The sequence below is a fragment of the Lynx canadensis genome, chromosome A1, assembly GCF_007474595.2.
Source record: "Lynx canadensis isolate LIC74 chromosome A1, mLynCan4.pri.v2, whole genome shotgun sequence".
NCBI lineage: Eukaryota > Metazoa > Chordata > Mammalia > Carnivora > Felidae > Lynx > Lynx canadensis.
The window spans coordinates 75127762-75199850 of NC_044303.2; the positions used below are offsets into that span (position 1 = coordinate 75127762).

The following is a 72089-nucleotide window of genomic DNA, read 5'->3' on the forward strand; positions in this document are numbered from 1 at the left end:
TTTTGTTGGTTGTTTCCTTTGCTGTGCAGAAGCTTTTTATCTTCATAAGGTCCCAGTAATTCACTTTTGCTTTTAATTCCCTTGCCTTTGGGGATGTGTCGAGTAAGAGATTGCTACGGCTGAGGTCAGAGAGATCTTTTCCTGCTTTCTCCTCTAAGGTTTTGATGGTTTCCTGTCTCACATTCAGGTCCTTTATCCATTTTGAGTTTATTTTTGTAAATGGTGTGAGAAAGTGGTCTAGTTTCAACCTTCTGCATGTTGCTGTCCAGTTCTCCCAGCACCATTTGTTAAAGAGGCTGTCTTTTTTCCATTGGATGTTCTTTCCTGCTTTGTCAAAGATGAGTTGGCCATACGTTTGTGGGTCTAGTTCTGGGGTTTCTATTCTATTCCATTGGTCTGTGTGTCTGTTTTTGTGCCAATAGCATGCTGTCTTGATGATGACAGCTTTGTAGTAGAGGCTAAAGTCTGGGATTGTGAGGCCTCCTGCTTTGGTCTTCTTCTTCAAAATTCCTTTGGCTATTCGGGGCCTTTTGTGGTTCCATATGAATTTTAGGATTGCTTGTTCTAATTTCGAGAAGAATGCTGGTGCAATTTTGATTGGGATTGCATTGAATGTGTAGATAGCTTTGGGTAGTATTGACATTTTGACAATATTTATTTTTCCAATCCATGAGCAGGGAATGTCTTTCCATTTCTTTAAGTCTTCTTCAATTACCTTCATAAGCTTTCTATAGTTTTCAGCATACAGATCCTTTACATCTTTGGTTAGATTTATTCCTAGGTATTTTATGCTTCTTGGTGCAATTGTGAATGGGATCATTTTCTTTATTTGTCTTTCTGTTGCTTCATTGTTAGTGTATAAGAATGCAACTGATTTCTGCACATTGATTTTGTATCCTGCAACTTTGCTGAATTCATGTATCAGTTCTAGCAGACTTTTGGTGGAGTCTATCGGATTTTCCATGTATAATATCATGTCATCTGCAAAAAGCGAAAGCTTGACTTCATCTTTGCCAATTTTGATGCCTTTGATTTCCTTTTGTTGTCTGATTGCTGATGCTAGAACTTCCAGCACTATGTTAAACAACAGCGGTGAGAGTGGGCATCCCTGTCGTGTTCCTGATCTCAGGGAAAAAGCTCTCAGTTTTTCCCCGTTGAGGATGATGTTAGCTGTGGGCTTTTCATAAATGGCTTTTATGATCTTTAAGTATGTTCCTTCTATCCCGACTTTCTCAAGGGTTTTTATTAAGAAAGGGTGCTGGATTTTGTCAAAGGCCTTTTCTGCATCGATTGACAGGATCATATGGTTCTTCTCTTTTTTTTTGTTAATGTGATGTATCACGTTGATTGATTTGCGAATGTTGAACCAGCCCTGCATCCCAGGGATGAATCCCACTTGATCTTGGTGAATAATTCTTTTTATATGCTGTTGAATTCGATTTGCTAGTATCTTATTGAGAATTTTTGCATCCATATTCATCAGGGATATTGGCCTGTAGTTCTCTTTTTTTACTGGGTCTCTGTCTGGTTTAGGAATCAAAGTAATACTGGCTTCATAGAATGAGTCTGGAAGTTTTCCTTCCCTTTCTATTTCTTGGAATAGCTTGAGAAGGATAGGTATTATCTCTGCTTTAAATGTCTGGTAGAACTCCCCTGGGAAGCCATCTGGTCCTGGACTCTTATTTGTTGGGAGATTTTTGATAACCGATTCAATTTCTTCGCTGGTTATGGGTCTGATCAAGCTTTCTATTTCCTCCTGATTGAGTTTTGGAAGAGTGTGGGTGTTCAGGAATGTGTCCATTTCTTCCAGGTTGTCCAATTTGTTGGCATATAATTTTTCATAGTATTCCCTGATAATTGTTTGTATCTCTGAGGGATTGGTTGTAATAATTCCATTTTCATTCATGATTTTATCTATTTGGGTCATCTCCCTTTTCTTTTTGAGAAGCCTGGCTAGAGGTTTGTCAATTTTGTTTATTTTTTCAAAAAACCAACTCTTGGTTTCGTTGATCTGCTCTACAATTTTTTTAGATTCTATATTGTTTATTTCTGCTCTGATCTTTATTATTTCTCTTCTTCTGCTGGGTTTAGGCTGCCTTTGCTGTTCTGCTTCTATTTCCTTTAGGTGTGCTGTTAGATTTTGTATTTGGGATTTTTCTTGTTTCTTGAGATAGGCCTGGATTGCAATGTATTTTCCTCTCAGGACTGCCTTCGCTGCGTCCCAAAGCGTTTGGATTGTTGTATTTTCATTTTCGTTTGTTTCCATATATTTTTTGATTTCTTCTCTAATTGCCTGGTTGACCCACTCATTCGTTAGTAGGGTGTTCTTTAACCTCCACGCTTTTGGAGGTTTTCCAGACTTTTTCCTGTGGTTGATTTCAAGCTTCATAGCATTGTGGTCTGAAAGTATGCATGGTATAATTTCAATTCTTGTAAACTTATGAAGGGCTGTTTTGTGACCCAGTATATGATCTATCTTGGAGAATGTTCCATGTGCACTCGAGAAGAAAGTATATTCTGTTGCTTTGGGATGCAGAGTTCTAAATATATCTGTCAAGTCCATCTGATCCAATGTCTCATTCAGGGCCCTTGTTTCTTTATTGACCGTGTGTCTAGATGATCTATCCATTTCTGTAAGTGGGGTGTTAAAGTCCCCTGCAATTACCACATTCTTATCAATAAGGTTGCTTCTGTTTATGAGTAATTGTTTTATATACTTGGGGGCTCCGGTATTCGGCGCATAGACATTTATAATTGTTAGCTCTTCCTGATGGATAGACCCTGTAACTATTATATAATGTCCTTCTTCATCTCTTGTTACAGCCTTTAATTTAAAGTCTAGTTTGTCTGATATAAGTATGGCTACTCCAGCTTTCTTTTGGCTTCCAGTAGCATGATAAATAGTTCTCCATCCCCTCACTCTGAATCTAAAGGTGTCCTCAGGTCTAAAATGAGTCTCTTGTAGACAGCAAATAGATGGGTCTTGTTTTTTTATCCATTCTGATACCCTATGTCTTTTGGTTGGCGCATTTAATCCGTTTACATTCAGTGTTATTATAGAAAGATACGGGTTTAGAGTCATTGTGATGTCTGTATGTTTTATGCTTGTAGTGATGTCTCTGGGACTTTGTCTCACAGGGTCCCCCTTAGGATCTCTTGTAGGGCTGGTTTAGTGGTGACAAATTCCTTCAGTTTTTGTTTGTTTGGGAAGACCTTTATCTCTCCTTCTATTCTAAATGACAGACTTGCTGGATAAAGGATTCTCGGCTGCATATTTTTGCTGTCTAGCACCCTGAAAATCTCGTGCCAATTCTTTCTGGCCTGCCAAGTTTCAAAAGAGAGATCAGTCACGAGTCTTATAGGTCTCCCTTTATATGTGAGGGCACGTTTACCCCTTGCTGCTTTCAGAATTTTCTCTTTATCCTTGTATTTTGCCAGTTTCACTATGATATGTCGTGCAGAAGATCGATTCAAGTTACGTCTGAAGGGAGTTCTCTGTGCCTCTTGGATTTCAATGCCTTTTTCCTTCCCCAGTTCAGGGAAGTTCTCAGCTATTATTTCTTCAAGTACCCCTTCAGCACCTTTCCCTCTCTCTTCCTCCTCTGGAATACCAATTATGCGTATATTATTTCTTTTTAGTGTATCACTTAGTTCTCTAATTTTCCCCTCATACTCCTGGATTTTTTTATCTCTCTTTTTCTCAGCTTCCTCTTTTTCCATAACTTTATCTTCTAGTTCATCTATTCTCTCCTCTGCCTCTTCCATCCGAGCTGTGGTGGTTTGCATTTTGTTTTGCATTTCCTTTAAAGCGTTTTTCAGCTCCTCGTGACTGTTCCTTAGTCCCTTGATCTCTGTAGCAAGAGATTCTCTGCTGTCCTGTATACTGTTTTCCAGCCCAGCGATTAATTTTATGACTATTATTCTAAATTCACTTTCTGTTATATTATTTAAATCCTTTTTGATCAGCTCATTAGCTGTTGTTATTTCCTGGAGATTCTTCTGAGGGGAATTCTTCCGCTTGGTCATTTTGGATAGTCCCTGGTGTGGTGAGGGCCTGCAGGGCACTTCCCCTGTGCTGTGGTGTATAACTGGAGTTGGTGGGCGGGGCCGCAGTCAGTCCTGATGTCTGCCCCCAGCCCACCGCTGGGGCCACAGTCAGACTGGTGTGTGCCTTCTCTTCCCCTCTCCTAGGGGCGGGATTCACTGTGGGGTGGCGTGGCCCGTCTGGGCTACTTGCACACTGCCAGGCTTGTGATGCTGGGGATCTGGCGTATTAGCTGGGGTGGGAAGGCAAGGTGCACGGCGGGAGGGGGGGCAGGCTTAGCTCGCTTCTCCTTAGGTGATCCACTTCAGGAGGGGCCCTGTGGCAGCCGGAGGGAGTCAGATCCGCTGCCGGAGGTTTGGCTCCGCAGAAGCACAGAGTTGGGTGTTTGCGCGGAGCGAGCAATTTCCCTGGCCGGAACCGGTTCCCTTTGGGATTTTGGCTGGGGGATGGGCGGGGGAGATGGCGCTGGCGAGCGCCTTTGTTCCCCGCCAAACTGAGCTCTGTCGTCTGGGGGCTCCGCAGCTCACCCTCCCTTTGTCCTCCAGCCTTCCCGCTTTCCGAGCAGAGCTGTTAACTTATGACCTCCCAGACGCTAAGTCGCGCTTGCTGTCGGAACACAGTCCGTCAGGCCCCTCCGCTTTTGCAAGCCGGACTCGAGGGCTCTGCTTGGCTGGCGAGCCGCCCCTCCGCCCCGGCTCCCTCCCGCCAGTCCGTGGAGCGCGCACCGCCTCGCCGCCCTTCCTACCCTCTTCCGTGGGCCTCTCGTCTGCACTTGGGTCCGGTGACTCTGTTCTGCTAATCCTCTGGCGGTTTTCTGGGTTATTTAGGCAGGTGTAGGTGGAATCTAAGTGATCAGCAGGACGCGCGGTGAGCCCAGCGTCCTCCTACGCCGCCATCTTCCTGCGCCTCCGAGTTTTCCCAATATCTTGGCTCTATATAGCATGGTGTGACAGCGAGAGGGAAATTGGATAGAAGTGTGATTATGTTGTGACCCCATGTTAAATTTCAGAATTAAGTATCCTCGCTCTGAAGAGTCCCTTAATTATTTCTTTTTACTATAAATTTCCTGCAGATCTTCTCTCTCTCTCTCTCTCTCTCTCTCTTTCTCTCTCTCCCTCTTTTTTTTCTCTTCCCCAACTCTCCTGAACCCCAGGAGAAGATCATAAACTCTTTTACTGTAATTCCTCAAACATATATCTTTCTCTTTTTCTTACCTCTAATGAAAGTATATGCTTCCCTTGGTGCACCAAACTTGCATTAACACATACGGCTAAAGAAAACTCAACTGTTTGGTACCACAAAAGATGTGGTCACTAATTCAAACTTAGGTCCTATGTTTGTTTTAAAACCATCATATTATCAGTCATGACCTCAATACTAGCCAGGCTTCTTAGTTGGGAGCAATGAAACAGTTTAGGTTGATTGAAGAAAATGATCTTTGGACAACGCCGTATCACAAGAAATAGCTGGAGAAGCAGGTTCAAAACCAAGTAGGAGCCCAGGGAAGCTTTGCAGGCAGAGGCACCGCCAAAGTCAAGCCCCAAAATTAGTTCAGTGAGATAATGGTTGCTTTTTCTGCCCAACTCTGGATATCATAGCTTAGCTACCATTGCCATCGCCACAGGGCACTGGACCTCATCTCCACACAGATTTTGTGACAACGTTTCGGCTGACTACATCCCCATTTCTGTCATCATGGCTGCTGCAGCGTATCACTAGATTCTTCTTTGACATCCAGGGCAGAAGTGCCTGCATGGATGAGCTTAAGTCGTCGTCTGGCGCCTTTTCTCGTGGGAGCTGGCGCTGCACCCCCAAATACTCAAAGTAGGGAAGTTCTCCAGTGAAGGAACAGGACTCCAAGTCCAGGGACAGAATACTACTAATAATACAACTACTACTAATAATAATGGTAATAATACTAAACATCTATCTCCTCATTCACACATTCGCTGTAAGCAGACAAGCCAGATGGAGATTTCTTCTCCAACATGTCTGAACCCTGTCAAGCCCCTTAAAGGGAAGGAGGGGCTGCTGCAATGAAAATTTTGTGTCTTCATTGGCTTTAAACAGAAAATGTCCTTCATTTCCCTACCACTGTCATTATCAGACATTTGGGGGTAAAACAGAACTACTGTTTTTAGGCAATGACTTTTTTGAGTGATCCTCATGCATCATTTTATAGCTTCCATTTTGTTGTCTCTGTTCTCTGACGTTTTGTATTAAATAGGCTAAAAATGTGGCAACCAATTGATAATGATTTTATCAAAAATGTCTCGATTCTTTTAGATCTTCAGGGAGTGGGAATGATGGGGAGTGGGCGAGAGAGAATACGTATTTATCTCCATGAGTGTTACTGCTTTTAAAAGAAACAAAAATTTGTAAAAAATGATCCAATTTTGTAATTATATGATTTAATTTAAATTATATTCATCCATGTTTTATTATGTATTTATATTTATGCTAGGTAGGTGGATTTGGAGACGTTTTCTCACGCAAGAAATATGCAATAAATACATTATTTTGGCTGTCATCAGAAAGTTTGGTAAATTACTATTTGGTTGACATTTTCAAAGGGGTTATGAAATATTTTTTTCTTTTTTTAATGCTTATTTATTTATTTTGAGGAAGAAAAGAGCATGCATCAGTGGGGAGGGGCAGAAAGAGGGAAAGAGAATCCCAAGCAGGCTTCCTGCTGTGAGTCCGGAGCCTGATGCAGGGCTCGATCCCACAAACTTCAGGACCATGACCTGAGATGAAATCAAGAGTGGGAGGCTTCACCAACTGAGTCACCCAGGTGCCCCAGAATTTTTTTCGAATAATACTAGACTAAATCATTTATGATTTTATATTGTCAGGCCTGAAAGAACCAACAATATATAAATATTAAGCTCTAGAGTTAAGAAATAATTTATACTTTTATTCTTCAAAATAAAGAAAATATTTTACTGTATAATATTTATATTTAAATTTGAACTCAACCACCTTAATCCTGAAAATGGTGACAGTATAGGTTTGGTAAAATTCAAACACCTAAATTTGCAGTGATGACAGTCAACCAGATGAAATTATGCCATTCTCTAAAATCCAAATGAAATTACCTGAAAGATGAAAAAAAAAAAAAAAGCTTTAATAATAACTTTACTGAGACTTCCAATTTCAGCTCTGATGTGTGAAGAGATTGACCTGACCTTATAACAAAGAAAAGCAGCTGCAAAACTCTGAGGTGACCTTTCTTGGTCTATCAAAGGGGTGAGTTCCGAGGGCAAGCCACCACTCTAGACTCTGAATAAACGGTGAATCCAGCATCCCAGCTGGAGTTGAAGTTGCCCCTGGAGTGATAAACTGGTAGGAACATTTCAGTGGCACTTGTGACTCATTTCTGGAGGCTAAATGTCGTCTGACATGAAGAGGGTCTCTTTGAGGGACACCTATATTTGCACGAGTTTTACATTCTGCGATCCCACCAGGCACTTGTGGTTAAGAGCCAAGAGAGATCCCTTCAGTGTTCTGCCATTAAATGTGGGAAGGAACCAGTAGGAAATATGCCCCAAATAGTTTCCAAGACAAAGGACAGTCCTCTAGGAGAAACACTAGTTGTGCCTTATGTCTTCAGGGAAGGGTGTTCCCTCTCCTAGCCACCTCCCCATCACCAGCACCCTTTAGCCTTTTTAGCTCACCTAAGGAAGGAAGGAACTACAAGCAATGACCCTTGAACAGAAAACATGCGTCCATCTCATCAAAAATGGCTCCAGTCGACAGCATGAACAATAATGATACTTAGACCTAGGTTTATAGTAAGTAATATTTTCCTGATTAAAGTAACCACTACATTTGATCTTAACATCTCCAAAAGATATATTTGTAGTGAGAACATAAAATACTTTCAACTGTTCATTTAAAAAGAGAGAGAGAGAGAGAGAGATTTGAAACAAATCCAAATTTTCTTTTTCGCAAACTCCACTTGTAGAGCCATCTGAGACAGAGTCATGTTTCTTTTCTAGGTCCCAAAATTCATGGAGGTGTTTGCAGTGAAGGTTTTTCTGTGAAGCAGAAGAGTATATATGTAGGAAAGTCAAGACATTCTAATTCTAGGCTTAGTGGGGACTTTATTATCCATAAAATACACATTCTGCACGTGTTGATGTTGATAGTGATTTACCCTGCTAAAAGAGTCCATAGTGAAATGCACCTTCTCTCTGAGACTCTGGAGAAGAATGTAAATGCTAATTTTCTTACAAAAATAGCAGCTTCACTGTATCGGAGCTTGCCCTGTGCTGGTCCCTGTGCTGAGTCCTGAGCACATTCCATGCACAATTTTATAAAAACTTCACAAAATACACAGGAGGCATATACAAGTTTTATCTCCAATTCACAGGTGAGAAAGCCATCTCATTTACACTGATTGTAAAGGAATATTCTGCTTTAGGAGGAGGAGCCCAGGCTCAGCCCTGGTCTTTGGACATACTCAAAACTTATGTAAGTAAAATAATGCAACCCAGGAAAGAGTTTAGAAAAGTCTCTGCATTGATTTGAGCTTGGTAGAAACAAGGTATGTGTAACTTTGAATTTGTCTGCTAATTAGAATTTGGGCAATTTTACAAGTAGAGAGACATTTTTAGGTCTAGGATTCTCATTATGAATTGCTTACAATTCATATCCTAATGATTTTACATGCAAAGAGAAGCTGTCTATTGATCAAATGAAAAGAACCCAGAGATGCATTTTAATTACAAAAGCTGATTGCTAATATTGGAATTTTAATGGACTTCTGGACTGCTGAAAAAAATAGTCAGAAAGATTTACACTCTTTTAATGTAACTGGATATGATGGAAGTATAGCCCTCCTTAGGATGCAGGAGTCTAAAAACCAGTGTTTTACAATTGATAAGAAGGTTATAGAAACTACAAAACGGGATAACATTCTTTCCAAGAGGAAAATGTCAGTGTGTGTGTGTGTGTGCGCGTGTGTGTGTATTTAGATATTCCTAATTCTGATTTATAGTATTAATGGTAGTAGAAAGAAATGTAGTTATTCTCTTAGCAGCAAAATTAATCTACCCATAAATATCTAATATCAGTTTTCAATATCTTAAGAATCACACTAAAATATAATTTAAACCTGTCTCCCGTTTTGAGCGAGTGGAATTAATTGCCCTGTGGCAGTTTTAAGAAGAGCTGGCTAGATTTCTAGATGGGTGAATTTGAAAAGACAGGGACTCTGTACTTAATATTGTATTAGCAAAATCTGTATTGCATTAAAATAAAATCTGTCCAATGGCCAAGCACATTTTTAAAAATGCTTTAAATATTTATTGTTACCTCCCGAAAGATCACAGACACATAAATAAATTTTAATTAAAAATCTTACAAGTCCTCTCCTGGCCTCCATTTTGTTACTTGCTGCCTTCAGCAAGGCTGTGTTGTCTCTCAACCCCCCACCCCACCCCCACCCCCACCCCCACCCCCACCCCTGCATTGCCTCTCTAAAGCACAACATTGCTGGCTTTTACGCTCATCACCGGTTCCACTTTCCATACGTTTTATTTTCCAGGGGTAATTCTCTGCCTTTTCCAACAAAATCAATCAATGTGTGTTTGGCTTCCTTAATTTCCACCCTTCCAACCTCCCTTTGCCCCAGTTTGGCCAATGCACACATAACACCCTGAATAAAACTGGCAAAAATAGAATTATCTTTAATGGGGAATGAAAGAGAGAGGCTATGAAACTCATATGTGAATGTTTTTCCTGTCACACTAGATTTCATTTTCAAACCTTTGTAGAGCTGCCCTCTTAAATGGCTGACTTGGTGTCTGTCTGCCTTCTGGGCCAAAACACGGAGCCCTGAAAAGTCAGGGCCTTGCATCATGTGCACACACAGCAGGGCTCTCCCCAACCACAGGACTGAGAATGGAAGTTTCCTTCCATTTGAAGTTTCTGTTAAACTGAGCTCAGGTACTCTCTTAAGTCCTTACTTAGTCTTGATTCCCACTACGCCATAGAGAAGGGAATTAATTCGACAATCTGTGTTTCATAACAAAACCAGTGGGCTAGAGTTTGCTCAGTTGAAAGTTATCATCTCTTTTTGCTTGTTTCCACTAACCTCAACTTTTCTCTAAATACAGAAAAAAACATGGCGTGGATTTCTCTTACAGTCCAGCAGATCGGGCCTAATGCCGTCGGTTCTCCTCTTACTTGCTGTTTTATGCTATATGTGCAATCTCCAAGAGATGGGGATTCTCGGAGAGGGTTGAGCACAGGCATATGGACCCACTTACGAAGTTTCACACTAAATTCGTTCAGTGCTTGATCTTTCATTTCTGTAATGACATTTTTAAAAAAAAATTTTTTTGTCACCAACAGAATCACGGACTACAGTTGACTGCTTTTATTGCTTTTAATTAAAGCCTAAAATAGAAAGTGTCTATTAATCAGCGTGTGAAGCCATTCGGGGGGGAGAGCTTTATAGACACCTTACAAGATGGATAGTAGTTACCTAAAGTGTCCCACCTTTGTCATCGTGGCAGGAAGACAGCCGTTTAAGTTAATTATATCACGGAGAAACACCTGTAATCTGGACATTTGGAACGCCACACCTATTTTGACAGGCCAGCTACCTTCTTTTTTTTTTTTTAAAGTAGCAAAAGATATATTTAAAAATTCATCATTTTACAATCACTGTATTCATTTCACAGCACAGTCGGAGAGAGAATGGGGAATGATTTTTGCGTGTGTGCTTCTTAAATCGGGATATAATCAGCTAATCACTGACAATGAATTGAACAGGTCGACTGTTCTCTCCTCCTCCTTCTCCTAATGTATTTTAAATTGGCTTGATTTTTTTTTCACATTTCCCAATTCAGATTTACAGAATAGGAGCTTCTGATGAGAAAACTCTCAGCAACCTGCTCCCTTAGGTTTCAGAGATGGAGAGAAATGAGCCATTTTCCCTGGTCTTTCTTTTTATGGGCTGGAAAGTCTTTTCAAATTCAATTTCCATGTAATTCAGGGAAGATACATCACAGTTCGTTGGGATGATGAGAGCGCCCAATCTCGCCAATATACATAGTTGTGTGGATTGAGGTGAAAATATTGAATTACAATTCAGTGAAATTTATCTGAATCCCTTGAGAGGCTCCACAGGGCTCAACTCATTTTCAGTTGTTCCAGTGAAACAGGGCGACTGGGGCAGGTGGTAGATTAGCTTTCCAAGTTGTATACTTCTAATAATAGCATAAACAAACGCATCCCAGAGAGAGATGTGTGTGTCATTCTTCAGTGAAAATCACTACTCTTTAGAAATGTGGACAGCAAGAGTCTCTGGTCACACTCTATGTGGGTGGGCGGGCGGGGTGGCCTGCTTGTTGGCCTAAAGAACTCAGGAATCCAAAGACCCAGCCTCAAAATGTGAAACTGCCAGTGTCTGTAGAACCTACGGATTTCTGTGCCTCTCATCCCTTTTTGCTTTGTCATGTATGTCCTCGTTGAAATACATTCTCCAAAATTCCATTCTGCCTGTCAAATCCATCGAATCATTTTGATGACTGTCTTTACTATTTCTTCTTCTTCTTCTTCTTCTTCTTCTTCTTCTTCTTCTTCTTCTCCTTCGGCCCTTCTTTCTCTTCCCCTTCTCCATCTTCTTCACCTTCTTCTACATCTCCTCCTTGTCCCCCTTCTTTTTCTCTTTCTTCTCCTCCTTCTTCTTCTTTCTTCTCTCTCTTACTGGACCCCATCTCCAGCACCCATAGGCCATCAAGAGTTGTGGGAAGTGGGCTCCCCATGATAAAGAAGTAGGAAGACTGTGTATGAGACATGATATTTAGGAATGGCCTCCAGCCTCACAGTGAGAGCCAGACTAGTCGTCACCACTTTGAAATCTCTCTGCAGCCTTGCACCACCTTGCCTGAGCTTAGCCACCCCCAGGATGCCCCCTGCAGTTAGGATGTACTCCTTGTCCTCTGCCAACCACTGTCTCGCAACTTACTCTTCCCAGTGGAACGTGACACTATCACATCTATGCCAGGATTTTAATGTAGTTTGCTCTTGTCCTCTGCCATACAAGTTAATGCCCAGGATGGATGCTCCTCTTTTAATCTGGGTCAATGAAAGAGAAGAATTAGGGAACTGAATCACCGCATGAAGGGCAGACCCGGGCAACCCACAACTACACATAGGGTACGAGAGACACGAAGTCTGCTTCTTGTAAAACTCTGAGATTTGGGGGTTGTTCATGAGCGCCTAAGCTGACTATTACAAGTCTGTGTTTTCCACAGGGTTTTCCTTATTAAATTTGTCATATCTCTATCCATGGCCCTGGTAGTGGCCAAAAGATATCAATGATCCGGGAACTCATCAGGATATATGATCTTTTTAGCCCATTGCCCAAGCAATCTAAATCCACCCACAGTCACTGGAAATGCGCAGTCAAAATATGAAGTCATCAGTTTCACAGCAACTTGTGACAGCAGTGGCGGTCACATCACAGGGTGCCCCGGAGCCAGGACCTGTGTGTTTAGTTCTCATTTCAAGGCAATGGGTCATTAGGCAATGGGTTCCTCTTTGAAGTTGGGCTCAACTCCTATTTGCTCTCAGTTTCGTTACTTCTTGCTCATAAATTTTTGAAACATTTGAGAAGAAATGGGTCATAGAGGTCACCTTATCTGGCACCCAAACTACCCACACATCCATGCATCTCGCCTCCCCATCGGTCACCTCCTAAATAAACAAGGAAGTGGAAACCTGGCAAGTTATAGTGGACCAAGTTAGGCATGAAAGTGATAGCAGAGGCAAGATTAAGATTATGTCTTACCATCCGTTATGTGGGCCAATCTCCCCCCCCGCTATAATTCTTGCTTCTTTAAAACAGTTCACACATCAACATCACCTGCAACGTTCTTTTAAAAATATGCCTACCTGAGCATCATCTGATTCATTTTGTCCAATTGTATACACTGCCTCTTCATGAAAGCCGCTGTGATATGAAATGAGGCATTACCGAATGAACCAGATTCTCTTTGTTATTCGTTATTGACGTAACCACTGCCCAGGCTCTCAATATTACCAACATGGAGTCTGCTGCTTCCTACATGATGTAATTTCAGGAAAAGTCGTGCACAGACCTGGCATCAAACCATCACGCCCCCACTACATGCCATCATATGCAACATTTCTGGTATTTTATTCATGTTTCTTGCTTCAGATATGTTACACATCTTGCTTAAATATCTTCTGTGCCCTCTATTAGTCAACGAATTGATTAGATTCAACAAGATTTGATAGACTGACCGAATGCCAGTTTCTTTCCTAGGGATGGCCCCTGCATAGATATGGGTGAATAACTCCACTGCCTTCCCTCAAGGAGCAGAAAAACACAAAAACTTGTTTGTAGGTTGTGTGTACTCCATCTCCTTCTCCCCGGAGGGTTTTCCATGCGGAAGTCCTGGCAGTCAGGACAGGTGCAGTAAGGAAAGGCCCCCGGAATATTTACCTCCTTCACAGTCACTAACTAGGGTTAGCAGGTTCAGGCCAGCACGGCTGACCTCCTGAGAAGTTTCTAGGCATGTATCCTCAATGTTCCTGTGAGCCATGTCCAACCACGCAAGCCCTTTCTCCTTCCCTCGGTCTTAGTTTTTACTTCTGCGCAGTCCTCTGCCTAACCAATTCTTGGTACTCTGTGAGAGGACCTATCTAGACAACCAAGTACTTCTTTGATACTGTTTACCTCACCTGGGTGGCTCCCCTGCCTTCAAGACCATCCTTGTGAAGACAAAGACTATCTATCAGGAGCGGGACATGTACATCTCGTATGAACTGTGGCCACTGCGGTATTTGAGCAAAGTAGCCACATGCTCAGTTCACTGGGGTGCTGGTTATTGGCAGGAATTTAGATATCCTGCAGTCCCTGCGATCCTTTGATTTTTCTCATACCTGACATCTTGATGACTGGTATACGTTTTTATGAGTTTTCTCATTTCACATATTCTAGTTTTCCTCAGGGAATGGGAGAGAAAGGTAACTCTGATGTACTTTAATTTCCTAAGGTAATAGATTATCTTGGGGTACGTGGATGGCTCAGTCAGTTAAACATCTGGCTTCAGCTCAGGTTATGATCTCACAGTTCGTGGGTTTGAGCCCCGCATCGGGCTCTGTGCTGACAGCTCAGAGTCTGGAGGTTGCTTTGGATTCTGTGTCTCCCTCTCTCTCTGCCCCTGCCCCTACTTATGCTCTGTTTCTCTCTCTCTCTCTTTTTTTTTTTTTTAAATTTTTTTTTCAACGTTTATTTATTTGTGGGACAGAGAGAGACAGAGCATGAACGGGAGAGGGGCAGAGAGAGAGGGAGACACAGAATCGGAAACAGGCTCCAGGCTCTGAGCCATCAGCCCAGAGCCTGACGCGGGGCTCGAACTCACAGACCGCGAGATCGTGACCTGGCTGAAGTCGGACGCTTAACCGACTGCGCCACCCAGGCGCCCCTCTCTCTCTCTCTTAAAAATAAACATTAAAAAATATTTTTAAAAACTGTAATAGATTATCTTTTTAACCATTATTACCAGGTGTTCCCAACATGTCTTTCAAAATCTTTCAATGAGAAAAACCCATTGCTGGTGTGTGAGATATTCTTCTGGCCCTGATCACGAAGAAGGAAAAGTAATCAGGGGAACTACATCTGATTTTATCAGATAGAGCAGATCAGTCATTGCCTAGCAGGACTCCAAGACAAGGGGGCAGAGTAGAGGGGGCGCCTGGGTGGCTCAGTTGGTTAAACGTCTGACTCTTGATTTGGACTCAAGTCATGATCTCAGGGTCATAGAATTGAGACCCACATCGGACTCCATGATAAGCATGGAGTCTGCATAAAATTCTTTCTCTCCCATTCTCTCTGCACCTTCCGTACTCTCTCTCAAAGAAAAACAAATTTTCAAAAAAAGTTTAAAAAAAGACAAGGGGCACAGTGGAGGCTAAGGATTAGAGAGATATAGAATAATAGTGTTAAGAGAATGACGAGTTTATGGTGGGAGGGGGTGGGGTGAACTGATCATCCTCGTGTATTGGTCAGAATGAACAGATGAACAGTCATAGATGTTAGATTTTCACAGAACAGTTTCTTTTCCTGTCCAGTTGAAACACCATGTAGAATTACCTACTCTTTCTTGTGTCCTGATATAGGGACACAGAGATCTAGATATAGACATAATGGTATTTTTTTTTCCCTCCTTTTGCTAAAGAATAATGACAATCAGTTGTGGATAATCTGTGGATGAGCACTGGGGTAACTGTTTGGATGGAATACTCAGGATGGGGCAATAAGGTATTAAAGGCCAACATCTAAACATGAATATCTAGACAAAGATCCAAATGACATATCCGGTTTGTTAATGAAAATACTTAGCACATGCAGTAGAAAACTATTTGTAAACTAGGTCTTGCCTACATAAATCTCTCCTGAATGAAGCCCTGCAGTCAATCATTTCTAAATTCTTTAAGTCAGCCTGCTGATTGGGAAATTAAGCTCAATTTAGTCACACCAGTCTATGCATCTCAAGGCTTTATTTTTACTAGCAAAATGCAGGTAATGCCCCTCAAATCAAAGCTATTCCCTTCTCAAACAATGGCAGAGAGGAGTTGTTCTTTTTTTATTATACCAAACTCAAAAAGGGTGTTTGAAAACCCAGAGTGGTCATTCATTTGCCAATAAGACCAGAGTCCTTGCAGGGATTGTTTTCAATGAGAAAACTGGGAAGTATATGTCTGTATTTGCTGTGTCCCCCTCTTTTATTTTACAACATATTTCTCTTATAAATATCGTTCATTTCCTTTGATATATTTTGGACCATTTCAAAGGGAACATTATTACCTTGGTAAGTCCATAAAACAAGAAATAGAATGACCAGTAGAATTGACCTGGTGAATGAGTCTGATACACCAATATCTACAAGTGTCTTAGTCATAGATATGCTATTCATTCATTCATTTATTCATTCATTCATTCATTCATTCATTCACCTGTCCACAGAATTGGCTTACTAAGTGCTAATTACTGTTCTAGACACTGGGGATGTTAATTTGAACACAACTCCTGCCCCCATGTTACTTGTGTAAGCTATGATACCCTAAAAAGATAAAGACTAAAGACATTGTCATGTTGTTTTAGAGCCCTGGGAGAGTATGCCTATGTATTGTAAATAAATAATATGACATTTACTAAGGAAACTAAATGTACCCCAATCACGGTACTAAATGCCGGAGAGAAAACGATGGCACATTAAGGTGCTATTCTCAATAGGGCTTACAATCCATTCAGTTTAACAAACTGTAATCATAGTCCAATGCGGTGGGCACAGTAATTCACCCATGTGTGTGCTCAGTCCAGAGGCAGCATAAAGCGAGGAAGAAACACAGAGGGTGTTAAGGGTAGAGTCTGTTTCAGGGAAGGCTTTTCAGAAATAGACTTTTTAACATTTGAAGGATTGCTTTCCTTTAAAAAAAATAATTATGCAATATATCTTCCTAGCTGCAACATCACAAGCAACGAACGAGTCAATTTAGAAGAATATAACTTTCACCCTGCTGCCCACTCTCATGCATAGAATTGAACTTATAAACCAAATCTGAAGAAAGTATAATACTGCTTCCTCAGACACAGTCTGAGGTGTCGTTAATATTCAGACATCTGGGTCCAGCACAGACTTGCTGAACACCTGGTTGTGAGAGCTTGGAATCTGCATTTCAAACAAGTGTCCTATTTGTAAGCACAGTGGAGTCTACAACCCCTTGTCTTCCGGTTTTAGTAAGATGATCTGGGCAAAGGAGTTACGTAGCTGCATTGGGGTAGAGAGTGGTTAAGAAGACAGGCGTTCTGTGAGCTCACTTGAGTTCGGTATTTGGACAGCAGACATGCTTTGGGGAGGCAAGAAACAGTAGGGAGAAAAGAGAATGAAGCCAGCTTGCATTCTGACATCTTAGGAAGATAAATCTGGATGTTTTACGGAGCACAAATGAAGTGATTCTCTAAGTGTGAACGAAAGGGGATAAGATAAAGAGCACCCTCAAGCGGTCCAGGGGAGAGAGAGGATGGTCTGACCCAGGGCAAAATAGGTTCCAGGCACATCACCTCCTTGACTTGTCACCAGGCCACAAAAAGTTGCCTCGACTGGAAATTGGCTGCTGGCACATCCCAGCTTAAATGAAAGTGTCAGAAAGCATTTAAAATTTTGGTATATGGACTGTTCTTGCAAGTCTTCTCTTCATCTACTTTTCAAAGATTAATTCATTGTTTCAAATGGCATTTTCAAAAGGTAGAAAGTGAATTATCAATCAGTAACTGTAAAATAAGCTTTTTCTTGGAAATAAGCAACTAGCATGTAGTTTCCTTTCACTCGATAGTTCTCTCAGTAGAGAGATATGTTATAGTTGTAATTAGGTGTCTGGAGTGTGCATTTAATAATGATAACAGGTGAATATGTATTCCATAATTATATTTTTGAAAATATTATAGTATCTGCTAATATATATTAAGCTCTTTGGGCATAGAGACGTGTCTAATTTGGTATAAACTAGGTCAGTGTCCCTTTCACTTTAGACAGATTTCTTTTTTTTTTTTAACGTTTATTTTTGAGACAGAGAGAGACAGAGTATGAATGGGGGAGGGTCAGAGAGAGAGGGTGACACAGAATCTGAAGCAGGCTCCAGGCTCCGAGCCGTCGGCACAGAGCCTGACGCGGGGCTCAAACTCACGGACCGCGAGAACATGACCTGAGCCGAAGTCAGACGCTTAACTGACTGAGCCACCCAGGCGTCCCTAGACAGATTTCTTTCTAACTATAGTCTCCTGACTTCCCTTTTCTTCAAGCATTTACTTTTGAAGACTTGAAATTGCACACACTTCTCTGTCCCTCTGAGATGTGGATCTTCTACACCCCAAGGATGTCTTTCTTAAGAACTTGGAGCCACCTCTTTGAAATGTCCTCATCATGAATGATAGTGCCACCAGCTCCCAGACTCTGGGTTCCAAACGTCCATAAGCTCCAGTCCGCAAACATAGCCCACCTCTCACATCAACCAACCTTCCCTGATATCTTCCAGGACTGGTTCAAGAGATCAGCCCAGAACTTAAAACTCTCTCTCCTTTTATGTCAGTGATGCTGAGTTCGTTCCTTTTCTTCTATTCGATTACTCTTGAGTAAACCTTCTTTGCCTATGTAATTGCTCTGGGGCAATTTTTCTTGTCACAATTATGTGTGAGCACGTAGTAACAGGTACTGTAGCTAACCCACACAAGCCCCTTATGAAAAGAAACACAGGTCACTAGTTCATCTGTTTTAGAAAGGAGAAGAAATTGCACCTAAGAATCGTATTTTTCATGCTTTTTTGAATTGCAACCCATTCATTCATTCATCATCCATTGAACATTTATAGGAAATGCTATCAGGGGAAACTCAGTATACCACACACAAATGGAAATCAGTAATAAGAATATTTGTTCTGGGCATCTGGGTGGCTCAGTCGATTAAACATCTGACTTTGGCTCAGGTCATGACCTCGCGGTCCCTGAGTTTGAGCCCCGCATTTGAACTCTGCATTGGGCTCTGTGCTGACAGCTCAGAGCCTGGAGGCTGCTTCGGATTCTGTGTCTCCCTCTCTCTCTGTACCTTTCCTGCTCATGCTCTGTTCCTCTCTCTCTCTCTCCCCCCCCGTCTTTCTCTCTCAAAAATAAATAAATATTAAAAAAATAAAAAGAATGTTCTATCTTTAACATCCTTAGCCTTCATCCCCCCCTCCCCCCCATCCTGCCACAGTTGGGAAAAGTGGAGATGCTGTGTTATTGCCCTTTTTCCAGGCCTGTTCTGGATGGAGAAGTAAAAGAGGAACCATTGTCTTTAAATATTTCCTTCTCTTCAGGTACAGGTATCTAGGACATGTTTTTCTTATTACATGTGATGTTATTTCTATGATTTGAGGTCTTCAAATATCATCTTTAACAGTAAAACAGCAACGAAAAGTCTCCAAGACATTTTAGTGAGGTATTTTTTTTGTAGTTGCATTTGTGGATTTTTGCCCCCCCAGAGGAGGCGGGGATGCATTTTTTTTTTTTTTTTGGAAGCAATTTAGGGCCTGTTCAAAACTGAGTACAAAATTGTGCACAGGCACTGACACCCTCACCTTGAAGATGTTGACCCTCTGGTAATCTAACCCCTGATAAAAGTGAGAAATTTTATTTTGGTTTCTAATTCCTCGTGATTTAAAAACAAGTCCAAGGCAAGTAGTTAAGCTATAATGGCTTTTAATGACGGTGACTTTTAAGAACAATGACCCTCTGAGATGAAACTATTTGGTCATTCATAGGTTAGTTAACCTTTTGGAAGCTCAAAGCCTCAATTCTAGCAGGGAAGGAACTTCAGAGTGCAAACAGGTCTGTGCCTTTGGTGATAATTGGCACAAGATAATTTAACTGGTGACTTTCTGAAGGAAGGATATTTACTCAGGTGTGGAGTGAATATTATATCAATAAACAATGGAAATGAGTATTGCTAATTAATTGAGAATATCGGGGTCTCGCTAATTTTTTATCAATTGAGTGTTAACAATGACAATATCAAGGGGATTTCTTTAAATGGCTAAAAAGATCAGTCTATCCAAAGTCCATCAATTATTTACTTAAGGAAATAATTTTTTTCTCTCTATGTTCTTTAGTAAAAAGAAATATCTGTTTTCAGTTTAGTGTCCAGTAAGTTTGACCTGAATGTATAGTGATATAACAAGAAAATACTTGGCTAACATTGAGGTCATTTAATTTGTGTTTTATAGCTAGAAACCTAAATTTTTGTGTTCTATGTAGGAGAATTTATCTTAGCATTTCGTGTGTGTGTGGTGGGAAGTGGCTTATGCTAGAAATGTATGACCCTGGAACATAATCATTTAACTATTTTAAGCTACTGAATGTCTTTACTTTTCATTACTTTTATTTTTTCATGGACTACCCATTATTAAAAAAATCTTTGGATCATAGTAGTCTTAATATTCAAGGTAGATAGGCCAAGAAAGGCATATGAGTTATAACATCAGGAAAGGGGCTTGCCTTTTTCCACACTGATCATTAGTATAGTCTATGTCTTAAATTGACATCAAAGATTAGTTTATTTAAAAATTTGATGTTATCACTATATAATAATTCCCTATATTCTGTGGAGCACAGAACTTGACACAATAGAGAAAAAAAAGCCTTAAGAGCTTTTTCTGTTCTTTTTTTTTTTTTTTTTAAATTTCATGTTGGGGCGCCTGGGTGGCTCAGTCGGTTAAGCGGCCGACTTCGGCTCAGGTCATGATCTCGCGGTCCGTGGGTTCAAGCCCCGCGTCGGGCTCTGTGCTGACAGCTCAGAGCCTGGAGCCTGTTTCGGATTCTGTGTCTCCCTCTCTCTCTGACCCTCCCCCGTTCATGCTCTGTCTCTCTCTGTCTCAAAAATAAATAAATGTTAAAAAAAAAATTAAAAATTTTCATGTTTATGTATTTTTAAGAGAGAGAGACAGAGCCTGAGCTAGGGAGTGACAGAGAGAGAGGGGGACACAGAATCTGATATGGGCTCCAGGCTCCGAGCCGTCAGCACAGAGCCGGACGCGGGGCTTGAACTCACAAACCGTGAGATCATGACCTGAGCCGAAGTCAGACGCTTATCCGACTGAGCCACCAGGTGCCTTGAGAGCTTTTCCTTTTCTACCAGATGCTGACTTCTAAGTGATTATGGCTATCATTGATTTTTATGCAAAAAGTTGGTCACGCTAACTAAATTCTGCCACTCCCACCTTTGCTTCAAAATACGTTTGATATTTACAATTTTGACACCTTCATTTCCTTTTCAATTGTCGTTGGAAGCTGTTACATCGGTAGGTCAAGTGTTGCTTCTTTATGCCACCGTGGTGTTGTTTCTTTGCTGCTCTGTTGAAATCATTCATCAGACAGCGATTGTTCTATATAAGCGATGAGGTATGTGTAGGATGAACAGCGGTGCCGCCGGGAGTAGTCTCTGTATAATTGCTCAGAATACGCTACTCGAATTCCATTTGTCTTCCCCACATGGGTGATAAGAGAGACGGTTGTTTATGCATCACTCACCTAGATCGTATTGCGAGAACTAGAAATTGTATTTGCAAGTACAATTTCAGAGTTCCTGGCGAGACTCACCATAGCCCTGGAATGACAAGGATGTTTTCAGGATGCGTGGATAATGCGTGTTGTACATCCTGTTATAAAACACTGGCAAGTGTGCTCTATTATCTCCGATGTAGAAAATCACTCCTCCTCTCCTTTGCCTCCTCTCTGTCTGACTTCATCAGGGCTTTGCTGGATTTGTGGAGCCTGTATAAGGGGCACCTGGCGGAAATTGGGAGAGACGGCAAACTTCCTTGGGGACCTCGGAGAGAGAAGAGCTGCGCATGAAGTATATAAAAGAGTTGGTGGGAAATGGAATGCCCTCTAGATGGAAATCACATGTGCATCTCAATGCTACAATATTTTCACCATGTGATTGAAATCATATTAACCTTTTGCAAATTGTAATGTCATTCGGAGGATTGTCTAACACGATTCAGGGTTCATCTTATGAACACCGCGGCCGTCAAGGCGATGTGGTATAGAAGACAAAGGGCCTAAATAATTCTAGTGTTATTTTTGGACATCCAGGTGGACATACAGGCAATGATGATGTGAGATGTCTGGAGTTCATTTTAAGGTACAAAACATGCGATAGGAAAACCTAGCAATGCGGGACGACTTAAGAGGAAGCTCAGTTTTAGATATAGGCTCGAAAAACTGAAATCTAGGTGAGTTTGTCCGAAAGGACAAGGAACTAAGTGAAGAGGAAAAAGTGAGAATAAAGTATGCTGTTTAAAAAGACAAGATTTTAGATTTGATTAATCATGTTGCCGTAAGCCATTTCGTTAATCTCACGTAATGTAAACGGACGTGTTGGTAAAATCCTATAAATGGACAAAAAGGGACGAGGTAGTTGATATTGCCAGAAACATGTAAGATAGCTCATTTATGGTGCCAGGTAGAGAATATCCAGAGTGAACCTGAGCCGACAGAAACAAGCAGAGAGACAAATCAGTGGACGGAAACATATTACGACTGAAAAAAGAGTTTGCTGTTGTGTATACGGACTTGCCATGGACTGTTAACCCAAGACATGTCATTTGGAAAACCATTCATACTAGGCATACTTTAGCATGACTGCAGTATTTTTTCCATTTTAAATGTCTTGAAATATACTATATATTTTATCTAAACTATGTGATATATTTTAATACAAACAAACGGAAACAGTTACTGACTTGACCTAGTCTCGTTTACACACCATTCATTCACTGAGATCATCTTGTATTTGTAAATACACAATCCCTGTATGGTGAAACATAAAGAAAAAAAAACCCAAAAAGTTAAATATTCACGTAAAGGCCTTGGAAAAGGGAATGAAGGTTTTCCTGGCTGTTTAGTTAGAAATGATGGTTTCCACTACAGTTTTGAAATGAAAAAAAAAATAGATTTTTAAATTGGGTGTCTGGAGTAGACTCCTAAGTGCCGTGGACCCTTACTCAAGCTCCGCCATAAACAGAACCAAGTAAAGAACTTCAAATTTGGCTGGAAGTGATGTATTTGAATTTCCCAAAGCAGATATTGTCGGAGCATCTGAGAATCAGGAGGAGGTCAAGGTCACGTCTGCGGATTCACTCACTGTCACTCTTTCTCTCTCTTTGCCCCCTGGCTTCTTCATCCCTCCCACTCTCCCTTTCCTTCCTGGCATGTGGACACAGCTCTTACTTGCTAGGTAGGACTGGCAAGTTACATAACCCCTTTGTGCATCAGTTTCCATGAAAAATAGACATAAAAAGCCTACCTACCTGGCAGGGTTGCCTCCAGGGTTACACGTGTTAACACGCATGTAGCAGACGCTACTGGCTCAGGTTCGGATGCCTGGATCCTTGGCTGGACCCTTTGGTCCGCTCTTCCTCTCCGTGCAGCGGGACTTCTGCATTTCCCTCTCATCCATTCTTTCTCTGTGCCTTGCCCTTGTGGTGGTGGAAGCCTCTCTAGAAGGGGGGACCTAGAAGTTTCCTCCAAGCCCTACAAAACCCAAATACTTTGCATGAAGGCAAGACAGCTCGGAGGAGCCTCGGCTGGAGTCTGGCTACATACCGGACTCTACCTGACCCCACATCATTAAGTAGCTGGTTTCCTTTCCCTAGCTTGCTTCTTGCAATCATTATGGGTCTTTCCTGAGACTTTCCATCATAAATGGACTCTTGAAGAGTCCAGAGAAGTTGATTCTTGAACAACACGGAGGTTGGGCTGCTGGCCCCCGCGCACTCGAAAAATCTGTATGTAACTTTCCCCCCCAAACCTAACAACGGATAGCCTACTATTGACCGGAAGCCTCCCTGACAACAGAGTCAATGAACACATCGCTTGTATATCTATTATACATTGTATTCTTATAAGAAAGTAAGCTAGAGAATAGAAGTTAGTAAGAAAGTCAAAAGAAATGAAAATATATGTACATTACTTTTCCATATTTACCAGCAAAAATTCGCCTGTAAGCGGACCCAGGCGGTTCAAACCCATACGGTTCAAGGGTCACCTATATGTGGAAAACACTGAACATTCAGGGGCATTGCAAGTGCTTAGTAAAAAAGTGCTTAATGTTGTTACTCTTATTATTACTTTCTTCATCGAGTATGTATGGGGCACTACTATTTAACAGGCATTCTGCTGGCCTGAGCCTCTTCCCCAGACAGTAGTAACAAAGCCCAATGCATTGATAGAAGCCTGCAGGGGCTACACGATAGGTGGGATTGGAGATTAAGTGGAAAATGTAGCAAATCTGTAGCCCGAGGAAACACATCAATCAGGAAAATTGCTGCTAACTGCATTTTTCTTTCATTTTGTAAAATACCTGGTGAGATAGGCAGTGATCTTTTGCAAGTCATTTTAATATTACATTTAATAATAAATGTGTGTGGTATTTCCCGGTTTGTGTGTTTCATTTCCCTATCAAAAACGAGTATTTATATTTACTCCAGTTATGCCTTATTTCCATGGCATTTTCAAGCCAGCTTCTTATCACAAAACTGTAGCCTTCCTAAATGTCTTCCCCAATTAACCAGTTGGCAGGATTCGTTTTTTGCTCTAATGGTTATGGCTTTTGGTTATGGCTTTGTCAACATGTTATCTTTTCCAGAAAGAACCACAATAAACTGAATGAAAAGTGAAGCATCCCAATTTGAGGCTCCCTCCCCGCTTTCTTCTCAAAGACATACTCAGAACAACTACTTGCGATTCATGAATTTTCTGGAACCTAGATATTTGCCTTATCAAGATTTCAAAGATATGAATGAAGTCTATTTAAACTCGGTGCACTGCGATTCATTTTAGTAGAGATGTTTGCATAATATATATAGCATTCCCTCAAGCAGAGGGCAGGATAAAAACGCTTATTGAGCTGAGCTGCAGGAAAGTACGCAAGGATTTATCTAAAGGTCAGTGAATGTCCTAAGAAATGTTGTTCATAACTAAAAGTAGTTACTATAATGAAGTTAAAGGTTTATACCTAAACTCAGATTTGAAAAATACTTTGTTTCTCTATAAAATCTTCTTCATTCTTGACTTCCTCCTCTAGGAGAAAACACAGAGTGGTGTGGGGGTGAGCGAGGGTGGGAAGGTTCTGAAGCTTAAATTCACCTGTTTATAGAGCTCTTTGCTTCCTCTATGTCCAAAGGGTCCACATTCTCATTTGTCTTAGGCACCTAGAGACTCAAGTTTACCCGGAAGTGACCTGGCTAAATCAGGGTATGATTACGGTTTTACAAAATGGCGGAACTGGTTTTCCAAGCATTTGTACCATTTGCAGCCCTCATTTGTTGTGCTTGAGAGTTCCAGATCCCTCCCATCCTCCTCAATATTTCCTACCGTCTGACTTTTTAATTCTAATAGCTGTTTAGTGGTACCCCATTTTAGTTCTAATATACATGTCCTTAATGATTGATAATATTGAGCATCTTTGTATATCTACCTTGGTGAAATACTTCAATCATTTTTAAACTAAGCTGTTTGTTGTCTGATCAGTGAGGTTTGAGAGTTCTTTATGTATTCCGGATCCAAGTGCTTTATCAGATATATGATCTGCGAATATTTTTATTCCTAGTTTGTGGGTTTTTTTCTCTTCGTTTAAACAACTATTTTTCAAAAGTAGACTTTTTTTTTTTTTTTGCTGTGATAAAGAACAATTTACTGATTTGTTATTTTACAGGTAGGACTTTTGGTGTCATATCTGGAAATAACTTTTCCTAACTGAAAAACACTAAAATAAGCCTCTATGTTTTCTTCCAGAGGATGTAGAGTTTTAGAGTTTATATTTGTGTCTCTCATCCATTTTGAGTACATTTTTAAATGGCCCAATGTGTGGATTCAAACTCAGGTTTTCTGCATATAGATACTCAAGTGTTCTATTGCTGCTCCTGAACAGTTCCCTTTCTCCACTCCATTGTCTTTGCATCTTTGTGGAAAGTCAGTATATGTTGCCCTTGTAGATATGTGTCTATTTCTGAACTCTATTCCCATCCAGTGGTCTATTTGTATGCCCATGCACTGATCCCACACTAACTTGATCACGTGTCCTTCAGCTCAGGTCATGACAGTGTCACCGGGAAACCAAGTTGGTGCAGACCTGAGCCCAGGCTGCGTGGTTGCTTTCTGATCTCTTTCCTCCCCCCTCCCCCCCACAGGCCCGGATGCTGCTGGGTGCCCCCTTAGTATCAGGCAGCATCCCAGAGCCGCCCGGGCCCAAGGTGATTCCTGCAGAGGGAGGTCTCTCCAGCTCCTGGTCGCCACGACACCTGCAGTAGCACGCTGACACCCTCTGAGTCCTTGTCCATCAATAGCAGCTGGCCTGTGTCCCAGAGCTCTGCCACTTGCCCAGGAACTCAGGAGAAGCCTCCGCCTGGGCAACCCAGGGAACTTCCATTCAATTAGCAGCACCTCCACCTTCTACACCAAGAGGTGAGTCTTCCTTCTAAGTGTGCTCTTCTGTACGCGGTATCCCCCAGACTTGTAAGACCTTCTAGAGTTCTCTCTTCGTGCCTTTTTTTAAAGTTTATTTATTTATTTTGAGAAAAACAGGCTGTCAGAGAGGGAGAGAGAGAGAGAGAGAGAGAGAGAGAGAAGAGAGAGAGAGAGAGAGAGAGAGAATGCAAAGCAGCCTTACACCATCAGTACATAGCCCGATGCGGGGCTTGAATGCACAAACTGTGAGATCATGACCTGAGCTGAAATCAAGAGCTGGACACTTAACCAATTGAACCCACCCAGGCGCCCCTCTGTCTCCAAGTTTTGGCTTCCCCTCCTATGGTTGCTTTATATTAATATTCTTTATATTATATAAATAATATATATTACTATATATAAAATTACTTGTGTTAAAATCCTCTTTACCTTGTGGTTTCTGTCTCCAGATTGGATACAGACTGATCCAAGCTTTTCCTATCCTTCTATTTTTATCCAATATTTGCCTTTATATTTGCAGCACATCACTTGCATTCATTGTATAGTCAGGTCTTGCATTTTTGTAATTGACAAATTTGGGGGTGTTTAGACCACTTACATTTAATATGACTAGTGATATTATCAGGTTTAAATCTGCCTTCTTGTTACTTATTTAATATCAGTTTTCCTTGTTCTTCCTTACCTTTTTTTCTTTTTTTGACTATTTTTAATGAGCTGAGTATTTTTAAATTATCCCACATTATCTCATTTGTTGGTTTATTAACTAGCTATAACTTTTTTGGTTTTTTGTTTTATTTTGTTTTAGTGTTGCTTTGGGTTTTAGAATATCCACATTTAACTCATCACAGTCTATCATTACATGACAATGTATGATTTCAGGCACAGACAATAAGCTTAAACAGTAGATTTCCATCCCTCCCCTATCCAGCTTTGTGCTATTATGTGACACATCTCACTACTTTTACGTTTTTACAAACCTTAGTCTACATGGTTAGTATGTTTGCTTAAATAATAAATCACCTTTCAGAAATTTAAACAATAAGGAATATTTAATAGCTTTGTATCCATAGTTACCATTGCAGGGAGTCTGCATTCCTTTGTGTAGATTCAGATTTCCATGTGGTGTGATTTTTCTTCTTCCTGAAGACCCAGCTTTTACTTTCCTTATAGTGCAGATTTATTAGATATGGAGTCTTCTGGATTTTGTCTGTCTGAAAGTATTTTGCCTTTGCTCTTTGAGAGATTTTTCACTGAATATGGCATTCTATAATATAGAATTCATTGAGCATAGAATTTAAAGAGATGATCTCACTCTCTTCCCACTTTCTCTCTGATAAAATATTCACTGTCAACCTTATTTTGTTTTGTTTTTTGTTTTTCCAATTTCCCTTTAAGATCATCTCTTAATCTTTGGTTTTAACTAATTCAGTTATGCAGATGCATTTAGTATTCCTCATGTTTATGAAGTTTGACTCCTTTGAACTACTTGGATTTGTGAGTTTATAATTTTAATCAAATTTGGAAAAAATAAGCCTTTTTTTTCCAAATATATTTTTTTCTGTCTTGCGTTCCTCCTTTGAGAACTCCAATTACACGTGTATTAGACTTCTTATTTTTTTTAAGTTTATTTATTTATCTTATCTCTCTCCGTCTCTCTGTCTTTCTCTCTCCCTCTCTCTGGGAGAGAGAATTCCAAGAATACTCCACACTTTCAATATGGAGCCCAATGTGGTGCTCAAACTCACAAACCATGAGCTCATGATCTGAGCTGAAACCAAGAGTTGTATGCTTAACTGACTGAGCCACCCAGGCATCAGTATTAAGCTTCTTGAGGTTGATCTCACAAGTAATGGATATTGTCTGTTCATATATTCTTTCCTCTCTCTGTTATTCATTTTAGATACGATGCATTGTTATATCTTTAAATTCCTTAACCTTCTTCTGCAGTATCTAGTCTGTCATTAATCTCATCCAGTGTATCATTCATCTTAGACACTACAGTTTTCATCGCTGGAAATTCAATTTGAGTCTCTTTTATATTTTCTTTGTCTATATTTTATGAGCATGTAGGATACAGCTATAATATTGTCAGTGTTCTTACATTGTGATTCTAACAGATGGGAGTTCTGGGTTGGGTTTCATCGATTACTCTCCTGTTCAAGTCACGTTGTCTTGCTTCTTTACATACATATCTGACCCATATCGATGCAAGACTTTGTGAACTTTACCCTCGTAGAGACTAGATCTCCTTGAATTCCTCAAAATATTATTGAGTGTAGTTCTGGGCTTCCATTTACTTGGAAAGAGTTTGATACTTTCATGTTTCCTTTAAAATTCATTATGGGAACCAGAGCAGTTTTTGGTTTAGAGCTAATCGTTTCCCACTAATGAGTCAGTACACTTCTCTGTACTCTATGGATGCCTTGTAAATAAGAGTTTTCTGGTCTCTCTGGTAGGAGGAAGCACTGTTGTCAGCCTTGCAAGAGCTCCTAATCCTGTTCTTTCTAATCACATTGAGTGATCCTTTCCACGGCTGCAGGGAGTTTCTTCACATACAGATGCTGATCAGACCTGTGCTGTTGCTTTACGGGAAGCCTCGGAGTTCTCTCTGCACATCTCTCCCCTGTGTCCTGTGAATTTTCTCTGCTTTGGTCTCTCCTGACTCTCAGTTCTGTCTGCTCAAACAAGGGAGTGTGCCCAGCTCTGTCTGGGTTTTTCCTCCCAGAGCCATGGTCTTCTCACTCCTTCAAGGCAGTAAAACAGGACAATTATAGGGCTCAACTTACCTGTTTCCTGTCCTTCCGTGTGTTCAGTTTCAATTGCTGCCATAATAAATTAGTATAAACTAAGAGACTTAAAGCAAAACTACTTCTTTTCCACAGTTCTGTAGATCAGATGTCCAGACTTAGTGTGGCTCAGCTGATTCTCTGCCTACAGTCTCACAAGGCTGCATTAAAGATTCTGGAAACACTGAATTCCCTTCTCGAGGCTCCAGAGTACAACCTGTTATTTGGCCTAGTCATTTATTGCTGACAGAATTCATTTTCATGTGGCTGTAGGACACGGGCTTTTCTCAGTTTCTAGATAACTGCTCATATATCCCGGCCAGTATCAACTTCAAAGCCAAGTTTGGTGTGTCAAGACCTTCCAGGCTTCTCCTGTCTGTGATCTCGCCTCTGGCCTCATCTCCTGCCTCTTCTCTTCTTTTGCAGCCTCACTCTTATTGACTCTTCTGCCTTCCTCTTCCGTGATTACTTTGGGATCCCCTTGATGGTCCAGGATGACCGCTCTGTCTCCAAGTCAGCTGATTGGTAACCATAATGCAATTCACAGAGTTCCTTCACAGCAGGGCTTGCTTACATCATCTGAATGGATATCCAGAGGGTGGTATTCTCAGAGCGTCCTCCTTAGAATTCTGGCTATTGCAGTTAGAATCACTGACGTGTTTTGGTCTGATATCCAGTGCCTTGAAAATCATTGTGTTTTAAAATTGAACTGGTGTTTTGTTTGTTGCAGATGGGATTGAAAATCTATTTCCTGCTACTCCATTTTGGACAGAAGGTAATAATATCAATGTTCAAGCTTTCAGTGTTTCTCTTACCTCTGCCTCTCCACGAGGCTGTCTATGTGCTACTATAATAGGTAGACAAGGGGCTGTTGGCATGACAGAGGGACCTTGTTTTGTTCTTGAACTTCTACTTATTTCTAACACACAGCACCTGGGTGAGTCTGATCCCTGCCATCTTGGTGCCTGTGAATACACAGCTGGGCTTATTGATTGGGCTGCCATCATAACACCTGCCATGAAGTGCACCTGGGTGGCTCAGTCAGATAAACATCTGACTCTTGATTTCAGCTCAAGTCATGATCTCAGAGTTCATGAATTTGAGCCCCACCTTATCGGGCTCTGCACTGATGGTGTGGAGCCTGCTTAGAATTCTCCCTCTGTCCCTGTCTTGCTCTCTCTCTCTCTCTCTCTCTCTCCTCTCTCAAAATAAATAAACATTAAAAAAATAACATCTACAGTGGAAATCCATAGGCCTGGCCCTCAACTCTAATGCAGAATTAGCCACACACTCTGTTTTCTATGTCCTAATCCTGGTTTTCTGCTGGAGAGCAGTAACTCAGAATAGACACAAGCCCCATCCCTCTTCTCCCACCACAGAATTCTACAATTCTACCACTCCACTTGGAAGAAGAAACTTCTGGCTATCCTGAAAGCCACACAATGGCTATGGATAATCAAGATGGCTACCTTAGAAAATCTATACTTGAACTTCACTTTCCCAGTGCTGGGCTTAGTTCCTACATTATTTTTCTAGAACATCAGATTGCAGGGTTTCTCTTGGATGCTTGCAACCTGCCCCAGACAACATCTGCAGAAGACGGACACACTCAGATCTTGGGTTTATGGTGTCATGTTCCTAGTCTGTGGGTGCTGCCTTCAGAATTCTTCACCTTTCCCACCAGTCCTAAAATCTTCCCTTGCTCCTAACCTGAACAGAGAAAGAAGACTTTCTGCTTTGTCCTGAGTAGATTTCCTGGAAAAGTCTTTTTTCTCTAGTACTTCTTAATGATAATTTAGTTTTGCTAGGCTTTTCTTCTGATGTGGAAAGAGAAACCAAAATAAAAATATGCTGGTTAACTTATTTTTATTATTATTTTTTGTTTATTTTTGAGAGAGACAGGGACAGAGAGTGAGTGGTAGAGGGGCAGAGAGAGAGGGAGACACAGAACCCGAAGCAGGCTCCAAGCTCCGAGCTGTCAACACAGAGCCCAACGTGAGGCTCAAACTCATGAACCATGAGATCATGACCTGAGCGGAAGTCAGACTCTTAACCGACTGAGCCACCCAGGTGACCCAAAAGTATGTTGATTAATTTCAAATGCATTTAGTAGAATGTCACAAAATAAAATATATAAAATTATAAAGTCACATGTCAGCAGATCGATGCCTTTCTGTCCTCTCAAAAAATATCTAAGGCAGTTCTGCAAGCAAATCAAGGCTTGTAAACTAAATACAAACAATGGCTAAAATGTCAGAAAGTTCATGGAAATAAAGGGGCACAGGGGATAAGTTGACCTGTTCCATCCTGAATTACCGATTTGAGACAGCAATAGAAAGGAGAGAAAATAAGGAGCCCCCGGGGGCAGAGGTTTCTGGCAGAGAGTTTTCAGAGGAAAGTGTAGAGATCAGAGAAGTAGGCTCCAAAGCAGCTATTATGGTCATTTAGAAGACAAATGAATGAAAACAATTATTTTTTTAAGTCAAACAAAGTACACTCTCATTGTATCATGGATACAGTTCCCTAAATGTTTCTATACTTTTCAACACTTCTTGGGAATGTAACCTTGTCACAGATGAATTACAACATAGGAGCAGGAACCCAATGTTATTTTGATTATGTATTTATAGCTAGATCTAGTTGATAGTATTAACATAAGGTTAGCTATCTTCCCTCCAAAGAGGCTCCACTGGAATGCATGTGAATTTTTAAAATTCCATTTATTCAAAATAATTAATATGAATTTACCAAAATCTAATACATATACATACGTACATACATACATACATGCATACACATTAAATAATTTCAGGTCACACATAAAAAGAGAAATGGAAAATAGCAGTAAACTAATGGGGAGAAATTCCTAGCACACAGCAATAGTGTGGTGCTTTATTCTAACTGAATGGAGCCAGGTGAACAATCTAAAGAATGGTGTCATGACCAAATTGATCCACATTGAAGAAAAGAGAAATTTATTAGAGCTCAGGGAGGTCGATGCTAGACTTTATATTCTTCCCTATTTTTTAATTCCAAAGCCAGCAAAGGGGGATTTAGAAGCAGGCATCTTGGAGACTTTTTCCCTCCTATTATCAGTGGAGTATGGTTAATCCCTTAGAACATCACAAACAAGTTTGAAAGAACTACTTGGCTTTCTAACTCTTTCTGTGACAGTAGACATTCTATTGTCTATTGGCAAAAGTCTTTAATAACATTTATCTTTTGACCTTTTATCCATTTGCCCTTTGAGTTTCTTTGCACCAGCCCTGTGAATCCATGTGCTACGGAACAATCTAGTAGGTATTTTCTCTGTAAATCAAAGCCACCGCGAAGCAGCTTGCCTCTCTACAAGACTGTACTTTTTCTGCAAGCTTCTACAGACAACAGGCAAGTGTAAAGATGTAAGTGTGCATTGTAGAGTCAGGGTATTTCTTCTTCATTATTTCCCTTTTTAGTCACTTATATTTGAAGAACATCCACATCATCTCAGAACACAGAGCTGTGTATCGAATCACTAGGTATGCAATTTACATTTATGCTCAAGAAGGTGGAAGAAATTTACTCTTTCACTTAACTAACAAGCAAATTTGAAAGAGACTGTATTAAGTGGAATGAGCATAAACTGTTAATATGTTCGTCTTTTTCTTTTTATTATTCTGTCAAAAGGATAGAAAAAACCCAGATGCAGTACTGGCTTATTTCCAAACTCTGTCATCAGATTAGTATTCAACTTAATGTTCAGGGGTTTAGCCATTATAATTAATCATCCCCTAAGTGCAGAAAGATACTTAATACTCTGTCCCTACTCATTATTTAGATTTTTAGTTCTGTAGTGAAGGGCCTCAGAAAAAGATTAATTAAGTCAAACACTTTGGGGTTATTCTTCCATCATTGTGCAGAGGATTTACATACATAACTGGCATTAGTTTTGGTGAATATTCCTCCCATAATTCCCTAGAATATCAATGAAACCAATGACTGCCTAAGTGAGTTTGTCTAGCAACAAAATACACGCCCGAATTACCCTAATGAGTGTTTCTGATATTCTGCTTTTATTATTTACCTTTTTTTTTGTACTGAAGTAATAACCAAACAGTTTTCACAATTAAGGCAGAATTTCATTTTAGGAACACTGAGAACATATTTTAGCTTGGAAAATGACTAACTCTATAACCAACTTACTTCCATATATCGCTGAATCTCAATTTGCTCAGCTAAAAAAAAAATGATGGGCTAAAATTATAATCTCTAAAATTGTTTGTAATTTAAAAATACCATATTTTGCTATGTAACGTATTTAGATCTAAAATGAACCTTATATATTAGAAATTCAGAAATCAGGAATTTGTTACTTGGCATGAAACAAACAGATTACCGATTTTAATTTTGCAAGTGCAGATTGCAAAAACGTAAAATCTATCCTTCCACGTGAAAAGGCAAATCTTTTGTCAACGTTTCATTTTCCATTTATGAAATGTAGCCTTACATTGAAATGACACAGAGACCATCTCACCAAGAAGGGAAGGATCCATGCTATGATTTGAGACCTCAAATTTTCAAAGCAAACTTGAGAAAGAAGAACAAAGCTGGGAATATCACATTTTCTGATTTCAAATATATTAAAAAGCTGTAGTAATTAAAACAGTATAGCACTGACATAAAAACAGATACATAGATCAATGGAAGAGAACAGACGGCCCAGAAATAAACTTCACATATAGTGATCAATTCACATAATATCAATTATTTTCAACTAAAGTGCCAAGAATACTCAATGGGAAAAGGATAGTCTCTTCAACAAATGATGTACAGAAAATTGGATATCCACATGCAAAATAATGAAATTAGACCTTTGTCTTACACCATACACAAAAATAAACTGAAAGTGGGTCAAAGACCTAAAGATAACTAGAACCTAAACTGTAAAACTATTAGGAAAAAACATAGGGGGAAAAGCTTCATGACATTGGTCTTAGCAAGGACTTCTTGGATGTGGCATCAAAGGAAAAGCAAAAGTAGACCAAAGGGATCACATCAAACAAACAAAGAAAAACTTGTGCACAGCACAGGAAATAATCAACAAGTTGAAAAAAACAACATAGGATTGGAAAAATATTTGTAAACCATATATCTGTTAAGCAGTTAATTTGCACAATATATAAGGAATCCTACAGTAGCAAATAAAGAACCCTGTTAAAATGGGTAGAAGACTTGAATAGACATTTCTCTAACACAGATATACACATAGCCAAAGGTATATGAAAAGATGCTCAACATCACTAATCCACAGAGAAATGTTCAATGAGATATCACTTCACAGCCAACAGCTGTGGCAATTTTCCAAAATCCAAAATATGTATATGTATGTTATACATATACATATATGTATAAATCTGTATATGTATATTTATCTATACCTGATATATATATAAATATATATATAAAATATATATATAACATAAATATATATATAAAAATATATATCTTATATATTATATATAATATATATGTTTGCTATATATATAACAAATATATATACATATATATAACATTGTTATATATATAACTATATATATATAATATATATACATATATATTATATATATATAGTTATATATATATATATATATCAGAAGGAGGATGTTGAAAAATTAGAACACATGTGCATTGTTGGTGGGACTGCAAAATGGTGCAGCCACCATTTAGAATATATATATATAGTGTAGAGGTCACTCAAAAATTAAAAACAGATCTAGCATATGATCCAGAAATCCCACTTTTGGGTATATATCCAAAATAATTGAAATCAGTTCCAAAGAGATATCTTCACTATGATGTTTATTACTCCCACGCAAATAATGCTGTAATAAACATGGAAATGCAGATATCTCTTTGACATTCTGATTTCAATTCTTGTATATGTGTATGTGTGTGTACAAATATGTGTATATTTTATTATGTAAAAATATATATTATATATTTATTATATATACATTTTATTATGTATTATATGTATTTATATGCACACGTATATATGCATATAATCACATTTGTACACATATGCACACACGCACACTGGAATATTATTTGGCCTTTGAAAAGACAGAAATCCTGTCCTATGCAACAGCAGGGACAAATCTGGAGGACATTATGTGAAGTAAAATAAGCCAGTTACAAAATGGTAAGTATTGCATGGTCCCACTTACAAAGGATATCTAAAACAGTCAACCTCATAGAAAGAGAGCAAAATGGCGGTTGTCAGGGGAGGAGAAGTGGGGAGTAGTTCACTGCATGTAAAGTTTCAATTATGTGAGATGAATAAATTCTATTGATCTGCTCCATGACAGTTGCCGTTGTCTTGTGTACTGGGAAATGCGTTCAGGGGGTCTATCTTGTGTTAACTATCCTTACCACAATAAAAAAAAAAAAAACTCACAAATAAGAGAGGCACAAACAGCTTAACTAACATTCTAACATTCTAGTTCTGTATTCCTAATGTTTCTCTGTTACAATATTATTTTTTTCAGTGTAGTTCTTCATCCAGAATAGTAATTCTCCTTATACTCTAGGACTTATATCAAGTCACTCAAGGAAACAAAATCAGTCTGCAAAACTCATACCATAAGAGAAGCTGACACTCGCATATATTTCTCCTTCTATACCTTTATTCACCTCTATGGACACCATTTATCAAAGCATAAAACATACATGGGATTGAAAATGTTTAGATTTTACAGCTGTGTCTGTATTTTCAACCGGATGCATGCCTTTTTTTAAACTTCTAAAGGGAATTCCAGCTATGGTTCACTCTTGAGTTGTTAAATCAAAAATCAAAATATAAATCAACATTATGTTAAATATGTTAACTTTTAAAGTGTACATAGATGAAATAAAATGTTATTTTTATTTGTCTTCAACTCAAACTTGTATTTTTTAATGTTTATTTATACTGAGAGAGAGAGAGAACGGGGAGGGAGTAGAGAAAGAGGGAGAGAGAGAATCCGAAGCCGACTTTGTGCTGTCAGTGCAGAGTCCGATGAGGGGCTCGAACTATGAACTGTGAAATCATAACCTGAGCCAAAAGAAATCAAGAGTTCGATGCTTAACTGAATGAGCCACGCAGGCACTCCTCAATTCAATTTTTTAAATGTTAGGTTCTTAATTCACCCTAGTCTGTCTAGAAACATCACTTTTGCCTATATCACTAAAGATCCTGGATAACTCTCTCAAATGGAGTTTTTCCCAAGTAGAAAATCACGGTTAAGGAACTTATTAGACAAACTGCAGATATGGGTGGTTATGTACTTAGTGTATATTTTTCTTTCCCTTTTTTAAAAATTTATTTTTAACATTTACTTATTTTTGAGAGACAGAGAGAGACAGAGAACAAACGGGAGGGGCAGAGAGAGAGGGAGACACAGAATCCGAAGCAGTCTCCAGGCTCTGAGCTGTCAGCACAGAGCCTGATGTGGGGCTCGAACTCATAAGCCAGGAGATCATGACCTGAGCCAAAGTCAGACACCTAACCGAGGCAGCCAGGGGCCCCAAATGTGCATATTTTTCTACTTACCTCCAGCGTAAGCATTTGGATGCTGTGACCAAATGTTACATTTCTTAGATCTTCTACTGCAGGAGTTGGCCAACGTTTTTTTAGTACGGGGATCAATAATTAATATTTCCATATCATCTCTGCCGCAATAACTGTTTCTGCCATTTTAGAGCAAAAGCACTACAGACCACATACATTAACAAGTGAATGTGGCCATGTTCCAGTCAAGTTTTATCTACAAAAGGAAGTCACTTTGGTCTGTGAACAATTGTTTATTGATTCTTTCTTATGAGCATACAGTAATTCATGACAGAAATGGACTTAACCACAAAATCAGCATAAAGTCTTTTATTTAAAAATCTTAAATATTTATTTATATTTCAAGGAGAGAGAAACAGAGCGTGAATAGGGAAGGGCAGAGAGAGAGAGAGAGAGAGAGAGAGGGAGACACAGAATCCGAAGCGGGCTTCAGGTTCCAAACGGTCAGCAGGACTTGAACTCTCGAGCCGTGAGATCGCGACCTGAGCCGAAGTCAGACACCCAAACGACTGAGACACCCAGGCGCCCTGAAAATCAGCATAAGGTCTTACTTGCGTTTTGACATTTTTTTTCTGCAACATTGTTTTTCTACCTTGTTATCGTTGATATTCTAAGCTGTACTATTGGCATTTAAAGCCATGCAGGCCCTGTCAACAAAATTTTATATATAAGCTAATGTCTGTCATACAGAAACACAAACCTGTAGGATAAAAACCCAGAAAGCCTATGGTAGTAGCAGAATCTTGGAGCACAATACTTCCATTTTGTTTGTTTCCATTTTCCCAAACTACTCTTATCTATATTACGTTTCATTTGACAACAAAAATCCTCATTTTAATAATACAATAGATGAGATTCTACTACATGGATCAGTTATGCATGAAAGTTAATACAGATATTCATGGCTCGTTACTCGGAAAACAAACCTTAAAAATACGCAAAAGAAGAAGAAAAATACCGGTTGTGTTCAAAAATGATGCACCGTGCAATTATTTTAGCTGATCTCGTTCCAGTCTGTGGTACCATATCTCAATAATCCTAGGACTTTAATCATTTTTATCAGTTGAAAACTTGTTCCGATTTTCAGCATGCCTGCAACACTATTTGAAGATATTCGTAAGATCACACAGTAGCCTGTGCTTCTGGGTCCTTAATTCTACAGCTTGAAAGGTATTTTTATTGTTTTTATTGTGCAAAACAGCCTCTATGGAATACTGATTTCGCCTTCATTTATGAATTATTTGGTTAGATCAATTGGAACTCAAAAAGTTACATCAGAAAATATTACTGTAAAATAATATAAACAATAAGCTGAAATACATTTTTAAATGTTTTTCTATACCATTGTAGTTTTCAGTGTATTAGAGATATAATTATGTAGTGAGGAGTCTGTGCTTTGAAAAAAAATATATCTACATGTTCTTATTTTTATTTTTGGATGTTTACTCGTATATGTACGCCATCGTTTCAAATTTTTTTTTTCAACGTTTATTTATTTTTGGGACAGAGAGAGACAGAGCATGAACGGGGGAGGGGCAGAGAGAGAGGGAGACACAGAATCGGAAACAGGCTCCAGGCTCCGAGCCATCAGCCCGGAGCCTGACGCGGGGCTCGAACTCCCGGACCGCGAGATCGTGACCTGGCTGAAGTCGGACGCTTAACCGACTGCGCCACCCAGGCGCCCCTACGCCATCGTTTCAAAATATTTGTACTGGATATTGATTGCTTGCTTGGAATTCAAATTTTTAGGAAGAATGTCATAAGGAAACTTCCCGATTCTAAGAAAAGCATCTCTTTCTTTAATAGAAGGAGGATGGGTCTACGTATCTCTTTTCATTCTCCAAGATTTTTTTTTTTTTTCAGGACGCTAGAAAATAAATCCGGGAATTAACATAATCTACTACCTATGGTCATTTCAGCACTTGAGCCTTACGTAAGAATTCAACCTGTGTGGATTTCAGTGGCAAAATGAATTATAAGAATATAGCAATACGAATTTGATTAGCATAAAAGGGTTGAAATATTACTGAGAATCCGGATGCTGCTCTCACTTTATCTCTTGCCTGTGTTTGTTTTTCCTCCTGCATGTGCCTCCAGCCGCTGCCTTCTCCTTGTTCACTGGCAATCTGAGATCTCTTCTGTTTGTTGTTTAAATGATAAACGTGGTTACCAAGAGGGACCGTATTGACCTGTCCTCAGTTTCAGCCGCTCCGAAGGATACTGCTTCAGAAGCTCAGGTACACATGCAGATGATCTCAGCTTGTGTCACTTCTGTACTAATCAGCTGTAGACTGTGTGGGGACGTGACAAAGGTCGCCTGCTTCTCATATACACAGGGATCAAGGAAGGTGGCTAGTCACCAGATACGGTGCGTGGCAAAAGAATGGTTTATGCAAACAGATAAAAACAAAACAGAAGAAATGACAGGTGTTCCCTCATACAGCATGCATTCTTTAAAAAAAAAAAAAGACATTTTAAATCTTTGAAAACTCCGGGCGCCTGGGTGGCGCAGTCGGTTAAGCGTCCGACTTCAGCCAGGTCACGATCTCGCGGTCCGGGAGTTCGAGCCCCGCGTCGGGCTCTGGGCTGATGGCTCAGAGCCTGGAGCCTGTTTCCGATTCTGTCCCTCCCCCATTCATGCTCTGTCTCTCTCTGTCCCAAAAATAAATAAACGTTCAAAAAAAAAATTAAATCTTTGAAAACTCAAAAACAAAAATATAAATTAAAGACCATAATTGCCTCCTGGAAGTACATCTCGATAGCTTATGTATTGGGTAAAGAAACAGCCTGTTTCACCATAGAATTTACTGAGGAATTCCATGACGACCTTTGCAGACTCCTGAAAAATGATGGTATAGCTTTTCTCATCTGACTTGCTAGTGTTATGGATGATGTTACTGCATTTCTGAGCATGAGAAAACGTCTTTTCATTTCTGTGCGAAATCTCGTTTGTTAATAATACACATTTCTTTTAGTAACCAAGTAGATATTTTTTGTCATTGTTTTACTCACGTTTCTGTAATCATGTGTGCAAGTCGGGTTACTGTTTCCTTCATCTCAGATCAGTGACAGGAGAGTATTTCCTAAAGGATTTCACTGGGATATCGGACTCCTTGGGTCCGAGGTCGGTTTTAGTCGTCATCTTATGTAATCGCATTTGTTTCAGATAAACAGCTCCGCTCCTGCCCCGCTTTTCTCACTTTGCTTTCGAGGTACCATTTTCACCTGTTTTCCTCTGGCTTTACGGCCCCTTCTTCCTCCATCCCCTGGTAACCTAGTTCCATCAGACACGGGATGTGGCTCCTGGGTTCTCATGTTTCTCTGCACTCGTCTTTGGTAAGACCACCCAGACTTTTGGTTTCGGCTCATTTAGATGTAGAAAATTCCAGAATTTGTGTGTCCCACCTGGTCCTTCCTTATGAACCTCCCACTATATCTAAGACATCTGCTAGTATATAATGACAGTCTATATTTTCTCTTTTCTTTAATCCCTCTGTATCTCCCTGAGGAATAGTGATGCTGAGCAATTTCTCAAATACCTGTTGGGCATTTGTATATCTTCGCTGAGAAAATGTCTACTTGTGCGCTTTGCCTATTTAACTGAGTTATTTTCCCCCCTTGAGTTGTAGGAGTTCCTTATGTGATTTGAATATTAACCCCTTATTGGATGTATGCTTTAGAATAGTTTCTCTCATTCCAGTGGTTGTCTCTTCGTTAATTCTTTCCTTGGCTGTGCAGATGCTTCTTAGTTTAATGTAATCATATTTGTCTACTTTTTGCGTTTATTGCCTGTATTTTTGGGGTCATGGCCAAAAAAACCATTGACCTGACCAACGTTAAGACGAATCAACACGTTTTCCCCTGTGTTGTCTTCTAGTGTTTTTTTGGTTTTGATCCAACAGGGATGGCTCACATTTCCATTTCTTGTGTTATTCCATCGATTAAACTTTCAGACAATGATAAGCAATAATGCCAATGACAGGAATATTGACTTCCTCCTGGTATGTCACAGACAAGGAAATAGAGGGACAGACAGCTGAATTAGTTTTTCATGACCACACTGCCTGTTTGTCACCAGCCAAGAATGAAATCTTGCTTACTGAGCTCCAAACTGCTCTAACTGTAACAAACTCTTTTTTTCCTTCTTTTGTACAATGCGCTTCTTGTAACGGGTTACAGACTATGAAACTCACAAGAATTCCTGTTTCATTTTCAAGAAAGAGTAAAGGAACTTTTGGTAAAATTATGTGACAGTTTCACATTTTCATATGATCGTGAACTTCCAAGCAAGTATAGAATTCCTCTCACGGTCGACGTGTACATTATCTCTGTTTATTTGGTTTAAGCTCCTATTTTTAAAATGAGACAAATAGTACCAAACATGTATCCCTTATGCAAGTAAGTGTTACAATCCTAGCTCCATTCTGCCTTTGAAATGTTATTTCAGATAAAAAAAATAGATTATTATTTTGCAGGGAGCAATTACTCCCGTGAATGGCTTCTCTAACCCCGGTGAGCCTGCCTTACACAACGTGAGGAGGAAAATGAGAAAACTCACCATTTGAGCCAGTGAAGCTTCTATACAAACATCTTACTTACTGATGGTTAAGTTGTGGTTTTGATCTCATCGTTTCTTCCCATGTCAGATAAGACAATAAAACCTATTTTATTTTTGAGGCTTTAACATATCATGAAGACACGGACATCTATTTCATTTATAAGACAATATAATCTAGTTTTCATGATACTTTAAAAGTAAGTAAATTAAGTGGAAGTCAATATGATTAAGCACAAGTCCCAGCATAGTGGCTGACAAATGTTAGACTTCCAATAAATTTTAATTCCTTTATTTCCTTTCTTTGGAAACTTATACAAGATTTTTAAAAGAAGAAAATCATTTTTTTAAATCATTCTGTATCCTGAAAGGTAACAGATAGTTAAGATTTCCACTTGGCTGGAAGTTTTTGAAGATGGAGAATTGAACAAACTTATGTTTTCAGTTTGTATCTATAGGTCCAAAGAGCTTGGGAAGATTTACTTTCTAAATAGTTTTAATCTCTGATTGAGGAATACAAATCACAATGAAGATGCAGAGGATAAACTGCCCTTTACTTCAAATCCCTCAAGCTCTCAGTAAGCACTGTTCTCAGGGGAAAATGTGGAATTATTCACGTGAAAATCGATTTGGTAACACCCGTGTGAGACTTTTTTTTTTTCCAGAAAATAAGAGTCATATTTGAAAATATAAGTTAGGTTTTGAGCTCCAGGAAATTTGTTTATTTGTTTAATTGCTTTTTTATTGAAGTATAGATGACACACAGTTTTATATTCATTTCTGATTTACAACATAGTGACTTGATAATTCTGTACATTACGCATTGCTCACGGCCACATGTATAGTGACCGTCACCATACAAAGTTATTAGAGTGTTACTGGCTACATTCCCTGTGCTGTGCTTTTCGTGCCCATGACTTATTTATTTTATAACTAGAAGTTTATACCTCTTAATCCCCTTCACCTGTTTTTTTTCCAGCAAAGCAGTCACTATGGAAAACCACATGAAGTTTCCTCAAAAAATTAACAATAAAAATACCATATGACCCAGTACTGTCACTGCTAGGTATATACCCAAGGAAAATAGAAGCACTAATTCAAAAATATATATAAACCTCTAGGTGTATCACAAGATTATTCACAATACCCAAGATATGGAAGCAACCTGAGTGTCCAGAGATGAATGGATAAAGAAGATGTGTGTGTGTGTGTGTGTGTGTGTGTGTGTGTGTATGTGTGTGCATGTGAGTCTATAATGGAATTTTACTCAGGAAAAATGTTTTAAACCACTTTATGAAAATATTTAGCTAAAAGCATGTTATATTTATTACTAGAACTCTTGTGTTGAATGCTACATGAATTACTTTACATATATATATATATGTATGTATACACACACACACACACACACACACATACTAAGTATATATATCATATGAGTAAAAAGAAACCGTAAGTGAGTTTGTAAATTGCCATATACTGTGCCAGAAATTATGGAGTGTACAAATTACTGTAGTAAAACCAAAATTACTTTTCATAAAACTGGGCACATTTTGAAATAGATCCTATTAATTAGTTAAACCAAACAAACAATTAGCTAGATGCACAGAGCTGTGTTTTACATTTTAATCATATATCCTATTTGACTGCATTAACTACTAAATTAAGTTAAAAATGGATAGTTCGGAACACTATGAAGATGTTGCAGTCCTCGATAACTTGCTCAGGAGACTATGAGCCTGTATGGCCACAGGCTGTGGGGTGTCCTTGTAAAGGTTCAGAGGAAGGCCTCAGTGAGATAACGCATCTCACTAATGGTCTGGCTTCAGGAGACGTCAAATATAACCAAGTAGAAAATAAGGCATTAGAGCTACATTGACAGTTAAAAATCGTTTCCAGCAGGTAAAGATTTCCTGGGCAGAGTATTTATCATAGTGTTTACTGCCACTCAAAGACGATCGTTTACTTCTTAGTTTATCACCAGTTAAGAAATGTAGAAATGGTTTGTAAATATTTGACATCTGGTAACATTCTTAATGAAATCCATACATAAACTTGATTGTTCAAGAAAAACATGGGTTTAGTTTTTTTAAATTGCAAAAAAAAAAAAACAAAAACAAACATTCCTATCTCATCACTACAGGTGTTTGTTTTCAGTTTGCTAAGATATTTTCTTTTTTCTATTTGTCACTGGGATAGGAGGGGTGACTGGGAATTTTCTGTCTTAAAGAAAAAAAAAGGGCACCATTCTACAGTAAAATCAAACCAGTGGAACAGCTCTGTGGTTCACTCTGATAATGAGGACAGACACGTCAATCTGATAACAATTATAAAGCGGAAAAGAGAATATATGAGGTAATTTGGTGATAAAGAATATGCTGTGTCATTTAGAATGTTTTGTGGAGATCAAGGTAAGTTTTCAATTATGAGGGGTTAGTGTATGTGTTTGAGTATGTGTACAAACTTTTACAGAAGGATATGAAGATTTAAGTTTCAGAAAATAAGGCATCTAAAATATAGATGCTTATAAGAGACTCTTAAACACTGAGAACAAACTGAGGGTTGATGGGGGGTGGGAGGGAGGGGAGGGTGGGTGATGGGTATTGAGGAGGGCACCTGTCGGGATGAGCACTGGGTGTTGTATGGAAACCAATTTGACAATAAACTTCATATATTGAAAAAAAAAATAAATAAAATATAGATGCTTATTCTCTTTTGTTAAATTAAGAAATATGTATTTTTAATTTTTTAATGTTTCTTTGTTTTTGAGAGAGACAGACAGAGCATGAATGGGGGAGGGGCAGAGAGACAGGGAGACACAGAATCTGAATCAGGCTCCAGGCTCTGAGCTGTCAGGACAAAGCCAGACGCGGGGCTCAAACTCACAAGCTGTGAGATCATGACCTGAGCAGAAGTCGGATGCTTAACTGACTGAGCCACCCAGGAGTCCCAAGAAATATGTATTTTTAAAGCACTCAAGCCCAAAATCCAAGCAGTTATACCAGTTAAAGCCTGAAGGCTGAGCTTTGTGCTCTCACCTTGAGGGCAGGTGAAGAGCTATGAAAACAGTGGCTGGAACCATAATAGCAAAACCAACACCCCACGGTGACACTCACGACACGAAACCAGGAAATGAGAGGAGAGGGTACAAATGCCTGGCAGCACAAGACTTGAATGGTACCAGCATCTCTTCAGGAGGAAAGAGGGACAAGCTGACACGTGATGGATGCGAGAAGTGGAGATGCCCCAACTTGCCACCAGGCGTGCGCTGGAACATGGGCAGGACAATTTGAAAAACTCTACTGAAACTATACGTATTTTTCTCGTATGCTAAATTGTGGCTAAATAGCGTGAGTCCATGATTTAAGATGATGTCACGTGAACGATCTGATGTCTATGAAGTCTGCAAAATCCCTCTACAACAGAACCCTACATCAAGGAGAGACTATCTGAAAGAAAACCTAAATTTATTAGAAGAGGAACAACAGGGGCAAAAGCAGGAGTTGGGTGTGTTTAATATAAACAAAGGACACTACTAGAAGATTTCAAATGGTAAGGGACCATAACATTAAAGAACTGATGGAAATTATAGGGAAGGCATCAGAGTCATGAGCCTAGAAAAACTCTTCGACTGCACTCCTTCTTCCTCAAATGCCATGAAACTAATTTAATGTAGAGAAAGAGAAAGTAGCACAACACAAATGATCACAGTTAAATACCATGCACTTCCTTTTTTTAAAAAGATATATTGACATAGAATAATGACCGTCTAGGAAATGGAAGCCCTCCAATGGAAGAACAGATGTTCCAAACAAGCTAAAATAAATTAGGAAAATGATAGAAGATAGAAAACAATACCATAAGCCCAAAATAAAAACTCAGAAAGGAGATGGTAACATATGGAAAAAGGATATGAAATAAACAAATAACAATATTAACTGGGCACACAGATAATTTCTTTAGATTAAAAAAAATTAAGCAAAAGGAGATAAGCCTTTTAAAATCAAAATGAAATAAAGAAAGAGATAAAAGGGATCCGACTGAAAGTGACTGGTATAGAATGGGTGTAGGGACTGTCCAATAGACCTATAAAAAATGACCTCAAACAAAAACCAATGCAAAAAAACAAAAGTGATTTCTCAAGAAGTTCTCAAAAGCAATCTCATCGATCAGCAAAACCACTCAGCTGTCATGTAGTTCACCAATATTCTACCCACATCTAAGACACCCTTACAAAAAGGTGTCACATAAAATTTAAAAAAAGAATATTAGTTGTTTATTTTTTTTAGATATTTCAGGGTATTGTAGTTGAAATACATCACCTTTTCCTCAAGAAGAATCCTGGGGAATCTTTCTTTTTGCTTCTTAAAATCCTTAACTCTTCCATGAAATGGGTTGCCAGCTACTGGTGATTCTTTCACCATGATTCTGGCATATGTAGTCTTTGATTTTTTTTTTTTTTCCCAAACAAACCTGTCTTCTTCCAGCACATTCTGGGGAATCATTGACTCAGTAAGGACAGCATTGAGTTTCCCTCCGTGTTGGTCACACTGCAGTGAAAAAAAAAAAAATAGCCTTCCATCCTTTGTGAGTCTCTTGCCTACTGCTGATGTGCTCTCATTTTTAACTCTCTCTGTAAATATTTGTGTCTTTCCAAGCATGATGATTTCCTCAGATGTGTCTGAGATAGCCAGCTACGGGCGGCCAAAGCTACTGCTACTTGGAACACTCCACAGTATGAGAAAGAGCCCAGGTTTTGGTTTCAAAAACACTTGGGCTTAAACCTCATCTCTGGCTCATACTAAACATATAACTTAAGTAAGGAACTTAATCTTTCTAAGCCCCATTTCCTCAGCTATAAGAGGGCTTTAATGATATTTTACTCCATGGTTTATTGTGGGGATTAATGGGGCAGCATATGAAAGTGCTTTGTAAAGTAAGAGTGCCCACAGGTTTAAGGTTACAGGACCACAGAAAACGTCCACATCAAATTCAGTGTGTCTGGTATGGAATTCATCTAACAGTCATTCAAAAAGCATTTATGAGATGCCTGTGAGCCCCCGGGCCAGTGCTAGTGGCTGCACCGTCTCTGACGACCCCAGTACGTCTCCTCTCCCATCCTGAGACTCATAATTTTGCCCAGAATGCTTCATGCACCCATCTATGCATTTGCAAAATCTCAGTGTCACTTGGAGTCATTTCTTCTTCCTAATTGTCAATATCCAGTCAATGTCCTTCTGGCTTTCTGATGTTTGCTTCCTAAAGTTTCTGAATCTCTTCCAACATTTCCTTTCTTATACTTAGATCTGTTTAAGGAAACCAAAAATCGGGAACTTGGGCAATGTGCAATTATATTTGAAAATTGCCCCACTGTGTTCAAAATTAAACAAACATACTGTAAGTCTCTATTTTCACCAAAAAGATGCTAGAGATTATAGAGTGACTTACTTCAATGTATTTAAGGAAAATAGGCAGTAGAACAAGCTTACAGTGCTTTTAAGGTCAAAAGTCTATGGCACAATGAGCTGGCTAAGAAGCCTATATATATATATATATATATATATATATATATATAGACTGGGAACGTAAACAGCCACATTGCAAGAGGATACACCAAACATTAATACAATTTTACATGATGAGCTAAAAGAGAATCCTTTATTTATTTATTTATTTATTTATTTATTTACATGCAGAAGGTGAAAACTGATTCAGGGAAAATAGAAGGAAATAGATACTTCACTTTTTCTTCACTGGTGCTTGACAGATATACCAAAGTTAAATAAGACTTCTCTGTGGCATAGAGCTTTCATGAGATTCAAAAACTGAGGAAGATGGGTGAGAAGAAGTTCTCTTTAAAATCAAGCAGAGTTGCCGGGGCGTCTGGGAGCTCAGTCCAGTAAGTGTCCGACTCTTGATTTTGGCTCAGGTCACGATCTCAAGGTTAGTGGGTTCGAGCCCGGCATTGGACTCTGCGCGGACAGTGCGGAGCCTCCTGGAGATTCTCGCTCCCCTCTCTCTCTTTCCCTCCCCTACACTCTCTCTGAAAATAAATAAATACACTAAAAATAATTGAACTGAGTTGTTAAACATCTCTTATCAGAACTTAGTGGAAAAAGAGAAATTAGTCTGGTCACACACACAAATGCACACATGCATGCTATCTTTTGCACTGGTGGACATAAATCATCCTAGAGATTCGTTGGGGGTGGATATAAAGACCATACTGCCTCCCATCTGCTTTCCCCTGAAGGGAATGAGTCCCAAAAGAACCGTTCAGAGATGGTTGGAATGGTTCCTACTAGAATGGTTCCCAGGGCATCTTCATTCTTTGTGTAGATCACATTCTGGAGTTAATAGGAGTGACAGGATTAATAACAATAACAATAACAATAACAATAATAACAATAACAATAACAATAATAACAATAACAATAACAATAATAATAATATTAAAACAGCAGCATCAGGAATAATCTACAGTTTTCCATTTAACGCAACAAAGTTGTTGAGTTCCCTCTGACTGAAAAGTGGAAGTTTGCTTGATTCAAGCCACCTTGAAAAGGTCACAGTCTGGGAAAATATAAATTAACCACACTGACCTCTGGGAGTAATAGAGAAAGTCATCAAGAACTATAGCCAGCTAAGTAGCAGGCCTAGATAATTTCACAGCTTATTCTACCAATTATTTAAGAAATATAATAAAATGTAATTCATTTACTATGGCGAGTGAAGTATCTAGGAGTAAACATACCAAGAGATGTGATATATTTAAATAAAAATGCTTTAAAATCTCGCTCTTCCTGCCATGAAGAACTGAAACAGAAAAAAAAAAAAAAAACAACAGAAAAAAATAAAAAATAAAAAAGGAACTTTGTTGTTTAAAAAATGAAGTTAAGATTACATTGCCATCACAAATAGCTCAAAAACTTACTGAATAGATTGATACCCTTTTCTGAAGCCAGACCTTCCCAATCTCCAAGTGATGGCAGGTCATCTTGCTCTTAATGTGGGAAATGTCACTGTAGAAGGCAATGGAAACAATCTCTTCCATGGGTCAGTGACTTCAAAGATGTCAACAAGGAAAAAAAAAAACAACAAAAACTAGCAGGATGGAGAGAGAACCATCGCTTCAAACTCCAAAACAACAAGGCCTTTGGAGAAGTCAACAAAATACACACCTACAAAGCCCTCAGACCACTTGCTCTGTGTCAAGGAAGTTAAAGATGCTAGAATCTTCTGGGGAGGCAACCAATGGATCTATAAATGTGACTAAGTTCAGCAAGGAACCTCCTGACGTTCGTGCTACATCTGAACTATAGCCAAAGAAAATTTCCTTTTAGGGGAAGATTTTAACTCCGTTGACTTGGAAGAAGTTTCTTCTCCAACTGATAGTGGAATGGACAAAAGAGACACCTCAACAGAGTGCCTTTCTCTTGACCCAGAAGAGCTAAGGAAGGCTAAGTCATAAGCAATACTCCTGCTACAGAAATGTAGGTGGAGCCAGCCCTGAGCTTTTCCGGAACAGACAATAATGCTGAACTGAAGGGAGCCCTAGCTTTCGAAACCTGTGAAAAGCAAGATATAGTGCCAGACATGGACAAGTAGTTGGGTTCCCCAGAAATCCAAGTAGAAAACATTGAATGGACATGAATGTACATGGAAATCTAGATAAAGTTAAATTCATGGGATATTACCTTCATAAGAAGAAAGAAGGGTCACAGTTATAAAGTTGCAGAAGCCAGAATTAATGATGGCAAAAGTATTGAGCTAGTGGGGGCAGACATCACCCTTAGTAATTCTGTTTCCCAGGTAGGTGATTCATCAGCTGAAAGCAATAAAGAGCCAGGTAAAAGCTGGGTGAAAGAGTGTCCCTCCCACAGCAAATGGCCTTCTTCTGCCTACAGAAGCAAATAGGAATAGTGTCCAGGCACCTCTTTAGAATCTCTTCTGGATCACAACTGCCAAGGTGCACAAATGGATAGTAAGTCTGAAATTCAGTTTTGGCTACCAGAAAGAATTCAGGTACCTACTGAAGATACACTTCTTTCAAAAGAAGAGAAAAGCAAGACTCCACCCACCTTTCTGTGCATTAAAGTAGGAAAGCCAATGGGAGAATTCCTTGTCATGCACACTGCAGCCATAGTCCAGCAGTATGGCAAACGAAGAAAGTAGACAGAGTATTGGTTTGCTGTTTCTCTGGAGAGCCTATGTTAACAGCTGTCTGAAATATAAGAAGGTATCCTGTGCCCTGCTCCAGGAAGAGATGTGTAGTCTTGGGCTGCCCTGCTCTGGTCAGTGGAATAAGGAGTCAGAGAATCAAGTGGTGACGAATGAGAATTCCTAGAAATAGTGTGCCCTGGACTGAGATTCTTTATCCATTTGAAACATAAGTTCTTAATTTGAAAAATGAGTCATTGTGGGTACTAATTGATGAGATTCCAAATGAACAAACACTTAATGAACGCATACATCCTGGCATGTGCTGGGCCAGTTCTAGGTAAATAAGTCTGGGACTCTGCCTGGAGAAGCTTATGAAATCTGATGAAACAGTTTCTACCACTTTCTTGAGACTTAACAGGATTGTATTTCATAGATTTGGGTAATGTTCTATGTAAAAAGAGCAGTCATCTTATTGTTCTTAATACTAAGAGATTATTTCCTAATTTAGAAAAAAACAATAATTGCTGTTCATATGAAAACTTTTCTCTTTTTTATAATTAAAAAATAGCTCAAAAACATAGCACAAATAAATCACAGATGAATCATTCTTTTCAGTATCAATGAAAAATATCTCAAATAAAATATTAGGAAACTGCATCCAACTTCAACATGGTATTGCTACATCATGACCCATTAGTATTTAAGGTATAATGTCAAGATGATTTGGTGTTAGAATATTTTACTCATTTTATTAAGAAATGAAAGTAAAATGAAAAAAAAAACTTATGATCTTCTCGTATATTCAATAGGCAGTTTAAAATGCATAATATAGTCTTTATAAAAATTCTTAATTAAACAATAGATAATTACTTTCATAACAGATAAAATGAATTCCTATTTCCTTAATGGATAAAATAAAAGTTCCTATATTAACATTCTCTTAATGTTCTGAAAGCATATGAACCTTTAGAGGAAGCATTATCTTTAAAGTAAGAATAATAACAAGAGTACTTTCTTCCTTTCTTCTCCTCTCCTTCCCCTTCTTCATCTTCTTTTCCTTCCCCTTCTCCTTCCCCTTCTTCTCCTCCTTCTTCTCTTCTTCTTCTTCCCCTTGTTCTCTTCTTCTTCTTCTTCTTCTTCTTCTTCTTCTTCTTCTTCAACATTGTTCTGATATACAGTTTACTCCAGCTAGATAAGAATAGAAATGTAAGATAAAAATCTTAATGGAGACTTTTGGTTTCATAAAGAAAGGTGGAGTAAATGTACTCTTCCTAACTCCTTCTTCTAAATAAAACAACAATAACAAAAAACATGGACATTACACATAATGTGTAATTACACAGCAGCAAAATGTGGGTGAGGAGCTCAGAGTTCCACCTTTGCAAGGATGTCACAAGGTGCCTCAATAACCTGACCACAGGGTATTAGAGCAGGTCAAATAGGGAGATGGAATTTTTGTCATCACCAGCCAGTGAAGATCTCCTTACAGGCAACACTTCTCTCCCCTATGGAGTCCCTGGAGGCTACATGGAGAGCCTAGACTTCCATCCCCATCCCTTCCTTGCTAGATGGTGTTAGGACAGGCCTAATGGAGAGTCTGGACATCCACCGTCACCCCTCAGTGATGTAGTGACAGTGACAAGGCCACTTCCACAGTAGTATCAGTCAAGACAACCTGGGAAGCTAGAACATCCTCTTGCTCAGCAGTAATAAGTCTCCCTCCTGCTTTGGGGTGTCAGCAGAGGCCACGTGGAGCTAGACTTTACCTCTATCTGCCAAAGACAAGAGAGTGTCCCTCCTCCACTGTCATTGTGGTATCAGAGAAAGCCACCTAAAACTGAAGGCTTAAATAAGATCCACAGTCTCATAACACAACATAGAAATGTTAGGTCTTCGAAAAGAAAAATCACTACATACCAAGGACCAACACAGTCTCAAGATCAATGTTAAAAAAAATCTCAATTTCCACACTGAGATGACAAAGATACTAGAATTACCTGACAAGTATTTTAAAAGTAGTTACGATATAAAAGCTTCAGTGAGCAATTATGACCACACTTGAAACAAATGAAGAAATAAAAAGCCTCAACAAAGAAGTAGAAGACATAAAGAAGAGCCACATGGAATTTTAGGACTGAAAAATACAATAACCAAAATAAAATTTTAGTGTCTTCAGTTCAGCATCACAATGGAGAAAATACAGAAGAATCAGTGAACTAGAGACAGAACAGTAAAAACCACCTCATCTAAAAGAGAGAGGGAATTGACTGAAAAAGAAATTTAACAGAGTCTCAGAGACCTGTAGGACTACTGAGAAAGACTTAATATACATGTTTTAGAGTCCCAGAGGAAAAGAAAAAACATAGTACTGAAAAAGTACTCAAGGAAATAATGGGTGTAAACTTCTCAAATTGGTAAAAAAAAAAAAAAAAAAAAAAAACAAACCCATAAACTTACAGTTTTAAGGAACTGAGCAAACCTCAAATAGAATAAACCCAAAGAAATCCAAGCCAATGGGCATCACTATTAGTTTATTCTAAAATTTATATAGAGAAGGAAAGGACTTCGAATACTTACAACAGTCTTGATGTGCAAGAACAAAATGGGAGGAATCACTCTATTTAATGTAAAGGTTTACTATACAACTGCAGGGCTCAGGTCATGTGGTACTGGCCAAGGGATAGACACATAGATCTAGAACCAAAATAGCAAAACTATTAATAGACACATTCTTGTTGCATCTGATTTTTTTACAAAGTTGTAAAACCAATTCAATGGGGGTAAACCTACCAACATATAGTGCTTGAAGGAATTGGACATTTGTAGTCCCCCCCCCCAAAAAAATGAACCTTAACCCTACACAAAATTAATGCCTTATACAAAAATTAACTCAAACTGGATCATGGAATTAAATACAAAACTAAAACTTGTATGCAAAAATAGGAGGAAGTCTCTGCGACATGGGGCTAGGCAAAGAAAGACTCCTTAGACTTGGTGGCAGGATGAAAGAAAATACAACCTATAGAGTAGGGGAAATATTTGTAAATTGCTTCCCTAACAAAGAACAAGGCATGTAGAATATAAAAAAGAACTCTCAAAACTCCACTGTAAAAAGGCAAACAATCCAATTAGAACAAGTCAAAAGTCATGAAGAGACATTTCACTGAAGAAGATTCTTGGGCTGGAAATGAGCACATGAGAAGAGTTCAACGTCATTTACTGTTAGGGAAAGGTGAATTAGAAACACAATGAGATATCACTGCACACCTATTCGAATGGCTAATGTAAAAATAAAATTGTGATATCACCAAAAGCTGAGTGGATGGAGAAGAACTGAAACACTCCTACATTACCAGTAAAAATGGAAAATGATCCAGCCAATCTGTAAAATAGTATATCTGCTACTTAAAATGCTCAATATACAACCTTGCAATTACACTTCCAGGCTGTTATTCCAAGGCAATGAAGACAAGACCTGTACACAAATGTTCACAGAAGCTCTACCCATAATAATCATAAACCAGAATCAACCCAGATGTCTCGCGATGGGGGATACAAACTGGTATATCCACACTATGGAATCCTACTCCACATTCTAAAGGAATAGACTGTTGGTACACCCAACAATTGGGATGGATCTCCAGAGAATTATGCTGAGTGAAGAAGCCAGTGGCAAAAGGCTTTTTACACTGATTCTATTTATATAATATTCCTAAAATGACAAAAGTACAGAAATGGACAAAAGATTAGCGTCTCAGTGGAGTTAGGGAGAAAGTAGAGGTAAGAGGAAAAGTGGGTGTGTCTATAACAGGGTACCCCGGGGGATTCTGGTGTGATGGAAATCTTGTGTAGTTTGACTGTGTCAATGTCAATGCCCTGGTTGTGATACTGTGTTATATTTGTGTTGGGTTTTTCATGATGTCACCATTTGGAGAAACTACAGGGTACACAGGATCTCTCTGTCTCTCTGTATTATTTTTTCCAGCTGCATGGGAATCTACCATTATTTCCCCCCAGAAAGTTTTCAAAAGTCTGTTAAAAAACAGTTTATGATTATTTTAAGATATTGTACTTTGCCTGGAAAACTATGATAAACAAGAAAAGATAAAAATGAATCTCAGATCAAAATACAATTCCTATGGATAAAAGTTTATCTACGCATGTAGAAAAACAACAGGAAAATAGAAGATGAAATTCATATAATTAAATAATAGACATCACATCAAGAAACTTTTAAAAACACTCCCGAGGGACACAAAAGAGTACTAAGTAAAAAGTATATACTTGAAAATGAGGTGTCAGTAGATCTTAAAAAACTATTGCTTAAATCAACCTCTATGTTTTATGTAATCCCAAAGAAACTGACATTGGAAATATTTTTGAAAATGCTAATATGATTTTGGCATCCTTGGAGACAATACATAAGGATACTTCTCAAAATGAAGAAAACGAAGAAAATAGATATAACACATACTAAAGTGATGAATAAAGAGTTGCTAATGACATTTGTTTATTTTTTACATTTGTGTTTATTTTTTGTAATCCCAGTATACTTAGCATACAGTGTTATATTGGTTGCACGTGTACATCATAGTGATTTACATTACTCAGTGCTCATCACAATAAGTGTATTCTTAATCGCCTTCACCTATTTTGCCCATTTCCCTGCCCAGCTCCCCTCTGTCAACAACAAGTTTGTTATATATAATTGAGTCTGTTTACTTTGTTGTTTTTCTCTTTTCTTATTTCTTTTTAAAACTTTTTTAAATGTTTAGTTTATTTTTGAGAGACAGAGAGAAACAGAGTGTGAGCAGGGGAGGGGCAGAGAGAAAGGGAGATGCAGAATCCAAAGCAGGCTTCAGCTTCAAGCTGTCAGCCCGAGATCATGACCTGAGCAGAAGTTGGACGCTTAACCAACTAAGCCACCCAGCTACCCTTGTTTTGTTTCTTAAATTCCACATATGAGTGAAGTCATAAGGTATTTGTCTTTCCTGACAAATTTCACTGACTTATTTCACTTAGCATCATAGCCTCTAGATCCATCCATGTTGTTGTAAATAGCAAGATTTCATTCTTTTGCCATTTACCTGTGGGTGCACACTTAGGTTCCTTCCATATCTTACCTACTGTAAATAATGCTGCAATAAACATAAGGGTGCATATATCCTTTTGAATTGGTGTTTTCATCTTTGCGGGGGGAGGAGGGAAATACCTAGTACTGGAATTACTGGATCCAATGGTTATTCTATTTTTAATTTCTTGAGGAACTGCCATAGTGTTTTCCACAGTGGCTGTACCAATTTGCATTCCCATCAACAGGGCACGAGGGCTCCTTTTTCTCCATATCCTTGCTAACACTTGTTGTTTCTTGGGGTTTTGATTTCAGCCATTCTGACAGCTGTGAGGTGTTGTGTCGCTTTGATTTTCATTTGCATTTCTCTGATGATGACTGATGTTGAACATCTTTTCATGTGTCTGTTGGCCTTCAGTATGTCTTCTTGGAGAAATGTCTGTTCATATCTTCTGCCATTTTTTAATGGGATTATTTGATTGTTTGTTTTGCTTTTATTTTTGTTTTTTTGGTGTTGAGTTGTGTAAGTTCTTTATATACTTTGGATATTAACCCCTTCATGGGTATATCATTTGCAAGTGTATTCTCTTAATCAGTGGGTTCTTTTGGTTTTGTTGACAGTCTCCCTTGCTGTGCAAAAGCTTTATATTCTGGTGTAGTCCTAATAGTTTAATTTTCCTTTTGTTTCCCCTGCCAAAGGAGATAATATCTAGGCAAATGTTTCTATGGCTGATGTCAAAGAGATTATTGCCTATGTTTTTAGGTCTTATCTTTAGGTCTTTAATTCATTTTGAATTTATTTTTGTGTATGGTTTAAGAACATGGTCTAGTTTCATTCTTTTGCATGTAGCTGTCCAGTTTTCCAAACACCATTTGTTGGAGAAACTGTCTTTCTCTCATTGTATCGTCTTGCTTCTTTTGTGGAGGATTGATTGACCACGTGTTTCTTTCTGAGCTCCCTATTCTGTTCCATTGACTTTGTGTCTGTTTTTGTGCCAGTACCATACTGTTTTGACTGCTACAGATTTGTATTACATCTTGAAATCTGGGATTGTGCTAGCCCCAGTTTTGTTCTTCTTTTTCAAGCTCTCTTTGACTATCCAAGGTCTTTGTGGTTCCATACAAAGTTTAAGATTATTTGCTCTAGTTCTGTGAAAAACTGCTGTTGATATTTTGATAGGGATTGTATTAAATCTGTGGGTTGCTTTGCATTATGTATGCAATATGGGAATTTTAATATTAGCTCTTCCAATCCATGAACATGGACTATCGTTCCATCTGTTTGTATCATCTTCCATTTCTTTCATTAATATTTTATACTCTTTCACCTTCTTGGTTGTTTATTCCTAATACATTTTATTGTTTTTGACACAATGATAAAGGGAATTGTTTTCTTAATTCCTTTTTCTGCTACTTCATTATTAGTTCATAGAAATGCAAAAACTTTATGGACACTGATTTTGTATGCTGTGACTTCACTGAATTCATTTATCCATCCTAGTAGGTTTTTGGTGGAATCCTTAGGGTTTTCTTTTTTTTTTTTTTTAATTTTTTTTTTTCAACGTTTATTTATTTTTGGGACAGAGAGAGACAGAGCATGAACAGGGGAGGGGCAGAGAGAGAGGGAGACACAGAATCGGAAACAGGCTCCAGGCTCTGAGCCATCAGCCCAGAGCCTGACGCGGGGCTCGAACTCACGGACCGCGAGATCGTGACCTGGCTGAAGTCGGAAGCTTAACCGACTGCGCCACCCAGGTGCCCCTACTTAGGGTTTTCTATAGATAGTATCATGTCGTCTGCAAATAGAGCAAGTTTTACTTCTTCCTTGCCGATTTGAATGCCTTTTATTTCTTTTTCTTGTATGATTGCTGTGGGTAGGACTTCCAGTATTTTGTTGAATAAAAGTGGTGACAGTGGTCATCTTCTTCTTGTTTCTGAACTTTGAGGAAAAGCTCTCTACTTTTCTCCCATTGAGTACGCTAGCTGTTGGTTTTCATATACGGCCTTTAAGGGTGTTATATGTCCATTTAAATGGATATAGAGAGAGAATGTCAAGAAACTTCAGAAATAAACCATAATTCATTGTGAAATTCAATATATTTAGTGGCGACATCTCAAGTTGGTCAATAAAACATAGATTACTAAATAAATTGTATTTTTTTACATTATTTGAATTGAAAAATGTATTTTAATGTCTAATCTAAGATACACATTAAATAAGTCCTAAAGCTACTATATAATTAAAGGGAAAGAAAACTAACATTAAAAAGCAATGAAATAGGGGCGCCTGGGTGGCTCAGTCGGTTAAGAGTCTCACTTCGGCCCAGGTCATGATCTCACATGAGTTCGTGTGTGAGTTCAAGCCCCACATCAGGCTCTGTGCTGACAGCTTGGAGCCTGGAGCCTGCTTCGGATTCTGTATCTCCCTCTCTCTCTCTCTCTCTCTCTCTGCCCCTCCCCAGCTGATGCTCGCACTCTGTCTCTGTCAAAAATAAATAAACTTAAAAAAAAATTAAAAAAAAAGCAATGAAATAAACGTAGAATATCTTATTTTAATTTGTGTTTTCAGCACATAGGCCTTTCTCAACAGCATATAAATCCTACAAGTATACATGAAAATGATTAATAAGTTCAAGCTATAAAAATAAAAATTTGAATTAAAAAATCATGACAGTGAGAGACAACTGATCATTTAATGCTTGTGTCAGTTATTGCTGTATAACAAACTATCCCCAAATCTCAGAGGCTCACCACAGTAAGAATTTCTGTTCATGCACATGAGCCCCAGGGTCCATCTGGATAAACAAATTTCGACTTGGATGCCGGGGCGCTCTGCTTTGTCCTGTGTCACCAGCTGTGCTTGAATGTTGGACATGGTTGAGCTCAGGTCTTTGCATGTGTCCACTGTGGTGACCAGGCTAAAAAGGACAACAGTAAATGGGAAGAACCTTCTCTAATTGTGGATCACAAAATGCCAGGATTTAAGACCAATCTTGTAAGCAAATTTAAATTCTCCACTCCTGCCACAGCTATGAACTCATCCTTGGCCAAAACAAGTCACACTGACAAGAACAAAGTCAAGGGGTGGAGAAGTACACTGTCTTATAATGCATCAAGGGCCAGGATTTTAATGTATAATACTATCAAAGAGAAGTGAAAAGTTAGGACTAATAATTCAATTTTTGACAGTGAGGTTGATATTTGCAATTCATATTACATACAAAGGGAAATTTTCTTGTACATAAAGAGCTTCTACAGATCCATTAGAATTAAGTTGAATTGCAAAAGAAAAATTAACGGATGGGAATAGACAATTTTCAGAAAATAAAGAGATACGCTTTGGTTTGGGGAAAGATAGTCTACCTCATTCATTATAAAATAAATATAAATTAAATTTGGCAAAGATTGGCAAAAGTTAAAACAAAATCACGTTGTGTTAGTGAGGCATTCTTATACATTACTTATGGTCGTGAAAGGGCACATCTACAGGGTGGGGGTTGCTATTTACGTATATATTTGAATGCCTATATTTTAGCTATATATTTTACACATATATGCTTAAAATGCACACCATCTTTGGGGCACCTGGGTGGCTCAGCCAGTTAAACATCCGATTTCAGGTCAGGTCATGATCTTGCGGCTGGTGAGTTCGAGCCCCGCGTTGAGCTCTGGGCTGACAGCTCAGAGCCTGGAGCCCGCTTCCCATTCTGTGTCTCCCTCTCTGTCTGCCCCTCCCCCACTTGCGCTCTGTGTCTTTCTGTCTTAAAAATAAATAAACATGAAAAATAAATAAAATAAAATCTTTGGTCTGACAATTCCATTTCTTTATATATATTTGTCCTATAGGTAAGTAATGGTGCCCGAGGTCATTCATGGCAACACTTTAAACATTAGAAGCTTGGAAACATCTAACGGCTGGCAGTGTTGGACTAGTGACATAAATGATGTTACATCTTTACAACCCTACTCAGCCTTTAGAAGGAGTGGCCAGCTTTATGTGTACTGATGTGAATGATATCATCCACGGCACCTTAAGAGTGAAAAAAGCAAGAGGGAGGAGAGGTTATGATAGGCTCACATTCCTGTGGGAAAACAAAACTATAAAAGGGATTCCGTGTGGGGGAAAGTTGACGAATATTCAGAATGGTCTGAAGAATAGCTAAGAAGTAAGAGTCGGCTCAGGAAAGGGAAACTTGGATGCAATTAGCAGCTGTCATTGAGACGAAAGGTGAACAGCCCAGGATGGCATCGGTACCTATCCAGAGAGCAGAGACGGTGTTCGGAAACATTCGGGAGAAATGCATTGGTGTGCTCACTGCTCAAGACTGAATTCTGGAACATGCGGTAGCTTCCTGTTTCCTACCTGCTTAAGCATGATCGCGCGGAGGGAGGGGGGGGGTGCCTTTCATACATTTCCTAACATACGGATTCACTAATGAGAATATCAGTTTTTAGGATGCAGATTTCTGCAGGACAATCATCCTCCTCTTTCATTTTCTTTGAAATTACCCGGAACTATTTCACTGATGTTTTCGATAATGACAATCCAGATTATGATAATTTCCTTGTTATCTTTCAGCTTCAGAAAATTATCTGCTCAAAAATTGTATAATAGTCTAATTCCTTCATTATAAATGTTATCTTCTAAGATGTCAAATAGAGCAATAGAAAGGAAGCCTTCAGAAGGATAACGTTTTTCTTGGAGAATTTCCCCTCTTCAGAGGTACTGACCAATTCTGAAAGAGGAGGGATGAGATAAACTAAGTTATCTGGTATTTTAAAACTATAGTTTTTCATTGGTGGGCTGAAATATAAAATAAATTTCACCCAAGCACTGGCTTTCTCTGAAGAAGTCATGTTTTTGAACACAATTTTGTCCTTATAATCTGACGTGGGCTCCTTTGGGGGGGGTGTCTTTTACTTTGCAAAATCTGAAGCAAGTTAAAGCAATTTGGTCTGGTTACTGCTGTAACGGTCTCTTACAGAAAAGCTTAAGGAACACTCAGTTAATGTAGAAATAATGGCAAGTGGACGGTCTCAGTTTTCCTGTACATTCCGTGATAAGTCAACTTTTTGACCTTGAGAGATTTATGTATTGAAGCTTCTTACGCCTTAGTTTCCTCGTCTACAGGATGTGAATCGCCATCATTTCGTTGTAGGCCTGTTGGGGGGGGGGGGGGGGAAAATGAAAATCCTTGCCGCAGTGCCTGAGGGGAAAATAATCTCTAGATATTTTTAGTTACTTTTACTAAAATCCCTATTGAATATTACCAGGGAACTATTACGCTGTCACGTCATCCTTATCTCGAGAGAAAGGTTTGTAAATTTCGACATACTGAGTTTTGTAAGTGGTGCTGGTCGTAACAAGTGACTAATGGACTCTGCTTTTGTAACATTCACACACTCTCAGTTTGGATGGATGGATCCATGGATGGGAAGACGGATACTACCTATTAAATCGGTAAACTAGTACCCACTGTAATGTTTATATTGTATCTCCCCAGCTATCATTTCCAATATTTCCTCTTCTGCTAATACGCTGATCCATTATCTGAATTAAACCCCTACTGGAAGTGAACACGGGTGAGAACAGGATTTCCACCTTACAGCTTTCCACCAAAGAAATAAAAACGGTTTATCTTCTGTCGCTTTCTTCGAAAATGACGATTTATTTGAATTTCAGTCCACTCGTGACTTTGAGCAACAAACGGTCTTACAAGCAATTTCGTCAAATGACCGAATGCGCTTAATGGAGAATTCTGGCTTTAAAAAGAGGCAAGAGGGGCGCCTGGGTGGCTCAGTCGGTTAAGCGTCCGACGTCGGCTCAGGTCATGATCTCCAGGTTTGTGAGTTCGAGCCCCGCCTCGGGCTCTGTGCTGACAGCTCAGAGCCTGGAGCCTGCTTCAGATTCCGCTTCTCCTCCTCTCTGTGCCCCTCCCGTGCTCATGCTCTATGTCTGTCTCTCAATAATAAAGAAACGTTAGAAAAATTAAAAAAAAAAAAAGAGGCAAGGCGTTTTAGAAAGAGCACTGACATGAAGGGATATATATAATAAGAAAGTTAACACTGCACTAGCTGCAATTATCAGCCAGTAGCAAAGGGAGACATTTCTGTTCAGGTAATTCATAATCCATCTAAATGTAAGAATGCATCCAAAGCAGAACAATGTGTTTCAGCATTGTGATGTACATTCCTTTTTATGCCTGTTATTACATCTAAGACTTATTTAAAAAAATTAGTGGCCATTATTATGCACTGAATGGAAAACTGAATTTGGTGAAATTTCAGGGTTAAAAGTTTGCTCAGTGTCCTGAAAGGAAGTTACAACTGAACAGAATATGGACATTTTTATTTGCATCTGAATAATTAAATGATGAAAATTAGGTGGGTATTAATTAATTAATTAATTGGAGGAGAATTGTTTTAGTTTATTTTTTTTTAATTTTTTTAACGTTAATTTATTTTTGAGAAAGACAGAGACAGAATGCGAGTGGGTTAGGGGCAGAGAGAGAGGGAGATACAGAATCCGAAGCAGGCTCCAGGATCTGAGCTGTCAGCACAGAGCCTGACACGGGGCTTGAACTCACAAGCTGTGAGATCATGACCTGAGCCAAAGTCGGACGCTCAACCGACTGAGCCACCCAGGCGCCCCAATAGTTTTAGTTTAAACCATATTCAAAACCACCTTGAAAAATGATCATAATATATAAGAACTTTAATCATAATCTGAACTCCAGAAGCACTAAGAGGAAAAGCATTTATTTGCTCCAGAGTTACTAGTAAATGCAAAAAGTTATTATAATGTCATTTAAATCTTTTTTTCTATATGATTCAGAACAGATGACATTACATTTATACGATCTTCTTTTTTTAAAAAATGTGCATTTACTCATGCCAGTCAGAGTGGCTAAAATGAACAAATCAGGAGACTATAGACGCTGGAGACGATGTGGAGACACAGGAACCTGTTTCATGCACTGTTGGTGGGAATGTAAACTGGTGCAGCCGCTCTGGAAAACAGTGTGGAGGTTCCTCAAAAAATGAAAACTAGATCTACCCTATGACCCAGCGATAGCACTGCTAGGAATTTACCCAAGGGATACAGGAGTGCTGATGCATAGGGGCACTTGTACCCCAATGTTTATAGCAGCACTTTCAACAATAGCCAAATTGTGGAAAGAGCCTAACTGTCCATCAGCTGACGAATGGATACAGAAATTGTGGTTTATATACACAATGGAGTACTACATGGCAATGAGAAAGAATGAAATATGACCTTTTGTAGCAAAGTGGATGGAACTGGAGAGTGTGATGCTAAGTGAAATAAGTCATACAGAGAACAGACAGATACCATGTTTTCACTCTTATGTGGATCCTGAGAAACTTACCAGAAGACCATGGGGGAGGGGAAGGAAAAAAAAAAGGTTAGAGAGGGAGGGAGGCAAACCATAAAAGACTCTTAAAAACTGAGAACAAACTGAGGGTTGATGGGGGGTGGGAGGGAGGGAAGGAGGGTGGGTGATGGGTATTAAGGAGGGCACCTGTTGGGATGAGCACTGGGTGTTGTATGGAAACTAATCTGACAATAAATTTCATAATGAAAATAAATAAATAAATACATAAATAAATAAATAAAGTGCATTTATTTATTTTTTGGGGAGGAAGGGGCAGAGAGAGAGGGAGAGAATCCCAACTAGGCTCTGCTCTGTCAGTGCAGAGCCTGACAGGGGGCTCAATCTTATGAACCTGAGATCATAACCTGAGCCAAAATCAGGAGACTGACTGGGACACCTGGGTGGCTTAGTCGATTAAGCGTCTGACTTCAGTTCAGGTCATGATCTCACAGTTCGTGGGTTTGAGCCCTGTGTTGGGCTCTGTGCTAACAACTCAGAGCCTGGAGCTGCTTCGGATTCTGTGTCTCCCTCTCTCTCTGCCCCTCCCCTATTCATTCTCTCTCTCTCTCTCTCTCTCTCCCTCAAAAATAAATAAATTTAAAAAAAAGAAGAGTCAGGCTTAACTGACTGAACCACCCAGAAGCCTCTCTCTAATATGATCTTAACATATAATTGATAATGAAGATAAATGAGTATACGTTAATGTATAAACATTCATTAACAAGATTTTATATGTATATATTTATATTTTTATATTATTCATATATATTTATATTGATAAGCATCTTATATAAACAGAATACTTTTGTCTCTCAGTTGAAATATTACTTTGCTTCTCAGTAAAAGAAAATTATCTTTAGTATTTTTTAAAAGCTCCCTTCTTTTTCCCCTCAGGAATACCATCGCATTAGGAGCTCATTGTCACTAAGCACCCAGATAGAAAGTTAATTTCTCTTACAAAACACAGGGTGGCCTCCACAGGATCACTTGAAATGAGAGGAATCAGAATCTTTGGATCACTGCAGATGCCCCACAGGAAGCCCAGCCTCTCTGCATCATGAAGAATTCAGAATTGACAGTTCATAGTCTACAGATCAGAATAAATATTATTACAAAGTTGGAATCAAGCACCAAAGGCTAACACTACTGGCCTTGAAACTCAGTGTCAAGAAATACAACAGCAAAGTTCAAACAAAGCTTGTTAGGAATTTGGCTAAGCAGTTTCAAATTAAATAAAGGAAACCGAAGTGGAGAAAATGGTCCTATTTACAAGAAAGTTGATTAGAAACTAAATATAGAACACAGATTGAAGTACTCACTAACATATTTAGCGCTGGATTCTAAATACAGGCTCATGTTCTCAGGGGGAAACCAAGAAGCTATTAAATTAACTTAAGGCAAGTTTTATAGTGTCAATTATTGAGTTTCTACAACATTCCCATCCTGGTTTATTTCATAATTTCTCGTCCAATAATGCAAGAGCAATTGCCTAAAAACAATAGTTGTGATAGTAAAAAAAAAATCATTTTATTAACGAACAAATCTTTAAAATAAAGCAGTTTACATGCTTAACCAGAAGCTGATATATTTCCCAGAGTCTCCACCACCATTTACCATCAACCAGCCAGTCCACGCCGTGCCTCCCAGCTCTGGAGGGCTCCTCTAGACCCGGAGCGGTACTAATTAGATGACACTCTGGGTCCATGACTTGGGATAACTGGGTTGTCACAGTGGCTGTGAATTAATGTTTCTGGTCTCTTTCTTGAAGCAAACATCAGGACATTGACCAAAGGAGTCATGGGCTTTGCCTTAAGAAATCTAACATCCTCTCTATTTGTTCTCATCTTAAAACACGACCTTGTTCCTTTAAGAGGTATCACTTTCTAAAAAAAATGCTTTCCCTGAGATTGAAAGGGTGTCTTTACCTTTTTTCTTAGAGTCCCATTTTATCCGCTCATCTTATCTTCTAAAGAAGACAATGACCTTCCATTTGATGATGAACGTGTTTCCTTTTTTCCCCTTAAAATTACCAATGCAGGGGAAAATGGTACAATATGGGATCTTTGACTAGCATATTAAAATTCACTTACTCGTTTCTTTGAAATGAGCTCTTACTGGTGCTCAGCACTTGGAGAATGAAAATGTGGCAAACCAGGTGTAGATTCTTATAGGGTTCTATGAAGGCATCATTTTGCGTGCTTCCGGGAAGCTGGGGAAACTCTCATGGCCGTTGAACCTTCAAGCACAATCCCAGAGACTTTAGAGCCTGGATGGTGTCCCTTGATGTCCCCTGGTGCTTTAGAATTTCATTAGCTTTGGTCACAAGAAGAAATTAGCAGGCAACCTTTGTCCCTTTCTTTTTTCCAAAACAAAGTTCCCTATTTCAAATGGCACAGGACCCTTGAAGCAATTGTTGATGAAACCACGTTAGCATCTGACGTGTAGATGAACATGATTCAATGCTTTAGATTGTCCCCTGGTGCTTTAGAATTTCATTAGCTTTGGTCACAAGAAGAAATTAGCAGGCAACCTTTGTCCCTTTCTTTTTTCCAAAACAAAGTTCCCTATTTCAAATGGCACAGGACCCTTGAAGCAATTGTTGATGAAACCACGTTAGCATCTGACGTGTAGATGAACATGATTCAATGCGATTACAGTTTGGGACTTGGAGTCTGATTCCTGTTAACAAACCGAGATGGAGAAAGTATCAGAAAGTGTCCCCACTTTTAGTTATAATGTCCCACAACTTTTCTTTTAGTGTCTGATTTGCAAACTGTTCCAGAGAAAGGAGAATTTCACATAAAATATATTTATTATCAAATCCGATAGCTTTTGGAAATGTAGCTATGCAAGTCACATTTGTGAGTTTGTGGAAGAGAGAGAGAGGGAGAGAGAAAGAGAAAGAGAGGAGAAAGAGACCTCAAGTTTGAAAATTAAAGGTCGGGAACAAATGGTCCATATCCCTTTCCAATTCAGTACTGGGAACATTGTTAATACTTAGTTCTAATCACACCATTCAAATAATCAACAAATATTTTTCCCTTGGAGATCATTTTACTTAAAATCCCATTTAACATATTACATTTAATTTTCCTGTTTTTTTGGCTTAAGTAAGACAGAGCAGAGAAGTTTTTTATTAAGGACTTTAGACTCTGACTATTTAATTTGGAGATAAAGATGTTAACGCTTATTTTCTTGTTTAGGCAACAGTGAATATAAAGAAAGAAGCATCACATTTATATCAGACACATATGCTGAGTGCTTCTGTAGACTCTCTGAATAATTCCTTTTTCCATTTTTTTCCTCCACTATTTTAGAACTTCGGAGTTGTTTGTATTCCATTTTGTGGTTGGTGAGGTCAGGAACATATTTTAAATTAAATTATTAAATGCAACTTGAAGAGAATCGTCTTTAAGAACCAGAAATAGATTCCATTTATAGGAACACAGTGAATTAAATACACTGATGTATCTGTTTATCTGGGTGCAGTTTTACTTGTACCTAAAAAACAAGACTTTAATTTGATATTTTTCTCTATTTATATATAGGGCTAATGTGGCACATTCAATTGACCATATGTAGTCTGATATATATATGTAGACGCAGTAAAAAAAAAAAAATGTGCCAAATTACACTTCCTTTTGTGGGGGAAAAGAATTGTGCTTTGAAAAAAATTACCTATCATACCACTGCAGTGATGGGAACTGGGGACTTTTGAAGTTAATAATACAGAATTAGAGTTATTTATTTAATTGGTTCCAGTCTACTGCAGTGTTTAACAAGCTCAGATAAATGGACTAATCTTTCACAATTAGTCTATTAAAGTCTGGTTATTTTTAAAACTTATTCAGTGCAATCAGAGGGTTTCCTAAGGCATAAATTGTCTAGCACCTTTGTACTTCGAGGACATTTAACTTGCTGCTGGCCCATTTGCTCTATGCACTTTGTTTGTTTTAGCATAAGGAATTCCAGAATCATAACAGACATCTGAAAAGCCCCAGATGGCTTCAGTTAATAAAATGCATTAATCAGTTATGAGTGACTAAAAGGGATCCCCAATTCCTATTTAATAAGTGTTTCCTATTTTTGAACGTGTAAGTGGAAGCAGTGTAAAACGTAGTGCAATGATCACTTGGGTAATCGACACTGATACGCAACGTATCTCTTCTTGCATGGGGGTCCTACATCATACTAGATTTACTCTAAATATGGGAGTTGCATTTATTTAATCTCAAGTGGAAACTTTTATAATTGTTTAGAACTACTTGAATGAATAAAGGGCATTTATTGCACTCCGTAGCTGAAAATCTTAACATTTTCTTGTGATATCGTCAGTCACAAAGAATTTTATAAAATGAACGGATGGAAATAATTGGCACCCGGTAACCTCAAGGTCAGAAGTAATAACCAAATATGTTTTTCAGTAAAGATGAAAAAGTCAAAGCCTAGATTTAATGACCTGTGATCTCCTAATTGATCCCTAGCCCTTCCCTTTCCCTACGAAGGTTCTTTGACCCCTGACCAGCACACTTCTTGCCCAGTTCAGTGTTCGACCATCTTTAGGTGGCCTCTGAAGTCATGCCCCCTTGTTTGAATTTCTTCTGCCCATGTGTGAACACTTTTTATCATGTGTGTTTGTAACACTGTTGAGTAGGTTTTGATGAAGTTTCAAAGTAAACCTCTCCTTATTCCGATCACCTAGTAAACACTGGATAATTAAATCAATTGGTTTTATAATTTGATCACATTAACCCCATTGGTTAAAAACTCTACTGATGCTCCTTCATGAGAGTCTCTTAAAAACTCAAATGTGTTCACATATAAAAGAAATATTCAAAACCTCTGCTAATTCTGTGCTTGAGTTTAATGATGATGATTTTAAAGTAAGAAGCGTATTGTCTTCTAACCCTCCATGAGAGCAAGAATAATTCAGAGTTTGCGTGCATTTACATTTATTTAAAGAATAGTCATAAAGGAAATTCTAAGGGTAATAATAGAAGTACAGATTAAAAGAGAACAAGATATATTATTTTTATGAAATATTTAAAAATTTAAATGTTTGACATTTAAATTTAAATTGACATTCAAATGGAAGATTTTTGATGCACGATGATGAGCTGTATTAATTTAAATGAAAAAAAATGACATTCATATTAGCTGTAATGATAAAATTTCATAATAAAAAAGAATCACATAAAATTTAAATAAAATGAAAATAACTTCTGTGGACAAAGCATATGCTGCCATATCTAGTGTCCTTTTCCCCACCATGCGTGGTCGGTCTAGAACTTAATTCCCAGTGTACCTGCAGGGCCTCATCCAAGTCACGGCCTCCATGAGGTGGGAAATAGGAAACCAAGTACCTGGGAAAAAAATGATTAAACAGACAAGTTTCTACAAAGACAGTGAAGAGGGTTCCTCAAGACCAGTCTTTCATACTGTTGTTTAATCCCCAAAATTGCCTGAATAAAATTCCCTGAGGGAAGTTGCAAATATTGTTAAACACATAAGGAAGGCCAAGAGCTGGAAACATGAGAAGAAATTTCAACACACAGAAGATAAAGTGCTCAGAATTACCCGGTAACGGACATTTTACTTGTGGGGAAAAGAACAAATACATGGCCGTTGAAGAGGAAAAGTATTTGGAACAGGGATAATGGTCAAAGGAGGTAGGAACTCTATATGTAGTGTTCTAATATCAATATTGGAGAACAGAAGTGCACACGTAAAATGTGACTGGAAGCCAATGTATCAAAATGCTACCAGTAATTGATAGATGGTGGGTGCCATCTTTGTTTTTAATTAGTCTTAGTAAATACATAGTTAATGAGGAAATAGAGACTGAAATGTTAGTGACCTCCTGTTATATTTAGAGAACAAAATAAGTCATGAAACCTTTTTTTATTTATGCTAACAGATTGGAATAAGCACCAGGACCATTTTATAATATGCCAACACATATTAAAAATATAATATTTCACACTCTACTTCCCTTTGAAGAAAATGAGTAGTGGATGTTTATTTTTGGCATTACTTTACCAACAGAGAGAGATTTCTATATTTTTTTTAAGCTAAGCACTATGAAGATAGCACAGTTCATATTTGCACATGGAGCAGGGACATGTTATAATAACTTCTGAAAAAAACAGAATCAGTGACTGTAATGTCAATTACAATTGCAATTTGCAATTTGCAATTAACCACTTAAAAATCCTAATGGCATAACTTTTTAAAGTCATTTTACTTTTAAAGTAAAAGTAATTACTTTCCTCTGTGATAAATTGTTGACTTCTTCAGCTTTAAAGTAGGGATAACATCACTGCTACAACTATGAAGTTTATTCTTTTATTTATCTGGTAAAAGAGATTTGGACAAAAAGTTGCAAAGGTTCACATTAACTTCCCAGCTACCTCTCCTCACTCAAGAAAGAGAATCTTAGGAACCAGAACTTTTGCTTTACTGGGGACTAATTCTTTCAACATCTATTTTTTTTTCCTTTTTAAAGAAAAACTGTATTAGAAATATAGAGTCTCTACAGAGTTTTCAATGTGATTTTTATCCTTATGTTAAAGTACCATTATTACAACAGGAAAATTACAGGGCTTTCAAATTAGCAACTAGATGCAATTTATATAGAATTTCATTATCGTTAGTTTACAAAGCTGACCTGTGCAAGACAGATGGACTCTTCGCTGTTTACTCCATTGCTGTGGTTTAGTAAACCAATGACTAGACAGTTTGAATGTGTTTGTTCACAAGGCTGAGCATTCTTAAGTACCAGAACTGTAACTGGATTGTTCTAATGTGCAACCCAGGGGGTGAGCTTTACCACATTCACTTACTTACCTCTCAGAGCCAAAAGAACACAGACCTCCAAGGGTATTCCTTAGAACGCTACCTGGAGGAGATTATAATACATATATTTGGTGCGTGTAAAAATAACAAACATTTACAGTAGAAATGTTTAGAACTAAATAAGTTTTAAACATAAATACATTTTAAACAGTCTTCGGAATGTTCCCCTGTTATCTAACACACACACACACACACTCACAGACATGCACACACACACACACACACACACACACACACACACAGTGGGGCAGATGGATACATTGAATCATTCAGGTAGCATAATCAATAGATGGGGTCATTCCCATCGCCTAACTCATTCATTTAGCCAATATTTGTAACATAGCCATTTGGGCTGAAGAACAGTATTATATTTTCCATCAAAGGTTAGTATTTTCTTCAAGTTTTTTTTTTCCCCAAAAGGTTTCTTGGTGGAAATACAATACATGGGTATTTCGTTTTCTACCTTGCTCTTTAATATATAAGAATTTTCCGAAGTCAATATGTCTCTGCCATATTTCATTACTACGGCGGATCAACATTGCTACTCTCTGAAGCCTGGACACATTTGCAGTATTTGCAAATTTGGCTATGATTAACCGGATAAAAGGATGGCTCCCCAAATCTTCCCTCCCCCACCAGCCCTTCAGATATTTCAGTGCTTTTCTATGCCTCCAGAGTCAGGACCGAACTCCTCCTATGACCCCAAACTTCACACGCGACCAGACCCTGACTGTTCTCTCTATGCTCCTTGGCTTTCATTCAAATCATCAAAAACACTAAACTTTCACTCCTCAGTCTTTTTTTTTAATTTTTTTTCTTAACGTTCATTTATTATTGAGAGACAGAGAAAGACAGAGCATGAGCATGAACATGAGCATGGGAGGGGCAGAGAGAAGAGGAGACACAGAATCTGAAGCAGGCTCCAGGCTCTGAGCTGTCAGCACAGAGCCTGACGCGGGGTTCGAACTCACAAACCGCAAGATCATGACCTGAACCGAAGTCGGACGCTCAACCAACTGAGCCACCCAGGCACCCCATGATCTTCGGTTTAAATGTATTGAAACACAGAGGACATACAGGGTGGGAAAGTGGGTAAGCATTTAATGAGCCGATCCCATGTTAAACTCACCGGCTCCAGGCGCCCCCTTCCCCAAAGTCCCACTCTTCCTACTGAACCCTGAACTCTTGAAATGTAGGGCTGGGTTTTTCTTTCTGTCTCTCATATAATAAATTATGGGAGGCATACAACACAGATTTCAGAGAGGAACGAGTATTTGGATGAATGGGTGAATGAAGGAGTGAATCCTGAAGTAGCTGTAGAGAAAAATTGTTTTTATACAGGCTTCAAATATATGATAAAAACTGGGTGGCTCAGTCAGTTAAACGTCCGGCTTCAGCTCAGGTCATGATCTCATGGTCTGTGAGTTCGAGCCCCACGTCGGGCTCTGTGCTGACAGCTCAGAGCCTGGAGCTTGTTTCGGATTCTGTGTCTCCCTCTTTCTCTGCCCCCCGCCACCAGCTTGCTCTCTCTCTCTCTCTCTCTCTCTCTCAAAAATAAATAAACATTAAAAAAACAAAACAAAAACAAATATATGACAAAAAGTGAACCTAGTCAAGGAAAAGAGCAACGAGATAGCACTGTAAACCCTAAAGTAAGAAATGATGATAAACTTTTTCGGGAACAAAGCCTTTTAGTGGTATGTCTTCTTCAATACATGGATTTTTAAAATATTTTTATGAACAACATTCAACAATGTGATAGTGTTAAAATATGTATTTCTTAGAATCACTTAACGATCAGAATATTTTAAACAAATTTTTTGAGAGTGGGAGAGAGCAAGCATGGGGGAGGGGCAGAGAGAGAATCTATTTTTTTTCCTTATTATGTTTCTTTATTTTGAGAGGCAGAGAGAGACAGAGCATGAGTTGGGAGTGGCAGAGAGAGAGAGGGAGACACAGAATCCAAAGCAGGCTCCAGGCTCTGAGCTGTCAGCCCAGAGCCCAACGCGGGGCTTGAACCCACGAACTGTGAGATCATGACCTGAGCGGGAATCGGACACTCAACTGACTGAGCCACCCAGGCACCCCAAGAGGGAGAGAATCTTAAGCAGGTTCCATGTTCAGTGTGGAGCCCAAAGGGGGTGCAATCTCACAACCATGAGATCATGACCTGAGCTAAAATCAAGAGTTGGGTGTTTCACTGGGTGAACCACCCAGGGGCCCTGAACAGAATAGTTTTAATAGAAGGAAATACAATTAAGAGAATTACAGAAATAATTAAGAAAGCTCCTTGGTTAAGGGACAGTGTGCTAAACAAAATTTACTCTTTATTGATCTTTTGGTTCCATCACATTTCTTTAGATCTTTCTGAAGGAAATCAATAAGATATCAAGTGCACAGAGATACTTGATTATTTAATTCCAGAAGAATCACGAATCAATAATTTTAATGGTTAGCATCTTTAAAAAGTTCAATAAAAATAACAGGGTGTATATAATGTCTTCTTAAAGTATTATCAGTGGCATCACAGTGTTGGAACAATCTCAGTGTTTTTGTTCATGATATAGAAATCTCTCTGGCTTTGTCCAAATCTCTGGCTTTGTCCATTTGTGTGTGTGTGTGTGTGTGTGTGTGTGTGTGCGTGTGCAAGCAGAATGATAGCTGAGAGAAATCGAATTTATAAATTGCTCTACGGTATGATTTGGACATAACTTGATTTTTAAAATAAACTGAGTTCAGTTTTCTGCATTTGAAAACACTATTCTTTTCTTTGTTTGTTTGTTTAATTTTATTTAAATCAAACAGCATTTCTTTTATAATCTAGGTTTTGTAGGAATAAAAGGTATGAGAATAGGCCAAAACAAGATTGTCATTAATATATTAGTGAAAAGTATAAACTCAAATACTGTTATTCTCAACTCAACAAAAAAAAAAAAAAAGAAAGAAATCGGCTATACTTAAAGTCCAACTTAAAATTAAAAAGAAACAAAACTACACCACATGTTTGTAATTAAACTTTTTAAAAATTATGTCTTCGAGAATATACTAAGGTTTCCTCCTCCTAAGCTTTCTGGAAAACATCCATGGACATAGAGAAGAAATTAGACACACCAGAGAAGAATAATGTCTACACATGACAGATAATGTGATGCCAGAATCTAAGTGCAAATTTCCCAAACTACAACGCAGTGGGATCTAAGATTAGCAGGACTACACATGCTTTGCTTTACAATAGAATGCTTTTTCATGAAATAAAATAAAAAGTAAAAGTAGGACAGAAGGCAGGGAGGGAGGGAGAGACCTAGGAAGGGATATAGAGAGGGACAGAAATGGAAATTGTTTTTCTTCTCCTCCTTTGGAAAGGAGTCAGGAGGCACCAGCCACTTTGGGAAGAGGACATTTTGTTTGTCTGTTTTTTTATTTCATTTTTCAATTTGTTTGTTTGCTTTTGGAATGAAGAATGGACCCTTAGGAGAACAGATGGGATCTGTGATAGTTTGTGACAAGGTTTATCTTTGGGTGAGGTTGACTGCTAGTCTCCTAGACTCTAGTGACAAGATTCAATCTTCCTGGTCAAGAAACTCCCT

General features: G+C 38.7%; 1 pseudogene; it reads left to right on the forward strand.

The window, feature by feature from the left end:
• Positions 1-21592: 21592 nt before the first annotated feature.
• LOC115509712 lies at positions 21593-49236 on the forward strand (annotated as a pseudogene).
• The last annotated feature ends 22853 nt before the right edge of the window (positions 49237-72089 follow it).